At 45.9% G+C, this 71,696-nt stretch overlaps 4 protein-coding genes across 4 annotated transcripts; all 4 read right to left on the bottom strand.

Moving 5' to 3' along the window:
* Positions 1-43,755: 43,755 nt before the first annotated feature.
* LOC102564172 (olfactory receptor 14I1-like) lies at positions 43,756-44,724 on the bottom strand. Its single transcript, XM_006277131.2, has one exon. It carries the CDS (start codon positions 44,722-44,724, stop codon positions 43,756-43,758), a length of 969 nt encoding a protein of 322 aa, XP_006277193.2.
* Positions 44,725-45,218: 494 nt separating this feature from the next.
* LOC132243800 (olfactory receptor 14C36-like) lies at positions 45,219-49,480 on the bottom strand. Its single transcript, XM_059714190.1, has 2 exons — positions 48,939-49,480; positions 45,219-45,222 (listed from the first exon to the last, which is right to left on the bottom strand). Exons 1-2 carry the CDS (start codon positions 49,478-49,480, stop codon positions 45,219-45,221), a joined length of 546 nt encoding a protein of 181 aa, XP_059570173.1.
* Positions 49,481-57,710: 8,230 nt separating this feature from the next.
* Positions 57,711-68,264, bottom strand: LOC106739726 (olfactory receptor 14A16-like). Its single transcript, XM_014604754.2, has 2 exons — positions 68,217-68,264; positions 57,711-58,652 (listed from the first exon to the last, which is right to left on the bottom strand). Exons 1-2 carry the CDS (start codon positions 68,262-68,264, stop codon positions 57,711-57,713), a joined length of 990 nt encoding a protein of 329 aa, XP_014460240.2.
* A 121-nt stretch (positions 68,265-68,385) lies between these two features.
* Positions 68,386-69,342, bottom strand: LOC106739745 (olfactory receptor 14A16-like). The gene has a single exon (XM_014604898.3). The coding sequence runs from the start codon at positions 69,340-69,342 to the stop codon at positions 68,386-68,388; it is 957 nt and encodes a 318-aa protein (XP_014460384.1).
* Between the last annotated feature and the right edge of the window lie 2,354 nt (positions 69,343-71,696).

The raw sequence follows: 71,696 nt of genomic DNA, 5'->3' as shown, positions 1-71,696 counted from the left end.
GCTCTTGAAGAGCCACAGGGACTATTTTTGACAACACCCACTACCTCTTTCAGTTCTTGGCCTGAGCAAACCTCTCCTTTTGTTTGGACATATCACCCTCCAATAAAGCACAGCCTGCTTCTGTCATGTTGGGCCATCGAGAAGGGATTTTGTATGATGAAAAGTGGTTGGCTCAACCTAAAAATTATGATCTCATGAACAGCATTGTGGGGAGGAGAAAGGAAGTTTCAATCTCTGGTTATGATGCAAATTTGATTAAGAAGTGATTCTGTGCCCGGCCTCTTGAGGGGTTACACACTTTAACCTTCTCTTTTCAGTGTTCTTTGTAACAATAGCCTAAAAAGTCAAACAAACATGCATGAGGATGTACAGTATACTCACCATTGGTCTGGTATCCCTGACTTAAGCTACCAAGACACAGTGGTAGCAGCCAGCCCAGGGCTGCCTGCTCCCCCATCTCCAGGCACTGTGCACCAGCTCACAAGGAGTGGCTGGCTAGGGCATAAGGTGCCTCAGTATGGGTGTGCCACAGCATGCGGAGATGGGAGCAAGCAGCCCAGGGATCCCTGCTTCCCTGTCTCCATGCTTGTCCCAGCACACACCATTTTGGCCTACTTTGTGCTGCTGTTATCTTTCTAGGGTTTTTTTGTTTGTTTGTTTGGGTTTTTTTGTGCTATCCTGGTAGCAAATTCTGTGCCAGCGCTGCAAATTAGCAGTGCCATGCATGGTTTAACAGCAGCACCACAAACCGCACGTGCTGCCTAAGAGGTCTGCGGCACCACAAATGACACGTGCCTTCATGTCTGGATCTGGCCACATTGTGTTTGTCCCAGACAAACCGTGAAACATTCATGGGATAAGAAGTGCCAAAAGTTTGGGACATAGTGAAGTGCATCGAAATGGCTGTCTCAGGATTCAATCAATGGCAGAAAAGTCGCAATCCATTCAGCCACTCTCTAAGTCCTGATGTGTGTACACGTTAATCTTGGGACACTTGTTCCAAGACAAATACAGGCACAGCTGTGCTGGGACAAACACAATGTCTGTTCCTTACATTGATGTCAGAAGGAAATGCTGAAGTTAATTTTCATTAGCCTCCTGCTTGATACAGGCCATGGTATTACACCCAATGATCCTTGCACCATGTTAGTATCTTGTAGGTGATATAAATACCCACGTAACACAGTCTATTTAGTTTCCAAAAGAGAAGGTTACTTTATTTCACCTCATCCCATAAGGCGTGTTTTCTAGGCAGTTTCCATGTTTTCCACTTACTCTCTTACAAAGTTGACTGGCACCAAATGTTCCTTAGCATAGACAAACCTTACACTGACTCGCTTGTTAAATTGGATAAGCATCAGGGATCATGTCCCAAGTGGGATCAAGGGTTGCATCTATGTTTTCCTGGTGTAGGTGAGTCAACCTTTTAAAAAATAACCTAAGGTTCTTTCTTGATCTCATTATTTACCAGGTCTGTCTGCTAGCCCCACCTAAACTGATACCCCTTTCTATTTACTGTGATTTGCCTCTTTGGAGTTGGCTTCACTTACTGTCCTTTCCTAAGAGTGGCAGGTGTATGCGTACGTGTCCAAAACCCTTCAGGATGTGTTGAAAACCTCATACAAGATTCTGGTGAGTTTGAGAAATTTGTTGATAATCATTTCTTTCTTATTTTACTGCATCTCCCATTTTCCTACTTTGTACCTTGCTCGTGCCATTTATGCTTACACAAAAGGAATGTAGACTGCGAGTAAAGCATTTCCATTCAGATTTGGCAGGGCTTTATGCACAAGTTGTACTCGCTTTTGGTTTTATTTTACCAGTGAGAATGATTAACCATTTAAACAAACTCAATAGAAAAGGAGTGAATTCACCCCATCTGGCTGCCTTGTATAAAGTGATGGTTCATGCCAACTGAAGTCACTGGCTTCACTCTAGATGCTAAAGGGTGAAGTTATCTGGCCAGTGCCATAAAGGAGATTGAACTAATTAATCTCATAGTCCTCTCTGACCTTAAAACCAATGAGTGAAATCCACGTGCCAGATTCCCCACCAGTACAAAATCAATGCTGTAGTTGGAGCTATGCTGAAAAAGTATTCTTTACAAAAAAACAAACAAACAAACAAAAAAAAAAACCCAAACCCCTTACTTTGTCAAATCTCTGGATTGTTTGACCTTTCACCACATATTTTCTCAAACCTTTTTATGAAAAACAATAACCTACTGTATGAATGAATGCATTATTTCATACAGGTAGCTTAACAAAAGAAAATAATATGCATCATTCAGAAATAAGGTATTCAGTGGGCTTTGATAGAAAGCATGCTAGTCTCTGCTGAGATTTGTTTGCGGCATGGGAAGGTGAAGCAGTTTTTTAGGTTTTTTGTTTTGTTTTGTTTTTTTTACATTTCATAAATTAGTAAAATCAAGTACAGGAGTGGCTCTTGGTTTTTTACTCTTACCAGTTGAATTCTCTCTCCTATGACTGAACTAGTGGCAGTGTGTTACAGCTGCAAAGATAAATAAGTAAAACCTAGAAGATGGTATTTTGTTGCCCTTTTGTCATCTAACTTTTTCTTTTTTTCATTTAAGTGCATTTCTGGCACTTGGAGGTTGAGATTACTTTCCTGAACATAAAATCCTAAATCCTTGACACCTCCATACACACATACCTAAATCAAGTCCCAGAAACAAAATGGGGAGGGAGGAGGGCTATTATGTGTTTTAGCTCCAATAGCTGAGTGGTTAGAGCACTTACCTGGGAAGGTGAAGACAGCTTTTAGGTTCCCCTTCACCCAGAAAGAACTTGAAACCGCAGCACTATTGCTTTCTAGCACAGCACGCAGGTCAGGAATTACTCATTAGCCTTTTCATAGATTTCATAGACATTAGGGCTGGAAGGGACCTCAGAAGATCATCGAGTCCTGCCCCCTGCCCAAAGGCCAGGAAGTCATCTGGGGTCATAGGTTCCCAGCAAGATAAGCATCCAGTTTGCTCTTGAAGGTGTTCAATGTAGGCGCTTGAACCACCTCCAGTGGCAGGCTGTTCCAGACCTTGGGGGCTCGGACAGTAAAGAAATTCTTCCTTATGTCCAGCCTGAAATGGTCTTGTAGTAGTTTATAACCTTTCGACCTAGTCATCATCCCTTGGGGCGCTCTGGTGAACAAATGTTCCCCCAGATACTGGTGGTCACCCCTGATAAACTTATAGGTGGCCACCAGATCACCCCTGAGCCTGCACTTTTCCAGGCTAAAGAGCCCCAGGGCTCTCAGCCTGTCATCGTAGGGTCTGCTTCCCTGACCTCTGATCATGCACGTGGCTCTTCTCTGGACTCTCTCAAGCTTCTCCACATCTTTTTTGAATTGTGGAGCCCAAAACTGGATGCAATACTCCAGCTGCGGCCTCACTAAGGCCGAGTACAAGGGGAGAATGACGTCCCGGGATTTGCTTGAGAAGCATCTATGGATGCAAGCCAGTGTTTTGGTCGCTTTACTAGCCGCAGCATTGCACTGCAGGCTCATGTTCATCTTGTGATCAATGATGACCCTCAAGTCTCTTTCTTCCATAGTGCTAACCAACATAGCACTGCCGAGCCTATAAGGATGCTGTGGGTTTTTCTTCCCAAGGTGGAGAACCTTGCATTTATCGGCGTTGAACACCCTCAGATCTCATCTAATTCTGGAAATGGGATGGTGGATCCTTTCCAGGGCTGTTCTCACAACCCTCAGAGGGTTCATTGTCTTTTTCAGGTTTGGCATATCTAGACTGGAAGAAGGTAGGAAGGCATGCTTGATTGTCATCAAGGGTGCAGACAGATATCTTACTCTGAGCATGCAAAACAAACATCCTCTATGTGCCACCATAAAAATGCCTATGCCAGCACAAGCTGCACATGGACAGGTGTCCTTGCCCTGCTTGTGAAACATTTGTTTGTGTAACCAAACTAGTCACAATTTGCAATGCCTTATGAGGAGGAATGTCTGTTTACTATTGTGTGGTCTGGGAACCCCCTGGAAAGGGTTCATGGGGTGCACATTTCACATTGTTGTACTCCCATCTAGGGCACATGTCTGCATGTCAGGGAACTAACATGGGCACTGCCTCACAGCTGACGCAGGATCTCTCTATACAACAAAACCAATGTCTGTTTATAGAACAATCATTAGAAAAGTAGTTTGAAAGGTTAGTGATGTAAGTTCAAGTCCCTGCTTCAAAACAGGCAGCGGAGAAAATGAGCATTACAATTACCCAGTAGGGGTGTGTGAAGCTGGCCATATTTCATTCGGATACAGCCCAATTCAAGGAACAGTGGTTTGATTCATTGATTCAGATCACTGTCCTAATTCAATTTGGCTGAATCTGAAGATTTGATTCTGATTCAGAGAATCAGCAATTCAGCTGTAGACACAGCTTTAAGTCTTTTTTCTACATACCTTGAGGTACCAGGCATGGCTTGTGGATGCAGAGATCGTGGTGCGGATGGAGCGTTCCACAGGAGCACGTGGGGGGCCACCCGCATGTTCGGCGGCAGACCCAGAAGTAGACCAGAAGCACTTCTGGGTCTGCCGCTGAGCATGCAGGGGACATCCCCCACACCCTCCTGGCTTGGCAATTGGCCACAGGGAGACACCAGGTGCCCCTCCCCCCCGACCCAGGAGACACCAGTTGCCAAGCCGGGAGGCAGGGAGGAGGTCCCCCATGTGCTCCACAGAGGACCCAGAACTGGACCAGAAGTGCTTTTGGTCCACACCCCACTCCCATGGGACACTCCATCTGCCCCGCCATCTCAGCTTTCATGAGCCACCTGGTACCTAGAGGTATGTAGAAAAAAAAATGTATAAAGCTGTGTCTATGTCCAAATCATCAAATCCCTCCAAATTGATTTGGAGGGTTCCAATTCAATTCAGAGAGACTAGAGGGGCTCCCAATTCAATTTGTATTCAGAGATTCATTGACTGAATTGGGCTCAATCTCCACTGAATCAAGTCAACAGCAGAAGCTTCACACAGCCCTACTACCCAGCTTTTTTCTCCAGTGATATTTAATGATGACACAACCACAAGTGGGCTTTTCTCAGTTCTTTGAAAGGATGATTGCAGGAGTCTAACCACAAAAAGCAGTTCTGGTTCCAGAATGAATAAAAAGGTCCCTTCTTCCAGAATTGTCATATAATGCAGGAATTATTAGTGCAACTTAATCTTGATGAGTAAATTATTGTGAGAGTGTTGTGCATTCTGATCCAAATCCTTGGCACAAGAATTCAAGATGGAGATTCAAAAGTGGGACTAGAAAGTAGTGACAGGCTATGGGATTGTGTGCAATAGTTTTGGGTTAAGAACATTTGTGCCACAATAATCTTGCATATATAATTGTCCTCGACTAGCTTGCTGTAGCAAGATGTGGACTCCATGGCCAACCATAGCACCCTCTAGTGACTCCACGGGTCTTCCCACCCTGCCTCTCCCCAACATTGGGGCTCCAATCCCCTCCGCAACTCCCACTCACTCAGGTTGAGTCTGCAAATCTAAAACAGACTGTACCAGTCTATTGACCCCAGTCATGGCCCTCCAGGACTTAATTGGCTTAAGTGCTTTCATCATGGTCTCCAGGTGCACCCATACAGTCTAATCCAAAAGGAATGGGGCATTGCCATGTTCTTGCCCAGGCTTTCCAGCCCTAGCCTGATCTCAACCCTCCAAGTCCCTGACTGTCTAGGCTGTTACACTCATCTTATGGAGTGCTCAAATCTGGTCCACACAGCCCATTTGATCCCAGACCCTTGTAGGACCCATACACCCCCATAGGTCCCAGGCCCTTGGAGGGTTCTATCAGGGCTTCAGCCCCTTTATGAAATGGAGATCCCTGCCAGGAGCCCTACCCATGGCCTCCAAAGTCATTCCATCAGCCTCAGCCAAACCAGTGCTCTCCCAAGTTTCTAAGTGCACTCCCTTTTCCACTGCAGTCTGCCCAGCTTTCCTCCATTTGCTCCTTAGCTACCTGCCTGCTTGCAGGACTTCCCCTATAGTTTATTGTGGGGCATCTCTAGCTCTGCAGATCCTCTTTCTCTGCTTCTGTGCCTCTTTCTTCTCTGAAGCTGTCCCATGTTCATCTGCCTACACCACACTGCAGCCTCCTGATGCTGCCACCTTCCTATTCTTTAAGTTGCAGAGGCTAGGGAACCCAGATATGCTTGTACACTGGGAAACAAGGGGATACCAGGGTTTCAAAGTGGATGTGATGATCTGCCCAAATGCTTTATTAAGGCAGATATGGCCATCAACTAAACAACGGATCAATTTGTATATGCTGGCTGACCAGGGCCCAAGTGGATTGATGTCCCAGGACTGGAGTTTCCCTGGTCTTCCCGGTGCCAGTCTTGACAAGTGGATTCTCAGATACAAGGGAGATAGGAGAGAGAAAGGCAAGATCAGAAGAATCTGAGTCTGCTGAGGAAACATCTGTGGCTTTTACCAACTGGGGTCTCCACCTGGGAGCTGACATAGGCATTATGAACCAAAAAGTACTCTGCCTTCTGTATTGCTGTTGATTAATAAATACTGGTTTTCTTTAAGAATTGCCTGCTTCACTGCATCTGATTTCAGATGCACTGTTCCTTTGCAGAGTTCCTCTCCAGGACCCAAGTCAGAAGGTGGTTCTCGGAGAGGGGAAGGGCATGTATAACTAGGGTGAGTCAGGAAACAAATGGTGATGTCTCAGAGTCCAAGGAACCAGGGGCTCACAATTACCCAATGACTAAATCACAGGAGTGAAAGCAGTTGAAGGACTCAACTCAAGCTGGCAATCAGGTTACCAAGGCCACCTGCAGGACTAGCTGTCTAAATCATGTAAAGGAACTGTGAAAACAGTAACTTGTCTTTCCTAGTTCAACTACAAGCCACTGGACTTGCAACAAGGAACAGTGCAGTTAATTATTTATCTGAATTTTGGTTAGCATTCAGGAAATATAATGAGCTGAGACCCATTTGGGACATAGAGAGTCCCAACCCCCACCTGACAACAATGAGGCCATCAGGGTGAGGCATCCTTCAGCAAAAAGGTTTCCTTCCACACTGACCTATATACACTCAGACCGGACAGCAGAAAGAAGTCTAGGTAACAAATTACTTTGCTATGCGCCTGCCCTACTTGGCACTCCTCAACCTGACTCTATGTGCTGAGCCTCTAGTTTGGTTCCTCCTGCCTATTTCTACTTGCTCCTATGCCCGATTGCTTTTCTTCCCGTCTTGAATCTCCTGGCTCAACTGCTCACCCTCATCACAACCTCAACTCAACCCTCAGCTTGATATCCTGGACCAAGACTGATACCAGGTTTAGACTTTGTCTTCCATGCTGGTAAACCCCTGACCTACTGTGATTCCCTTAGGCTGACTGGCTACACTTCAGCCAACCTTTACAATTGGCCAAAATCTACAATAAGTGGTCATCATCCTTTGGTTACATGGATCCTTCCCAAGTGCCCCTCTCTTTGGAAGCAAACATGCCACAAGCACAGACTAGGACCCTGCTGATGCAGGCAATGGCCTTATGGCAGAAGAACGTGATTTGAGGCTGAAGCGAAATGAGAGTGGTTGAGGCCTTGCTCATAGCCACCCCTCAGCACCCACCCAGACCTATGATTCCATTACCAGAAGGCTTTAGCAGGGACCCCAAAAGGCCCTGTGGCCTTGGGAGCCAGCACTGGCTTTTATTTACTTTATGCCCCCAAACCTACCAGCAAAGCAGTGAAATTGAAACAAAAGGCTTTGAAACAGCCTCAAAGTGGAACAAGAGCAGTCAAAACATTTCAAATGTTTTGAAACATTTCAAGTTTTGAAGCTGAAGCTGGGCTTGCCTGCAGGGAAACAGAAAGTAAGGAGAAGGAGGGGAAGGACTGCTCTGGTATTGATAGTGACTGTTTGGCTGCCTGAGACGCTGCTGGTGCTACTGTGCTGCTTGCTAAGTTCTTATCTGCTGTCATTTAAAGTGGTGGACCAGGCTGAGTCTGTAGGGGAGAAGGAGACCTCATTGGGGCACACTACTGTGTCATGTAGAGGGCCCAGCACCAATGAGCCTCACCTTAACACGGTCACGAGTTTTGCTTGTCAGCAGCTTGAGGTGCCGTTTCCTAGAAACCCTTGCACCTATGTCCTTGAAACTGGACAGGCTCCATGCCCTCAGCAAGGGCTACCATGCCTGATGTTTTTTTTATCCAACTCTGGCAAGAAATGACAAAGTTATAGGCAGTTTCGTGCTTCCTCATTATAGCCTATGGGTGAAATGTCAACACAGCAAAAGTTTTGACAAAATGAAATGCAACAGTGCTTTTGAACCAAAATGAAACTTGATACGAAACACTGTCCCATCAGAATAGTAAAACAGAGTTGAAATGAAATGGTGCTGTTTTGCACAGCTCTAGTTATCAGCCTACTAGCAGGGGATGCCTTGGCTTGGCCTTCCCACTGCTGGAAGATTCCAGCACCCTATTGGATGAATTAGCCACGTTCCTTAACTGTATAACAAGCCCTCAGGCAAGGACTGCCCAAGCAGCCCTCAGGTAGGGTGGGAGAATAGTGAGCCAATATGTACCCGGGTTCCAGCAACTGCCTGGAGACACCGAGTGGAATGAGACCACCCAGTTCTTTCAGTCTCACAAGGGCTCGGTGAGGAGGTAGATATGCTTGCCTAGGTAGAGACACTGCCCCCCTCCCTTTGACACAACAAAATATCCATCTGATTTGACCATTCCCTCTCTGAATGGAGGCTGTAGAAGACAAGCATCTCAAGAGGGTACATCTCCAGGGTCTGAATCCTGCTTTCACATTCTCCCTGGAAGAGTTGCCTGAGGAGCCAACTCACACCAATGAGGAGTGATGTCACTTGTCCAAGGCAGAAAAGCACAGGCAGCAATCAGCAACTCTGCATGTACTGCGGCAAGCCAAGCCACTTTACAGCCCTTTGATCTGACAGACCAGGAGGGAATGGGGGGCACCATCATGAAACTAGTAGGCCCAGTTGAAGACAAAAAAAAAAAAAAAAAAAGCACTCCAGACTGGGCAGTGCACACAGTTCTCATACTCACAGCCATGCCATTGCCCTCCCCTTGGGAGAAGGTGTCACTGTGGAGTCCCATCATTCCCCTCTTTTGTTAAAGCTGCACCTTTCCCATCTAACCATGCCCCAGGTTTGGCAAGCCCTCATGGATTTGGGTGCCTTAGACTACTTTCTGTACTAAACTGAGGTCTATTTTTGAAGCTGATACCATGTATGCAGGTAACTTGGCTAGCATTGTGTACCAAATGGTCATGGATGCTAGTGCCTAGACTTGTTGATAGCTATTGAAACCTGGCTGAGGATTTGTAATTAAATAATGTGGTCTCTTTATTTTCATGCGGTTGTGAGGAGTAGTAGGATAGGATCCCAAAAGGCACCCTAGGAGAACACTTATCTTACCACCCCAAAATGAAAGAGCTTGACGTGATTAGTAATACTCAGCTCCTGGCAGGACTTGATGGAGTCCAAATCGAGCTGCATCTGGGAGCCTGAAAAGGTTACTTACAAGAGAGCCTGACAGAGGGGTTTCAACCATCTACATTCCTGGCCAATTCAACTCTGCTCTTTGTGAAAAAAAAAGCCAGCATCACTGTTCCCGTTTGTAGACAATTACACCCTAAATAAGGTCACAGTACAAATCCAATAGCCACTCCCCATCATGAGTGAGCTGTCTGAAAGTCCGTGGCAAGCATGTACCATCACAACATTGATTTTGATGAAATCAAGTATTCATATTAAGCACGAGTGATTTTTTAAAAATGGAATCAATTGAAATAAACTGAAAGGGACTAAGCGACTAACAATTTGAACAATGCAGAACATGAAACACTGTTTGCTCCCAACGTCTCGCATATCCGATCATTAAATATAAACGCTTCTTGGTAAGGACTTGGGTTCCACTCAAGCAAACCACTTAGGTGCATCTGTAAGCATCCATGACTACACGTTATGCCTACATTTGCTATACATTTCTTATACAATCACTTTCTACTTAGTCATGGTTCAGATTCTCCCTGGTCATTTCCTACTAACATTCAACTATGCACTTCAAGTAAGAGAGGTGATTCAGGAGCGCAGTGCACAAGGGAAATCCATCAGAAGCTGACAACTAATTCTCCCAGGATCCTTTGAAAACCCCAGTTTTTAGATTTCTCTCTGCATCTCTCTCTCCCTTGATGACATCCCAGACTATCTATTCAATTTGTTAGGCACTCCAATGTGGCTTATTATTGTTGTTGTGGATGTTGGTACCCTTCTTTTCTGTACTTTTAACAGGTAAACCTTGCTTCATGCAAGGGCACCAGTACTCAGCTATAGACAGCTCAGAAGCTTGACCACAATGATGATGGAAGGTGGGGTCAGGAGGAGCCTGCATCGTAGGCTGGCAGGGGAAAGGAGGAGAGGAGTGTACAGTAGTAGAGCAATGCTTCTGCACTTATCCCTTTAATTTTTTCAGGCCTCCCAAAGCAACTTACACAGATCATGGTAGAACTAGAGTGATGTTTTCACCAGAGTAGTCTAGGAATTAGGAGAGGCAAGGATTTTTGTGAGTGATACCTTGTATTTGCCTTGGTAACCTGTAGGAAGTTATTGATGACTTCAATGCTATGGGGTGCTTTAGACAGCACACACATCCCTGTGCAATCCCCCTCAGGGTCAGGGCAGTCATTCACTAACAGGAAAGGATTTGCCTTGTTGATCCCGAAAGCCATGGTGGATCACCGGGGCTGGTTCACAAACAGTTATATAGGGTGGGCAGGCAGCACACACGATGTGCACATGTTCAGAAACTCTCTCCTGCCTGACTTGATGGAGAATGGACACTATACACCTGGTGTCCCCAAGACAGTGCTCAGTGGTGTTGCCATCCCCACACTTGTAATAGCAGATGCTACTGACCCCATCAAGCCCTGGCTCATGAAGCCTTATGTGCAGGGCACACTACTGACCTGCAAAAGATGGCTTTCAACTACATCTAAGCAAATGCAGGATGGTTGATGAATGTGACTTTAGCCACCTCAAAGCATGGTGGAGGGTGCTTAACTGCAAGCTCAAGCTGAAGCCAGAAAACAACCACCTTTATAGTGGCAGCCTGCATGCTCCACAATATTTGGGAAACCTGGGGGGAGGTCTTCCAGCAAGTTGTGGGCTGATGAAGCACAAGTAGCACTGACCAAACAGAGATGTGTGAGAGCAGTGCACGGCGCAAGGTAATACCAGTATGGAGATGCTGGTCAGGCAGCTTTTGTGTGGGATTGACAGCATCCATAATATGTGCTGCCAGGCAACAACTAACAGTGGTTGTTCTTCCCATTAAAGTAACATTCTTGCCAATTTACACCAGAAACCATCTGTGTCTGCAGTACATTTTTGTGAAGAGTGGCAGGGAGAAGGCTTCAGTAAGGGGGGGCGGGGCATAGGGGGAGAATGGGCAGGATATAGTGGACAGGGTTGGAGCAGCTGCCTGGACCAGGGTAGGTGGTTATTGTTTTCAGCTTGGCATCGGGCAGGGGGCGCACACAGCTCAGTGCCCCACACTGCCTAGTCACTCTGGAGCATGTCCTGTGAAGGGTTAATTAAACCTCTCCTTGGCGGGGAGGGGGGCAGTAAGTGGTATGAACAACCTGCAGGAGCCCTCAAGTTTTTCGTTTGTGTTGGGGGTCAGGTGGAGTTTATCTGCCTTGGTTGTGGGGAGAACAAATACCCTCCTAAAGGTGTTTGAGGCTGAAGTGCTATATCCAGCCACTTCTTAGCTACCTTTTATATCCAGCTGCACAAGAATACTTTGTGGATTAAAGGAAAGGTCTCTGTTTACTACACCATCATAATTCTTTATCGACTTGCTAAGATGCCGAGATGCATCTATATGCAGAAAGATTGAGGGGGGGGGGGGAAATCGTTTGGGGAGGGTGGTGCAGAGTGGTGCAGTCATAGTCATCCCAACATTTCACAGAACTGTGTGCTGTGCAAAACACAATTGCATGCATTATGTGAAAGTGTTCACGGCATCACTGCACAGGGGGAGGGGGAAGCACCCTGCGTCAGGCAATCCCCTGGAGAGTGTGCCAGGCCTGGACAGCTGGGGGATGCTGGTAAGTGTAGTGCTGAAACATGGAAAACAAACTGCTGGATGGAGCCAAGGTTTTGCATCCATCCAATGGACTACATTACCCTGTTAATTTTTGTAATAAGCAGTAATCACATACACATCTGTTTTCCACAAACTACCACCACCACCTGCAAATCGCCACTAGCAATGTGGAGGAGGATGAGGAGCAGGCTCACCACACACACACACCCCTCTCTGACCACAGAAGTGTGTATTTCTGATATAGCCCGGGCTGGCTACAAAACAGCTGCACCAGGCTCATCACTTCCATGCCAGGAGCAGGGGAGAGACGGGGCTGTGCTGCCTCAGGCCCCAACCCCACTGCCTACTCCAAGACTCACCTGCACACACCATGCAGAGCGGATGCCAGAGCCTGGCACAGCTGTTTGGAGCCTCCAGGCAGAAGCCGCCCAGACTCTGGGGGGCAAGGGGCAGCAGGGCATCTGAGGTAGGCATTATGGTGCTTTTCGGCACTGCGGCCAAAAAACATTGCCTACCCTGGTATACTCTCAAAGTTATTGTACAAGGGAATAACACTACTGCGTATTACTTTAAAAGGGTTGTAGCAGGGTGGGGTACGTCGGGGTGGCCGTGTTAGCCCTGGGCTCCTTAACCTTGCCCGTCTTGCCCTACAAGCACCCTCTATCTCACCGCCATGTCTTGTTGGTACAATTAATATAGGGAGGCTGCCCTCCATCTTTAGGTTTGGACACGGTCTGGTTACATCCAATTAAACCTTGTTCTTCATAGACCCCTTGGTGTCCCGCTTCACAGCTCCCAAGTCTCTCAGCCTTATGGGCTACATGTGTAGCTCCAGCCACCCCTTTACCCGCCCCAAGCCTCACAGATGGTACCGACATTGCCTTGTCTAGGCCTTGTTGTGATTTGGCCCCCTGGTCCCACCGGTGCTCTCCACAGCCCTGTCTCTGCCCCTCACTGGCACCGGGGTCACCACACTGTAGTGGGCCCCAACAAGGCTTCCTCTTCCCCAAACAGCCTCACCCAAACCACCGGTGTTATCAGCAGCCAACAAACAACAGCCAACCACCGTGAGCCCCTGGACTGTAACTCAATACAAAACTCACGGCTTGCTCTCCCCCTTCGAAAGAGTAAAACTCCCTCTGAGGGGGCTCAGTGCCTAGTAGGCAAGGGTACCTTATGGGCTCCTAGCGTACCCTTAGCCCTACGGGCAGCATATCTGCCAGCTGCAATGTCTCTGGCCCTTCCTTCCTGGAGGCTCCTTCCACTTCGGCTGCTGGTGGGGAACTGAACAGCGGGGTCCCAGCCCTGGGGTGTCTGTGGGCCCAGGGCCTGCCTCTTCCGGCCAGCTGACCAGGGCCAGGTGCAGCCAGTTCCTTCGTTAGCTGGTTGTCATGGCAACCTGCACCTGCGCTCTGACCTGGCTCTTTGTGCTCTCTCCCTGGCAATCTCTGTGCTAAGAGAAGCAGGCACCTCAGTGCCCTGCCACAAGGGTCAACATTGAATTCAATATTGCCTCTTTTTAGAAATGTCCTCTTTTTGTTCATGTGACTATTTAAAAATCATTTAATTTTCAAATGTATGTAGAATACCTGCTGTGAGTATATCCTAGTGAGTAGCTTATCAGGAGTGTTTTGTGTTTAGAGTGAAGCTTTTGGGCAAATATTCGAATAATGCAGTCACAACTGTGAAGGACGTGGAAACAGAATGGTGTCCAAGGGCTGCCGCGGTGCTCCCTCACGGTCACCCCAATCCAGCCGGGCTCCTGCTCCCGTCTTGCAGGGTCTCACCCTGCTTCCTCACCTCTGCTTTTAGTGGGAACAGGTTGGCAAGAGGGAAGAGAGAAAACAACAAGAAGAAAAATCTTCAGGACAAGGTCAGAAGGGACTAGCCCCTTCAGGACTAGACTTCTCATCAACTAACTGAGTGTCTTTGCCTTGGAGAGCTCTTGCTCTTTTTCCTTGATGGAAGACAAACACAAGTTCATATATTAGATTAACTACAACTGCATACTTCCTGAACTTACCCATATTTGCCCTACAACTCTTTTTAAGAGCTAGAAAGTGGTCTGGGTCATACCTACCCCATGGATAAGTGGTTCAAGCACTTGCTGGAAAGCAGGCCTTGAAAACATCCATGTCCACTCGAAGGTGGAACCCACAATATCTGCGGCCTTTACCCCTACCTATTACACTTCCACATAGGAGCCCTCTCCTGGCAGAGTACCTATTAACTTGGAGATAGTTTCAGCACTTACCAATGTGATGCAAGTGCCTGGACAACTCTGTCTCATGTACTTCTGCAGCCAGACTGCAGCCTACTGTACGTGCTCATTAGCTAAATACAGCTTGCTACATAAACTTTGCATAAGTGCAACACTTTCAGTTATACAGCTATGCAGGTTCTACTTTTGAATGTGATGGTGAAATAGGTTTTAGCCTATTTCTTATGGGAATGTTCAAGATCAGATATTTTTCCACGTATTAATTTGCATTAGGCACCTAAGTGTGATCCTATTCTACCTTGTTTGACTCCTTCAAAAAGCATAAGCAGAAAAGTAGGGGTGTCAATTAATCACAGTTAACTATGTGATTAATGCATTCATAGATTTTGGAGCGGGGAGGGGGGGTGTTACCACATTAATCAAGCCTGTAGTTTTGGAATCCCTGCCTGGGCTCCACTCTGCCACCTCCAGGCTGCCCGGAGGGGCAGTAGGGGAGAGGGAAGGCATGTGGGGGCAGACTAAGGTCCCCATGGGGATGGAGGGAGTGAGTCAGGGGCAGGATCCGTGGTGAATGGGGCCCTGGGACTGGGTGGGTCGTGGGATGCAGCTGCAGGAGGCTCGTCCAGGGGTACAGGGGTGCCTGAACACAGAGTGTCATCCATGTCATGAGTTGTGCTTGTCAGCTTTTTGGGGTGCAGTTTCCCAGAAACTCCTGCACCTGTCTCCTCCTTGAAACTTGGCAGGCTTTGTGGCAAGAGCTACTGCTCCTGCAGTTTTCACCCCACTGTGGCTTAACACACACGTGACATGAGTTTTGCTTTCAAGAATTTGGGGTGCAGTTTCCCAGAAACCCCTGCACCTATCATATTGAAACTTGTCACACGTCATGCACTCAGCAGAGGCTACCATCCCTGCAAGTGCCATCTGCATCAGCCAAAAGACAACAACGTTATAGATATTTATTTGATTTGTCATTGTACTTCATGGCTGAATCTGTGTATCAGCTCCAAATCTTCGAAGCGATTCGGCCCAGACTAATTGGAAAAATGATTCGGATCTCTGAATTGAATCTCTGGCATCTGAATCAGCCACCTCCAAATCAAATAGTTCCCTGTTCGCACAGGCCTATATGACAGTGGTTATTATGAAAACATAGACTTAGCAGATTTTTTTATTAAAAATACCAACAGACAGGCTGTGTATGTGGACTGTGGTACGTGAATCAGAGTTGAAAAGAGTCTAAGGGGTCATCAAGGCCAGCCTCCAACACAAACGCAGGAATGCTATGCCTAAAGCATCCCAGGCAACTTCTTATCCAACTGCTTAAAGTCAGATTCACAGAGGAGTAGGGCTGAAAGGGACTTTTCAGAGGTCATTGTTCAGCACCCTGCCTGAGGTTGAATCATCCCTATCCTAACCACCACATACAAATCCAGTGCCTAACCTCTTAGCAAAACTACACACTCAACCCTGACAACTCAGCCCAAGACATAACACCCTAATCTGCACAGGGAAAGCAGGGGGAACATGGTGGTCAGTGCCCTGGGGCTGCAAACATTGTCAAAATATGCTCAGGAGATCCAATGAAGAGAGCCACACACCCCACCATCTTGCTATATAGGACGGCAACCTCTGCTCTCCTCAAAAGCCTCCAATGAAGGAAACCGAACAACTTCCCTGTGCCGTCTACTCCAGTACTTTACTGCTCTAACATTAAGGAACATTTTTGTTTCCTGAGACCTCATCTAAAATCAACTTTTTCTGCAATTTAGGACATTGTTGTCATGTCCTGTTTCTTCTTTATAGCTGCTTTCAGCTTTAACCATCACCTTCAAACCATAATGGATTTTTTTTTTTTTTTAATCAGCAGAAGACAAGAGGACACTTGAAAGGACAGTGAATGCTACCATTAGCTAATGAACTACATCCCCTTTTCTCACAGTTCACGAAAACAGAAAGAGCATGGCACTCCATTAGGAGACCCAGGTTCTAGTCCCTGCTCCAATGAGCATTAAGCATTTCACACAAACTGCTTCAACCAGAGAGAAAACTCTACCCCAACCTATGCTACTGTCTGGTGCCAATGTCCCTCCTTTCAACAGCCCAAGTTGCTAAATAGCTCCTTATAGCTAAATCAGTAGTATTTGCCATAGTACGACTATGCCATGGTGGCATTAGGCCCCAGCCAGGATGTTCCAGAGCATGCGCTGCTCAGCTGCCCCATTAGCACACTCCAAACCCTCTGCAGTCCCTCTTCAAAATCCTGTGTCCCCTGTGCTTGAAAGAATGATCTCAGAGCAGTCTCAACAATATGTCTTTAGGTTTGAAGAAGTGTAAATAGGTGCAGGTGGGCAGTTCATGCTTGGGGGCATCTCAGTTGGGGAATGCTGCTGCAGCAGCGCAGATATGCCCAGAAAGTCCTGGGAGCTTTACCAGATTTTGAAGCTGCATCCAGGGGTTCCTAAATGTTGTTCATCAAGAAAAACTTCAATATCAAGACAACACATAGTAGCATTTTTTTTTTCTTTCACTTGGGGGATAGCATTGAAATAAAAAAAAAAAAAAAAAAAGGATCTTGATCATTTGGGTAACCCAGATAAATTAATTAAAAAAAAAAATAGCAAAGAAAAATGTGAAGTGCTACATGCAGTAAAGAAAAACATTCAAATGCAAAAGTACAGAATGAGCAATAAGTGTCTTGCCAATGTCACTGGTGGAAAATGTTTTTGGTGGATCATAAACTCAGCATGACTTCAGAAATTATGCTTGAACCACATAGGGCAACTGTTGTGTGGGGTTTAATTAACAGAGGTATGGATAGATGTTCATGTAGAGCTACAAATCCCACTCCCATGTGAAATACTTTAAATGTGAATACTTCACTGCTGCCCAGTTGTACAGGTTCCTCGCAGCTGAAGTGCTGGAAAAGGCACTGGAGCAGGTGCCGTAGTGGAGCTGTGTACGTTAATCAACAAATGGTCTATGGGTTTTATAGCCAGATCAGGCATCAGGATGACTTCTCACTACACATTGCCTATTTGCATATCAGAAAAGGTTTGCCATGTTAGATGGGGAACAGACGAGACTGTGTTTCTGGAGCACAGAGGGTATAGGAAAGCATGGCCAAATGCCTTTCAAGGAGAAAAGGCATTAGGTGCATCTCCTAATGGGGACAGCTGTGCTCAACAGGTCCCAGCTGAGGAGAGAGTTGCATGCAGACTAATGCCTCTGTCCTTTTTTAGTATAATACTAATGGGAAAGACAAGTAATCTGTCATATAGATGTCTTTCTGTTGGGGAAGACAAACATCTATCAAGATAAATACATTTTTTGAGAGTCTGGGTGGAGAACAAACACAGGACTTAAAAGAGAACTTTTGGAGATAAATTTGAGTAGGAACCCTGGTGTCTAGCACATGATTTTAATCCCCAGCAAGTGAAGCTGGTACTGATTTGGGAAGAGCTGGCAGGATTGCTAGCACCTGCCAACACAGACACAGTCACTGTCCAGGGTAAGCTATTTCTGTTTGGGTTTTTTGGATTTTTGTCTGCAGACTCATAGTTTCAGTTTTGTCATTTTTTTGTTTTCCATTACATTCAATAAACCTTTATACTTTACCAATTGTCTTGTGCTAAGGGTGATTTCAGGGCAACTGAATACCACAGACATTCACTTTCTACAGATTTAGAGAGATCCACATATTTTGCAGACTGGGTGATGACCAGTGAGCTTGCCAAGTGTCCCCTGTCTTTGCAGCTCCAGTGGAGGAAAAGACATTGAGATTTCCTAGGGATGAAAGCTCTCTCCAGGTGCAAAGTCTTGTACCGATGCAGCAGGACGATGGAGAAAAGCTTAGGGAATGGACAGCCCGTGAAAGCACCCAACTTAAAGAACTCCCCCTTCTCTTTGATTTGCTACAGGGCCTGGAAGCCATGTTTCCCACGTCTCAGGCTAATGGGATTCTGCCCGTGGTTTCTACACTCTCCCCGCCAAATAACTCTGTGCACAACACTCTTGCCACAGGAGTTGCTTGACTCCACAATTAACCATCTTCTAAATGAATCGTTCTCTTTAGAACTGGACTCTTCTTTGGTCTTCAACAGCTTTCTTTGGTTCCTCCACTTCACTCTGGGGAATTTGTGGAGCTAGGTAATCCTCTTGTTATGGTTTGTGGGAAGATGAGAAGCAAGATAAAGGAATTTCTTTGTGATGGTCATGATAGCACAGAACATTTCTGAGACCAGACAGTCATCATGGAGAAGCAGCCAGTCCTGAGATCACAGAGCCAGTACTGCTAAAGGGGTTTATTATTATTATTATTATTTAAAATTGTAGAGGACACAATTACCTACTGAATGAAGCTGTGGTTTAGGACTCTAGGTTTCTGAGTTCTCTATGTATTTTCTATTCTGCCAACAGCCTGCTGCATATGCTAGGGTAGCAATAAACTATACTAGTGCACACCTACGTTTCTTCTTGTTGGAATAGTGATAATCTTATTTATTTCTTCATAAATGGGATTTGTAATATATTGGTATAAAATTGTGAAATAGGAGCAAAGCATGAATTTCTGAAGAAAAATGTTCAATGTAATATTAAGGACACATGCGTTTAACTCAGTGGGGAAAATGCAGACAAATACACAGATCTGGGAATCTCTCTTACAATAGTTTCTGCATTTGGATTATTTTATGTTTAATGTATATTTAGTTTAAAAAAAAACAGTAATACCAATATTAGCAAAAATGGCTCAGATTCAGGCAGGACACACTAATAGCATCCTTTGAATAAGTGCAGACACATATCTATGGCAATAATGAAAAACGTTCTAGTCCAGCACAGACTTGGAAAACATAACGTTTGTTACAATTGCCAAAGCTGACCAGAGGATGTAGATGCCACATGCACTTCACTTTAATGGCATTCCTTAGACAGGGTGAACACCTCAGCTTTAATATTGCTAAAGATCAGCCTAAGAAAGACTTAGAAGCCACTTAGCTATGGGGCCTAAGTGTTTCACAACATTTAGTGCATCTGTCCATCTGTACTCTTGTGAGATATAATAATAAGAAAGTACTTTTCCATGTTGAAAACTAAAGGCAAAGAAGCAACTATGTTATTAGAGTTATTGAGATTCCTAGACTGCAGATAAGTCTATAGTAGATTTTTTTTCAAAAGCTTTTAGTCACATTGAAGAACCTGACCTATAGTCAGTTAGGACCTATAACAGTGGGTCCTAGCTGACTTACTAAAGCTAAGCAAGATTTCTATAGCAAAGCAGAGAATGGATCCTGTGGCGCAAACACACTTCCTAATAGCTCACTCAGTTTTCTGTACATACATGTCTCTCACTATAGTCAGCACAGGTGCATTTTCAGCAACTGTCTGTTGGAAACCTCACTAAGTCACCATTCATTGTTCCACATCAAAGTGATTGTGATGCATTGAGTTAGGGCTGGCTTGTCCAACATACGGCCCACGGGCCGTCATGTGGCCCACCAAACCGTTTTCTGAGGCCCATGGTGCTGCGACAGGAAACAAAAATAAATACTGTTTACTTTTGTTCCCACCCCTTGTCCCCCGCCCAGCTCCCGGCAGCTTCCTAACTGCTTGACGTTGCCGACGCAGTGTGTGTGGGAAGAGGAGTAGCCAGCAGCGAAAGCGCGGGTCATCAGTGACTGGAGAGTGCATTGTTGGTGCTGGGAGCCAGAGCCACGAGCGAAAGGTAAGTGCGGGTGTGGGGGTCCTTTGGCTGGGGTCCGTTGCCTGGGGCCAGGAACTGACATTACTGAGGCATTTGAGGTTGCCCTTGGCATATGATGGCAGCACCTGCATACATGAGGATGTACCTTACATATGGGGACGTTACCATGCATATGAGGCATTTACTGGCATTAGATGGCATTACTGAGAGGCAGCTGAAGCTGCACTTGGCATATGATGGCAGCACCTGCACATGTCAGGCTGTACCGTACATATTATTACTATAGCTGATGGGTGGGGGTCCATATTGATACCACAGTATTATTACCTAGTAATAAAATGGTGATTTTGAACTGGTGAGTTGTTTTTAACTTCACCTGTTTCTGCCAAACTAGTTTTCCTATGACTAAAATTAATTTGGGCTTTATTAGCCACAGGGCCTACCCTACGCTCAAAAGATGGCGAATCAGAGGAAATTAAAAATTGATACTGAATGTCGAGTTTTCAAAGATAGTTGGACCCCTAATTTTTTTGCTCTTGAACAAAACCCCATCCTGTGTCTGATTTGCCACGAGAAAGTGGCTGTTTGCAATGAGTACAATGTGAAGTGACATTATTCTACAAAACATGCAAAGACATGCGACAGCCTGGTGGGTCAGGATAGAAGTGATCGGGCAAACTCTCTAACACAGAGCGTGAATGGGCAGCTGTCTTTCTTCAAAACTGTGAGGCAGAAATCTGAGGCAGCAACCAAGATCAGCTTCTTGATATCCGAGGCAATAGCTAAGGGGGGGAAACCACTGTCCGATGAAGAATGTGTGAAAGATTGCTTGGGCATATTTACATCTATGGTGTTCCCTGACAAACAGTCACTGGTGGAGAAAACCAGCCTTTCACATCAGACGGTTGCTAGAAGAGTAGATGACATGGCATCAAACACTGATGATTCACTGATGAAAAGACTCAGTACCCATCAGTTTTGCAGCTTGCGGGTTGATGAAAGCACAGATGTGACTGATACCGCTCCACTGGCAATCTTTGTGTGAGGAACTGCTTGACTTGTGTGCAATGCAAGTCAAAAGGATGGGACAGGACATTTTCAATGAAGTGAAACTTGTCTTGTTGGAATTCAATCTTCCAGAGGACACTGTGGTCTAACAATAGATGGCACCCCTGCGAGGCTAGGCAAACACAACGGATCTGTCCATTTACTGCTCACGTCCGTGCCTCAGGATGTCATCACACATCCCTGCATCACTCACTAGGAACAACTGTGTGCAAAGGCCCTGGGGATGAAACGTGTGATGGAAAAGGTTGTTTCTACAGTCACTTTCATAAGGTCAAAGGGGCTTAATCATAGACAGTCCCAAGCATTTCTTGTGAGATGGGATCAGACCAGGATGACGTTCTTTACTTCTGCCAAGTTTGTTGGCTCAGCAGGGCAGCCACACTAGCCAGACGCTGGTCACTGCTCAACAAAATCCTCTGACTGGTCCAAATCAAGAGAAACATGTGAGCTGTTGGTCCTTTTTAATTGTTATTCTTTTTTTCCCCACTCATTCCTCTTTCCCATTCACTTCAAAAATGTTTTTTCAAGACTTTTCCCTTCTCATCAACAGCTCCAGTTGCATCTTGCTAGCTGTGGAGTGAAAGAAGCCACGTGGTGTGTTTTCTGCGTCTGAGCTCCATGACACTCCTTCCCACCCCTCTCCCACCCCAGAGGAGGGGTAGACTTGTCCATGCCCTCGCTTACCAGGCCTGCTAGTACCAAGTCACCACTGGGCAGGTCTGTGAAAACTGTAACCGGTGACTGCTCTGAAACTTCCAACTTCATGACAGCATGTTTGATTTAATTGATTTAAATGTTTTACAGTGAACCTGTAATAGCACCTTTAGACACCGAGGGAAGTTCAGAACCTACACATTTAAGCACAGTCTGAGCTGTGGTTTCATGCAATCATAGAAAAATAGGGCTAAGAAGGACCTCGATAGGTCATTTAGGATCTAAATGTTGTGTTTAGGTGCCTGACCTGATAGGTGCATAAAATGACAATGTATCATCACCTTACTGTCTGACCAGCATAATACATAAAGAGTCCTACAGTGCTTTGTCTCATGATCATATAGGAGCAACACCATAGACTTCAGAGAAAGGGGAAATTAGTTCCATCATAGTCCATATTTTAATGTCCCAAGTGTTAATGTGTGGGGGCGGTAAAGAGACAGGGCCGAAGAGTACGGCTTATTAGGAGTTGGACTCTAGGAGTGTGAAGGATAAGTACTGAGGAGATTTCTGAGGTGGGTGTTATTAACCATTAAGCTTCCTTTATTACGCACAATCTATTAACCATTTTACCACTCTTTATATCAGTTGTACAACTACTTAGCTTTCATAAACAATACAAAACACAACATACACAGACACACAAAACACAAAACACAAGGGAAATTGCTTCTTCTGTTTCTGTTGATACTTATACTCATTACTATGGCACCAAGGAAGAAGTTGTTTTCCTGTGATCTGTATCAGCATTTGGTTTTAGGATGATGGTTGTTTTCTGAGGTGGAAACAAATGTGAAGAGGACAATTTCAAAAGAAAAGCCTTTGCTAAGGGAACGTGACAGATTAGCAGTATTTTGAGAATACAAGTGTAAAAATACATCTTTGTCCTCATTTAATGTCCTTCCTACAGGTCTACTTTAAGAAAACAGAAAGAATGGGGAGAACTTCACTAACACAGTGAAAGAATTTGTCTTTGTGGGAGTCTGTCAGAGCCCTGAACTGCTGCATTTCCTCTTCCTGGCCTTCCTCATAGTCTTTAACAAATTCTTCACTTCTGATTTCTTGTGCAGGGACCAGGACTCCCCCATTGTGATTCAAGACAGACTCGAGGGGAACGCCTCAAGACCTAAGGTTGAGGAGGACCGGGTTAGAGTGCTTCTGGAGGGGCTGGACATGTTCAAATCAGCAGGTCCAGATGCTCTCCACCACAGGGTGTTGAGAGAGCTAGCAAGTGTTATTGCAGGGCCCTTGGCACAGCTTTAGGAGCACTCGTGGTGCTCGGGCCAGGTGCCAGATGATTGGAAGATAGCCAATGTGGTCCCCATCTTTAAAAAAATGGAGGAAGGAGGACCCGGGCAATTATAGTCCCATCCCGTCCAACAGATATTTTCTTCCACTTCTCAGAAGGCACCTCAGTCTTCCTCCTCATAGTAATGGCAGATTTCATAGACATTAGGGCTGGAAGGGACCTCGGAAGATCATCGAGTCCAGCCCCCCGCCCAAAGGGCAGGAAGTCAGCTGGGATAAGAGGATCCCAGCAAGATAAGCATCCAGTTTCATCTTGAAGGTGTTCAATGAAGGCGCTTGAACAACCTCCGGTGGCAGGCTGTTCCAGACCTTGGGGGCTTGGACAGTAAAGAAATTCTTCCTTATGTCCAGCCTGAAACGATCTTGTAGTAGTTTGTGACCATTCGTCCTCGTCATCCCTTGGGACGCTCTGGTGAACAAACGTTCCCCTAGATACTGATGGTCACCCCTGATAAACTTGTAGGTGGCCATCAGATCACCCCTGAGCCTGCGCTTTTCCAAGCTAAAGAGCCCCAGGGCTCTCAGCCTGTCATCATAGGGTCTGCTTCCGTGACCTCTGATCATGCGTGTGGGTCTTCTCTGGACTCTCTCAAGCTTCTCCACATCCTTTTTGAATTGTGGAGCCCAAAACTGGACGCAGTACTCCAGCTGCGGCCTCACTAAGGCTGAGTACAGGGGGAGAATGATGTCCCGGGATTTGCTTGAGAAGCATCTATGGATGCAAGCCAGCGTTTTGGTCGCTATACTAGCCGCAGCATCGCATTGCAGGCTCATGTTCATCTTGTGGTCAATGATGACCCCCAAGTCTCTTTCTTCCATAGTGCTAACCAACATAGCACTGCCGAGCCTATAAGGATGCTGCGGGTTTTTTTTCCCCAAGGTGGAGAACCTTGCATTTATCGGCGTTGAACACCATCAGATTCTCATCCGCCCACTTGCTGAGCCTGTCCAGGTCAGCCTGGATCATCCGCCTGTCTTCTGGTGTGGATGCTTTGCCCCAAAGTTTGGTGTCATCGGCGAACTTCGCCAGTCCGCTTCTGACTCCAGTGTCCACATCATTAATGAAGATGTTGAACAGTATGGGTCCAAGGACAGAGCCCTGGGGGACCCCACTGGTCACAGGACACCACGATGAGTGACTTCCATCAATTACTACCCTCTGGGTCTGACCCCGGAGCCAGTTTTCCAGCCAGTGGATCGTGGAGGACCCAAGGCGACAATTGGCCAGTTTCTCCAAGAGACGATCATGGGACACCAGATCGAAGGCTTTTTTGAAGTCAAGATATATGACATCAATCTCATCTCCCTTGTCCAGGTGATAGGTCACCTGGTCATAGAAGGAAATGAGATTGGTCAAGCAAGACCTACCCGCAACAAACCCGTGCTGGCTATCCCTTAAGATGTTGGCGTCGGCCAGTCCATTAAGGATGGCCTCCTTAATAAACTTTTCTAAGATCTTCCCCGGGATAGAAGTCAGGCTGATGGGCCTATAGTTAGCCGGATCCACTTTCTTCCCTTTCTTGAAGATAGGCACCACGTTGGCCTTCTTCCAGTCTTCGGGCACTACACCAGAGCGCCAAGAGTTTTCAAAGATCCGCGCTAGAGGCTGGGCTATGATGCTCGCCAGCTCCTTGAGTACCCTGGGGTGAAGATTGTCAGGGCCGGCTGACTTGAAGGTATCCAGCTTCTCAAGATGTTCCTTCACAAAGTCAGCATTAATGGAGGGCAGGGGATCACCCTCACCCGGACTTCCCGGCCCTGTAGCGGGCACGGGCGTCCCATGGGGCTGATGAAAGACCGACGCAAAGTACCTATTTAATAGGTTGGCTTTTTCCTGGGTATCAGTTGTCAGTTGCCCCATCTGGTTCAGCAGGGCTCCAACGTTGCCCCTGCTTTTCCTCCGGCTCCCCACATATCTGAAAAAGGACTTTTTATTGTCCTTGATGCTCAAAGCTAGCTGGAGTTCAGTTGCAGCCTTGGCTTTCCTGGTCTGCTCCCTACAGGACCGGACCAGTGCAGAATAATCCTCCTTGGAGGTGACTTCCATCCTCCATCCTTTGTAGGCCATTCTTTTTAGCCTCAGGAGGTCTGCTAGGTCCCTGGAGAGCCAGGGGGGCTGCTGTGCCCTCTTGCTGCCTTTCCTCCGAGATGGAATAGACTTAGTTTGTGCATTGAGGATCGCTCCCTTGAGGAGCAACCACTCTTCTTGAACTCCCCTCTCCCTGTGGTCACAGTCCCTTAGGGCCTCACTGACAAGCCTCCTGAGCTTGTTAAAGTCGGCTTTCCTGAAGTCAAGGACTTGCGTGTTGCTGACTGACTTGCCAGCTTTCCGGTGGATGGTGAAGGTGATCAGCTCGTGGTCGCTGTCACCCAGCTTCCCATCGATCACTAGGTCGCCAACTAGGTCCTCCCCTGTAGCCAGCACCAGGTCGAGCAGCGCTTTGCCTCTCGTTGGCCCATAGACTTCTTGAGTCAGGTAGAGGTCATCCACGCACGAGAGGAAGCTCTGCGACCGCTCAGATTTTGCTGAGCGATCCTCCCTCGAGATGTCTGGGTAATTGAAGTCACCCGTGACAACCATGTTCCTGGAGCAAGCTGCCTCAGCCAGTTCCTGGGCAAACTCCTGGTCTAGCTCAGGACTTTGGGTGGGAGGTCTGTAATAGACTCCCACCATTGTGTCCCCTGTGCCGTGTTCCCCACGGATTTTAACCCAGAGGGTCTCCAGCCGTCCACCCTGGTTGCCAATATCAGCTTGCAGGGACGCGTAGTTTTCCTTAACATAGAAAGCTACACCCCCGCCCCTTTTCTCTACACGATCCCTCCTGTACAGGGTATAGCCACCTATCCCCGTGGTCCAGTCATGGGTGGAGTCCCACCAGGTCTCCATGATCCCTATGACATAGTAATTGTTTGCACTGAGCAGGAGGATGAGCTCCTCCTGCTTATTCCCCAAGCTCCTGGCATTTGTGTACAGGCAGGCAAGTGCCCCCTGGGGGGCTCCTTCCTTGCCCACAGATTTTACCAGGGCTGGGGCTGGGGTGGGCTCCCTTGAGTGCCGTGATCTGCTGGCTTTGCAAGGATTGTTCAGTGGGCCAGCAGTGGCGGTAGTCCCCCCGTCCCCCAGTGGGCTTAGTTTAAAGCCCAGTGGAGCAGGTCAGCCAGTCTGGCTGAGAAGAGCCTCCTCCCTAGGGGAGAGAGGTGGAGACCATCTCTTCCCAGCAGCTCGCTGCCTCTCTCGCCAAAGAGCGGGCTGTGGTCATGAAAGCCAAAGCCTTCCTGACGACACCAGCGCCGCAGTCTTTGGTTGACCACATAGATCCTCCTGTCCCTTCTCAGCCTATAGCCTGAGACTGGGAGGATCGACGAGAACACCACCTGTGCCCCCAGATCCTTAAGTCCCGCTCCCAAATCCCTGTAGCGCCTCATGACCTGGCTGGGAGTGCTCCGAGCCATGTCATTGGTGCCCACATGAATAAGGAGCATGGGATAGTGGTCTGTGGGTTTGAGGAGCTTGGGGATCCTCTCTGCAATGTCCCAGATGCGGGCCTCTGGGAAGCAGCAGACTTGCCGGGCTAAGGGGTCAGGGTGGCAGATTGGCCCCTCCGTCCCCCTCAGGAGGGAGTCTCCCACAACAAACACTTTACGTTTTGTCTTGGGGAGAGCAGGGGTGGGAGCTGCAGTTAGGCCCATGTTGCCTGTGGGGGCCGGCAACTCAGCAGGCTCTGCTGGGGCAGCAAGAGGTGCATACCTGTTGCTCAGTTGTGGCGGGGGTGGGGCCTTGGTGCGGCGGGCCTTAGGGCCCTTGACCACCTTGGTCCATGCCCCTGGCTGGACACAGCAGGAGGTCCCAGAGTCCTCCTCTGGCCTGGAGGGAGACTGTGATCTACCCTCTGCCTCCCGGGGGAGAAGGGCCTGGCAGTAGGAGTCTATCTCCTGCTCGCAGTCCCTGATGGCACGCAGTCTGTGGACTGTGGCCTGGAGCTCCTCCAGCTGGCGTGCCAGAGACCCCAAAAGGGAGCAGACCCCGTAAGGGGAGGTCACCATGCTCCCAGGCCCCAGAGCCTGAAAAAGGGACAGGCAGCCCCGGCAGCCGAGAGCCAGGGGCTCCGTCTGCGTGGAGCCCGGGACCAGGGGCTCCGTCTGGGTGGCCATCTCTGAGGTGCCAGAGTGGGGGGCCGCGCAGCCCGAGGGGACCCTCGGGGTGCGGCGCGTGCCCATCCGTGTCATGCCTCAGGTAGGCTGGCTACGGCTGGGACGTTCTACCCTGGGGGGTGCGCAGGCAGGGTCTGGCGCCCTCCCGTGTGCCCTCCCGCGCGAACTCCATGCTAACTCACGCGCCGGCAGAGAAGCGCGCCTGTTTGTGCAGCCTGTTCGCGTGGCTCCCTGGGGGGCTGGGCGAAGTAGGGGCCTGGGCGGGGCTTGACCCGGCCCGGCTCCACTCAGCTGCCGCCTCCCACACACACACTAAGGGGGTTAGCCCCTTCTCTCCACGGGCCCCGCTTACCCCAGCTGTGCTGGGGGTCAGCAGGGGGCTCCGCGGCTGCTGGAGGGTTTCTGGGGGGGCTTCGGGGGAGCGGGGGCGCAGCGAGCTTTCACCCGCGCGTCTCTCGCCACTCCCGCGTCTAACTGTGCTTTTTCCTGGTCGGCGGCCCCTTTTAAACTGCGCGTATGCGCAGTAGGCCTGCTGTCGAGGAAGCTGCTCTTAAGGCAAATAAGGGGGCTCTGCCCAGGATTTGGGGGACCCTGCCTTACTGGAGGGGGGCTGGTGAGTACCCCCCCTTCTCTCTCTCTCTCCCTTGGGGGCTGGGCCAAGTAGGGGCCTGGGCGGGGCTTGATCTGGCCCGGCTCCACTCAGCTGCTGCCTCCCACACACACACTAAGGGGGTTAGCCCCTTCTCTCCATGGGCCCCGCTTACCCCGGCTGCGCTGGGGGTCAGCGGGGGGCTCCGCGGCTGCTGGAGGGTTTCTGGGGGGCTTCGGGGGAGCGGGGGCGCAGCGAGCTTTCACCCGCGCGTCTCTCGCCGCTCCCGCGTCTGTCTCTCACCACTCCCACGTCCAATATGTGGCCATCTATAAACCATTACGGTACTTGACCATCATGAACTGGGGGGTTGCATAGGGCTAGAGACTGGGGCATGGTTGGGTGGCTTTGTCCATTTTATTGTCCAAATTGCACTGATCTTTCAGTCGCCCTTCTGTGGACACACTCTACTGGATAATTTCTACTGTGACGTTCCACAGGTCATGAAACTTGCTTGCACAGATGCCCATGTGATAGACTTGGCGATCATCTCCAACAATTTTTTTGTAATCTCTGGGGCCTTCTTTGCATTACTTATTTCCTATACTATCATCTTGGGCAAGATAAGAAAGCATGTTGTGGAAGGGAAACACAAAGCCCTTCCCACTCCTACTGCGCAGATTACATTGGTGTGCTTGCATTTTGCACCTGGCATGTTCATTTTATGACAGAGCCTTCCAGAAATTCACAGCGGATAAGGCAATCTCTGTGCTCTACGTGATGGCCATCCCCACGGTGAACCCGGTGATCTGCACACTGAGAAGTGCCAAAATAAAAAATGCCTTTCAGAGGTTACTGCGGACAGTCCTGTTCTCCGGAAGGAAACCAGAGCCTTCATTTGTTGAATAGTCCCTGTGTTTCCTGCTTTACAAAACCTTTCAGGTTAAGATATAATAACAATCACAATGATAATATCAATATCACTAACAATAATGATAGGAATAACCGTAATACATGAGGTCAGTATCTCAAAGCAACCCAACATGGATTGTATACATCTAGTATAGCATTTTAGGTTTTTTTTCTCCAGTCATCCAAGTGGCTATTTCTTCATCCACTCAGTCACATGCCCTCAACCTTTCTCCTGGCCCCACATATTTCTTACAAACCTTCCACTATTACCTGTTCAGAGACCAGCCTCACAAAAGTGCTAGAGAAGCCCCTGGGTGGTTACTGACCCTTGATGTGATGGTCAAGTACTTTGCTGGGCCGTCAATGAGACCTAGGTTCCAACCACCTCTGGGCAAGGTGGCCTAAAACTTGGATCTTTCTACTTTGCTGGTGACTACTTTGTGACTGAGGGCAAAACAGGGGAGGCTTTTCTCTCCCATACATCCTTCCTTTTTCTCTGCATACAGGTCCCAATAGTCATGGTTTACGGTTGATGTTTTCAGACTTCTAAGGCTACTATGGATCCATCAGGGTTTCAAGTGCCTGCCCCGGCTTTTTACCCAGCCAATGAATACCCTTCTGGTTGTACTGTGTCTGAAAATGTAGGCAGTTGGTAATTCAGCTAGGAATGACATTCTTTGCCTGCATGTAATTGCACAAGGTAAAAATCTCCATTGGCTTCACTGGAGGGAAACGTCCCTCCTAGAAAACTGAACCTCTGCCTCAGAGTAATTAAGAGCTTCCCTTTGAAATATGTGGGGCATCTGGGTGCCCCTATATGCAGATGTAGTATGCTAGTCCTTCCTGAAATACTCAATATTATATCTATAACTTGATCTCTCTTTTATTGCAGCCTGGTCTCTAAAAACCTGTCTCCTTCTCAATCAACTAGCATAGCCTCAAGATCGCATTGTAAGATTAATACGTCAGTCGTCCCGGCCTTTCCAAGTCTGCTGTGTCTGTGACTGTAGAACCAGGTGCCTCCAAAAGTGTTAAAAATATTACAACAAGGTCAAATTTCAGCCATATTTGTTTCCTACCCAACAGGGAAATTAGATCCAGTTCTCAAAATCAGATAGACCCCCAAATTTTCCACTTATCTAATTTTTAACTCCAGAAGTAGCATAGGTACTAAGATTAAAGCTTCTCTAAAATTCCTTTGAGGTTTTTCTGGCTGAATCAAAAACGTTGCCACTTTGGAGGTTTGAAATTCTGTCTAAAGCAACTAAATTAGAGACTTTAAGAACATCTTCCTCCTGCAATCCAAAGAGAACAGGTTTGCCAAATGGGTTTTGGTAAAGAGCTGCCTGATATTACAAATGGGATATGAGAAACATGGGGAAATAGTCCCCATTTTAATGGTCCCTCTAGAAGATGCACAGAACTCGGGTTGCTGCAGACACTGGAAGACAAATCTGCCTGTGGGATAACAGCAGGAGAGAAAAGCAAATAGGATGTTCAAGTTTTGTATGGCAGTTGCTGATGTGAAATAGCATGCCTTGGCTCAGCTTGGGGCTCAACAATTGCCCACACACTTAGCCAGTCAATTTTTCAACTGTTTAACATTGAAAATGAATAGAACATGAAACTATATTACATCAGAATGAGATGTTGGACACACACCTGAGTCAGAGAACAGCTCTTCCTAAGGTTACCAAAAAGCCCAGAAATAACAGCGATGGGATCATCTTTAATGCTTTGAATGAAACCATGTCCAATCTTTAATTGACATGGCACTTGGGGGAAAAAGCTACCTGGACTCTATAACTATGTTACATTTGGGTAGAAACAATTTGTAGCTGTCCACTTAGTATGGCTGGTTTCATGCCAATTTATCTATATGGTCCTTGTGTCCATCTGTCTATCCATCCCATATCCAAACCTCTTATCAATATATTTATCTAGTCTGGATGGTCACCAGTAATAAAGAAGATGATGGTAGGATTTTTGAAACCGTGTGGATGCTAGGTGATCAAGTCTCACTGAGAGCTGAAAGAACTTGTCTTTCTAATTCTCTTATGCACTTCTGACATTTCCATTTGGAGTGACTGCTTTAAAGGTTGTTTGAAAGGCAAGGGTTCCTTAGGCTGGTATCTTTTATTGGATCAATTATGTAATTGGAATAAAGCTTTCAAATGCAAGGCTTTCAATACTTGGTTGACTAGATAACCTATCACTTAACTCTGAGGCTGTTTTTGAAACCCTGCCTGAACTGAGTGCAGGATAGTTTCTGAGGTCTATTTTAAAATCCTTTAAATGTGATTGATTAAAAAACATTGTTAGCCCTTTGTGTTAGTCCAAACCCAGAGAATGAGTTCAGACTGAGATCCAAGATTGCTGTGTCTCCTCTTCTTTTTCATCATTGCCAGCAGCAAAGTTTCCTGCTTATAGACTCATGAAGTCAGTACTGAGGACAAAGTCTCATTCCCACACAATCTACTTTGTTTTCTACGGGCAAACATCTTGCCTTCATTCTCTGCAGTGGTGATTCCAGGGCAGGAATCTGCATGGCCATCTCTGCTCTCAGTGACCCCTTTGCAGATTTATCTACTTCCCACTGCAGCCTCCAGTGACCCTCGTGCAAACTATTTGGACCAATCTGAGTGACTGGAAAAGAATGAACAATTATTTTCATTGCATATATGCAGACATGTCAAATGGAGTAATGCCAGCTCCTATTCCTGCATGCTTAAAAAATGAGGGGAAAAAAAAATAAGAAAAGCATTCAGGGTAGAGAAAAAAAAAATCACGCTCTTGACTACAACATGGAGAATGGGTGAACTGAGCAAGAAGCTATCTTTTTAAGCAGAGAGGTTGGAATCAGTTAAAATGCTTAACTGTATTTGCAAATAGAAGGTGGTTATTAAAGGTAGACCAGATTTTTAAAACATCTTAAGGGTGTACGAGTGCTAGCTGTTTGCAGGGTAGTGAAAAATTAGAGAGTGCATAGAAAAGCAGGTATAAGAATTATCTAGAATGTGCATTTGAGAGACAAATTACTTTCATTTATAAGAAAACTGAGAAGAGCCTGGATACCAGATTTTGAACATCATCAAAGGGAGACAATGTTAACATAGTGAGACAAACCCATCTAGAAGAACCATGGCTGAAAACTGAAATTACATTAAGACAAATGCAAATTAAAAATAAGGCATATGTGTTTTAAGAGGATGATTGAGCACTGAAATATACTATCAAGGTAAATGGTAGATTCCCAGCAACTGATATCTTTGGTACAAGGCTGGATTTTCTTCAGGAAAGGCTGCTAGATTTTTTAATCTTACATCTGCACATCAAAGGCCTTTACATTTCAGAGTTTTTTCTTCAGCAAACCCTTCCTAATGAAATCCTCTAGTGAGCTTTTATGATGTCTGGATTGATTGACATTCTTCATATGATTAGCTAAGGGGTATGCATTCAGACAGATAAAGGATGTGCAAGCAGATAGACATGGGACGTGCAAGCAGAAAGATATAAACCTGAGTGGGATCCTCTGGTCTTAGAAAGCAGTCCCAGTTTTGTTTCTAGTTCGGATTTATTCAGTGGATGGGAAGCCAAATGCAGAGAGGAGGAGAGAAAGAGCTAGCCATTGAAAGGTATCAAGTAATCACAGCAATTACAGCTGCTTTGAGTTAGCCTTTCCTTCTTAGTCCAACTATTGCAAATTTAGGTAGCTTTGTAAGCCTTAGTCCTTAGAGAGCTAAGGGCTAGCTTGGATACCAGAGTGCAAGTTTGGATCCTTCTGGCATCCGAAGTCTTCATAGATGAGTTTTCTCAGCTCATAAAATCCTAAAACATCTCTGCACTTTGACATACGTTTGAATGTTAACTGAGATCAATCCAACAGTGTGTGTCTGTAGCTCCTTCAGAGAGCTGGGAAGCAAGCTTCCTAGGCTAGAAGCAATGATTAAAATCAGTCAGGTGTTGGAGTATGGAGGAGACCAATTAGGGTTTTTGAAACAGCCTAAATGACTTGGAGAACAGGTTTGCACTGACTTGCAATGGAGGTGGGCAGCTAACAGTTCCAGGCTCCTCTGAAAACCACAGCCAATATCTGGAAAGCCTTTTAGAAAGGGAAATTGTTTGTAATACTAAGCATCATTTATCTAACCAAATCTCTCCTGCATCATCAAGAGGATCCCACAGTATCTTCCTGCACACTTCTGAATCAGTAGTGCATCTCTAGCAGAACACCACACAATTCATGCTTCAAGACTTATTAATTCATATCACCAGCCTGGGTTATACCTGCAAAAGTAGGTGCCTCTGACTGTTAAAAATATATCCTTAGCCAGTCCCATCTAGCACCTGTTCATGGGTTGTTGTTTTTTTGTTCGTTTTGTTTTTTGTTTGTTTGTTTTTTAATAAGAGACAAGGAAAGTGGGTCAAATTTCAAGGAGTAAAGCCTTGGGCATCTTTCCCTATTCTTTCTCTCATTTAGTACTCTCTCAGTAACTCTGATGCTGAAAATCCTCCCAAGGTTCACTAGGTGAGATCAATAAAGCTATAGCTTCTGAAATAAAGATCATTCATGTAAGGATCCTACCCTACTGACTGAATCATCTCTGTAACACTTACAGAAGATCCTGCCCAGCAGCCTTTTCACAATGCAGCTGACCCAGTTACTACTAATCATGGTCAGCTGACCCCCTCTGATTGGTTATGGGGCAGCTTTTAAGAAACCCTTCCAGTACCAGAGTTTTCTTAATCATTGCTCTAATCTTCAGCTTCTGAGTAGCTTTTGTTCTGGCAACTTCTATGCTTGTCCTGATTCCTGCTCCTGCCTTTGACTTGTTTCTAGGTTTTAGTTTTTAATTTTCTATGCAGATCTGTTTCCTGATCCTAGTTTGGTTTACTGTTGTTCTATATTTGTGAATTATTCTTTTAACATAATAACTAGACTTAAAATTCTTGAATCTTTTCCCTGATTTGGAGTTTAGTTCCTGACTTCTCACTATTATCCTTACGATTTCTAGCCTAGTAGATCATGATAATTCAGTCTCAAGAAATCATTTAAAAGTTGGTGATATGCCTTCAGTGTTAGATCTTCCTTACTGTTATTATTTAGGTAGCAAGTTTTAAACACACCCAGAAACAACATGCCTTGAAAAAGTTCTGAGGCTGGGAACTGACATTTATAGCCTTTGACCAGCCTTCAAGGAGGGTAGAGGAGCAAGCTCCTGTTTTATGGATTTGATGAGGGTTTAGAACAAGATGCCTGAGCAGGACAGAGCTATTCTGGTATCCATACCAAGCTTGTTGAGAGGAGTACACTCCATGCCCTAGAAATGGGGGCAATTATCTACCAGGAGTCCTGGCTTCTACAGGAACTTATGGTAGAGGGTTGAGTTTGAAGGGCTAAGGTAGATTCATGATGGGAAGTTAGGGATGTCTGTGTTGAGTTTCCCCCCCCCCCAAAAAAAAAAAAAAATGCGACTAGTGTCCAGTTGTTAAATCAGAAGTGTTGAGAGCTGCAAGTCGGGGCTCCTTGTCTCAGGTATAAGTAGAGGAGTGCACTACACAGCAGGCCTCCTAAACTTCATGCAGATTTTAGAAGTGAATATGCTATTATAGTGAAAGCTAAGATTCTTCTGAGATACCTATGGGAGTTGGAAGCCCAAGTACCATGACAGCTAATGAGAGCTTTTTGTCCACATCCCTTAAACAGCTTGGCAAATGTTATCCTAAGCAGGAGAAAAAGAGTCTGGCCATATGCTGTAGGCCTCACTGGACTATAGATTAATACAACTATTACTCAATGCATGTCCAAATTGTACAAAGGTTCTGCTTCAGCATTGACTGAAACAGGCCACACTGGGGCATGGCTACAGAGTCATTAATGCACAGTGGTTACTGCACATTTAATTTAGTACTTTTATAATAGATTTATGCTTTCTGATTAAGAGGCTGGGCACCTGAAGGATAGGCAAAAGAAGGCTTATGGCTAAATTAATCTCTTTACTCACTTAGATGGCATGTCAACTGCTGTGTAATTACAATTTCTGGCACTTGCAGTTGAAGACTTTATTTCTCCCTGATGTAAAACAGAATAACCGTGCACAGGTATCTACTGGTGTAGTGGTTTTGAATCTCCTCCCCATGTTTTACCCCTATTAGGACAACTGCCTTGGAAGTAAGAAACCCAGGTCCTAGGCAGTAGAAGGGTTGGGACCTGTGGCTTAGGAGTAAGAGGCAAAGGTAGGGCACAGGCATATCACTGACCCCTGCACCCATTCTTCCTGCCCCCCACCCATGTCCTCTTTTTTTGATACTGAAAATAGGGTTCAGACTTTTGCACATGCTAAGCAGGAATGAATGAGCAAGGTGTTATTCTCAGTGTCACTTCAGGCTTGCTTTGGGGACTGTGCAGACATGTCCAGAGCAACTTTTCACTCTGCGTCCTCAGCAGGAATCCCTGTATCCATATTCCTCACTTCTAGAATATGGATACTAAAATTACCTCCCATCTTTGGCATGCACGTGGTTTCACTGACTCATGTCTGCCTCTGACTTCAAAGATGTAATATGCCAAGGGCCTTTCCTATGAGTTTTCTTTTCTTTTTGATATTTCTCCACTGCAGATTGCATGGTAGTGCAAAAATAGTCAAACTAGTTGTATGAGAGAACCCCGTCTGCTTCAGGTAACCCTGAGTTGTAACCCATGCTGGATACATGCCAGAGGGAGGGGAAACCTGTTCCCTTTGTCTCAAGTTTCCCTGCCACTGCGGGTCATGTGACTAGCTTCCTCACCTGGAAAGGTGATGTCATTTGAAAGCACCATGCATTAGCCAGTGGGGCTGCTCCTGGTGGGACCTCAGTGATGAGGTCACGATAGGTGATAAAAGGGGTCCCCATAAAGGAGGGCAGAGCTATCTTGACTTGAAACATCTTTGGCAGAGCCATGCTGGAGCCCTAGGGCTCATGGGGAGAGAGGAGGAGCAGCTGAGTGCTGCAGCCCTCTCCCTCTGTCGCTTGAAACTGGACACACAAGCAACTGCCTGCTTCCAGAGGAAAGCAGCCAGCCTTTGGATGATACTTGGGAGTAATCTACTGGAACCAATCTAGATAAATAGTTTGCAGTAACACAGCTGTGTAATCAAAGGCTATGTAGCCACACTCTTTGATCTAAGGGTATTCTTTGATCTTACACTATCCTGTATCTTACCCCAGGCCTTCCTTCTGTACCAATAAAATTCTCCGCCAAGCATGGCGTGGGAGACCTAATGGGAGATGGACTGGGTTATGCCTTGGTGTCCCCTTGTTCTGGCTGATTAAGGGAGGCTACGATTTGGACTTGTGGCTAAAAGAAGCACCCCAAGTTCTTGCAGTGGGTCAAATGCCCTTCAGGTCTATAAAGCCTGTGTGCTTCAAGAGGCACAGAGCCACTCGCAGACCGAGACTCTTGAGTGGTGGCAGCATCACCCCCAGGCTTGCAGGTGTGCTCTGGGAAGGGTTCGGCTAGACATGAGGTGCCCCAGGGAGGCACTCAGAGCTTGGTAGGTGGTTGGGCACAGTCAGGTTTGTGGCTCTGTGCAGGAGCACCTCCTATTGGCCCACCACACAAGGCACTTAGCCATATTCGTCTGAAGCTTAGGCAGAAGGCAGGGCAGTGTGGCAACTCATAGTCTAGCTCATTCAGAGAGGCATGAGCTTTTGTAGGCTACAGCCTACTTCTTCAGATTCTATTCATATTTGTAGTATATAATGAAGTAGGCTGTGGCCTACAAATGCCCATGCTTCTCTTCCTTAGTCTCTAAAGTGACACAGTGCCCTGCTTACTTCATTTAGAGCTAGCCCATGCATCTCTATACTGCACTGCAGCTAGCACTGGAGGCATACACTGCTACCTGCATTGCTGTTTAATTGTGTATATATACTTTTTTGAGCTAAGGAGAATGAAACGTGCCCGTTCACTGCTAGAGCCACAGGACTGAATCTGCAACAGGTATTTATAAGAGGCCTGATCTGTGAAGATGCTGAGAACCCCTCAACTTCCATTGATTTCCACAGGACTTGAAACTGTTCCACACTGTATAGCTAGGGACAGACATTACACATAAGCCAGTTTAAGTGATCAGAAGCTGGTTTAAACCTGTAACAGAACAGATGTTCAGTGCACATAAACCAGTTGGAAAATGGCTGAAACTGGTTTGAGATAAACCTGGTTGAATGTAGTATCAGAATTAATTGATTTGGCTCAAACCAGTATATGCAATGTCTGCCCCAGACCAGTTGCTGGCATAAGATAAACCAGACACCCCCCAGCATCCCAGCGTGCTCTCTGGGCTGTGCCAGGAACTCTCCTATGCAGCAGGGCTGACCCCTCCCCTCTGCTCCCTGGCTGCAGTTCGGCTCAGAGTGTCTGCCTGGCTTCTCCCTGCTAAGCAGGGATTATCCATCCCTTCCCTCTGCCTTATGCAGACACCTCAGCATCATAGGCATAATGGTCACAAACTCCTGGAAAATCATTTCAGGCTCAACATTAGAAAAAAAAAACTACTTCACAACTAGGGTGTCCAGACTGTGACCATTACTCCTAGTTTTTTCCCAAGGGTGCCCTGGTGAACAGTTGTTCACCGAGTCCTAGATGTACGCTTCTGATGTAGCGGTAAGCTGCTACCAAGTCCCCTCTCAGCCTTCTCCTTTTCAGGCTGACAAGTCCCAGGTCCCTCAGCCTTTTCTTGTACAGCTTGCCATGCGAGTCTCTGATCATACGAGTGGCTCTTGTCTGGACTCTCTTAAGCTTTACCAAGTCCTTGTTAAGGTGTGGAGCCCAGAGCTGGGCACAGTACTCCAGCTGCAGTCTCACCAGTGCTGAGCAGAGCCAAGTAGAGCAGGAGAATCACTTCTTTGCGATGGTTTTGCTAGAGATGCATCAATTTATGCATGCCAGCGTATTGTTGGCCCTGCTGGCTACAGCACTGCACTGCCAGCTCATGTCCATACTACGGTTAATTATTACCCCCAGGTCTGTGGTGCTGAGTGATGGGGGATCTTCAGTCCTGCTGCCTGATGAGAGGCAGCAGTTGCACAAGCACCTATGTCACGAGTTTTGCCTGTCAGCGGCTAGGGGTGCAGGGCCCCAGAGCCCCGCTGCACCTATCTCCTTGACAGCTGGCAGGCTTCATGACCTTAGCTAGCAGGCCTGCAGCTTTTACCCTGCTGAGCCTTAACACATGCAGTGTCACCAATGGCATGAGTTTTGCTTGTCCACAGCTTGAGGTGCAGTTTCCCCAAACCCCTGCACCTATCTCTTTGAAACTTGGCAGGATTTGTGGCCTCCACAGGGGCTAGCATGCCTGCAGTTTTGACCCTGCTTTGGCTTAACGCATATACATGACAAGTTTGGCTCTCAAGACTTTAGGGTGCAGTTTCTCTGACCCCCTGCACCTATCTCCTTGAAACTTGGCAGGCTTTGTTGCCTCAGCAGGGGCTACCATTTCTGCAAGTTTCATCCAAATGATGAATTTGTTTCAACCTTCCCCATTATAGCCTATGGGCGAAACATCGAAACAGCATTGAAAGGATGAAGCATTTCAACTCGCCTCGTTTTGTTTCGAGGTCATTTCAACCATAGCTGTTCCAGTTCAATTTTGCTGTTTCTTCCTCAAAACAGGTCGAAACATCATCAAAACAAAACTGGTGGAGGAATTTTGCACAGCACTACTAAATATGCTCCTCCATTACTTTTAGCAACATAACTCTTCAAGAACTGAGTGAATGCCTTGTGCATTTCAGTAGCTGTACTGTTTCTATTACTAGCAATCATGTTGATACTGGGGCAAGTCATTACCAGCAAAGTAAAAACAAAGTTTACATTACCATCAATTATTTATTTTAGCATTGACATAAGCAGCACAGCTGTGTATATAAGTAGCAATATTTTTAAGTTACAAGAATTTGATTTACAAATTACAGTAGAAATAATGGCAATATTAGAAATGAACCAGTTGGATGTATAGGTAGAAAGGGTACAGCTTGACTTAAAGGCAGGCCTGGTAGCATGCCACCTATTACTAAAAGTTGCCAGACATTTCCTATTATAAGGCCTTCCTTTCAGTTGCTCATAACGGCTAAACTTTAACAAATCAGAGTAATAGCTAACGTGTTGCATATTTTCCTCTGGCTGAAAGGTTTTGGAAGAATTCAGCCAAAATAGCTTGAAAAAAAACAAAAAACACCCCTTCCTCCTCCCCCCCCTCCCCCTTTTATTGGGAAGCTCCAGAGCAGGGACCTGACATCTGATATAAAGGAAGTCTTTGCTAATCCCATGAAAAACTGCCCCATTTTGACTCTGGAATTGAGCAGGGAACTTATCTTTTTTTTTTTTTTGAGCTCTCATTGACACCCCCCCCCCCCGATCTTTCTGGCACTGAGATAATGAAGCCATGTGATTCAATACAAAAGGGCCAAAATGCACTGTGGGGTTGGAGTGGGCAGTAGATTAGGAAAAAGGAGTGTGGGACTGAATTAGAAGTAGAAGCTGGCAAAGAAGGAGACTGAACGAGTGGGCAAGGAGAGAGCAGATAGACATAACTTTGAGACCTCCTAGCCTGGCTGACTGGGGCCACCTGCCTGCTAGGGCTGAGAACCAGCACACTCACTTCACATGTGAGCAGCCTGAGAGGTATTCCAGCCACACTACAGGCTGTCCTTTGGTGGGGATGGGAGGGATTGAGTAGCGTGGCCTATTGAACTTCAAGCAAGGTGCTTTTTATCTTTTGTTATAAGGTAATATTTAACTAAAAATCATTATTCACGAGAGTTTTACCAGGTCCCATGTCATTTGTTCAGTCCATAGATAGAATCCAATTTGTTCTCGGAGTTGGTCCACATTTTTTGAAAGCTGAGATGTACACCATGCTCCCCATTATTCCAGTTAAAGCTTTGATTTCATTACTTTCTCTGGGAGAGCAATATTCTGCTCATTAACCTCCAGATAGCATTTTTCATCTCGGCATTTCTTAGAGTGTAAATGATTGGGTTCAACATTGGAGTGATGAGAGAGTAGGTGACAGAAACTATCTTGCCTCCTAATAACTTCTTGAAGGGTCAGTCATAGATGAAGATTCCTGGGATAAATATTAAGCTCATAACTGTAATCTGGGCAGCATAGGTAGACAGAGCTTTGTGCTGTCCATCTGTTATGTTTTTCCTGATTTTGACTAAGATGATACTATAAGATATGAGCAAGATCAAAAAGATGCATGGAAGGAGCAGTCCACTGTTGGAGACCATCAGCAGCTCAACTAGGTAGGTATTAGCACAGGCCTGTTTGATGACCTGTAAGACATCACAGTAGAAATTGTCCAGGATATTGGGTCCACAGAATGGAAGCTGGATGATCAGTGCAGTTTGAACAATACAGTGAGTAAATCCTCCTATCCATGACCCTATCACGAGTCCTGTACACACATCCTGATTCATGATTGTCAAGTAATAATGGCCATAAGCTGATTGAGAGTAGATTCAGGCTAGACATCAGGAAGCACTGCTTCACAGTCAGGGCAGCTAGGATCTGGAACCAACTTCCAAGGGAGAGGGTGCTCGTTCCTACCCTGGGGGTCTTCAAAAGGAGGCTGGATAATCACCTAGCCAGGGAAGTTTGATCCCAGCTTTCTATCCTGCCATGGCAGGGGGTTGGACTTGATGATCTACTTAGGTCCCTTCTGACCCTACCAACTATGAAGGAAGATGGAGAAGAACTAGGAAGTAATGGAGCAGTGTCCAGGGCCAAAGTTGTGTTGGAGGAGAAGAGAAGGGGGTGATTTTTGGGTAGATGATGCAAGGAACTAAGGGATGGGAAAGACTTGTTGGTAGGGACTATACAATGCGAGTGGGAGTTTCAAAAAGGAAATAAATTGGGGGCAGAGAGAATTAGCTAGGAGTCTTTGGATTATCTGAAGCTGGAACCCTATATAGAGGAAATGGATCTTGGGACTTGGAAAGGGGAATCTCGGGTTTGGGCCTCCCACTACACAACTAGTGTGGACAAATTAGAGACAGTCCATTTGGGGGCAACAAAAATATTAAGGGAGCTGGAGCACACAACTTCTCAGGAGAGGCTGATGGAACTGGGCCTATTTAGCCTGGAGAAGAGGAGACTGAGAGGGGATTTAATAGCAGCCTTCAACTCCCTGAAGGGTGGGTCCAAAGAGAATGGAGCTAGACCAGGGGTGTGCAAAGTCCAGCCTGTGGGATGGATTCAGTCCGCGGTGGACTCCATTTCCCAGCAGCCCCTGGATGCATCGATGTTGAGGGGTGTGCAGGCACAGGACTATGGCTCTGCCCTAGTGCTGGAGCATGCTGTCACTGCCACAAGATCCTGGCCTCAGCCCTGGAGCTACTATCTACCCAGCCTTGAGCCTGGCCAACACTGTTTCGGCTGGTCTTGATGGAAGTCCCGCCCCCTCACTCTCACAGCTCCACCCCTTCTGGTGTCTCCGTGGAAGGAAGCTACAGTGATGTGCACAGGGGCTGCTGGGAAATGGAGTCTGGCCATTGGCTGGATCTGCCTACCCCTGACAGAGACTCTTCTCAGTGGTGGCAGATGACCAGGGATCCTGGTGGATTTGGGGTACTTTCAGAAAATTTGGCATTTTTTTTTTTTTTATCAGAGAAAACAAGGCTCCCTCAGATGACAGAGCAAGAAGCAATGGTCTGAAGTTCCAGCAAGGGACACTTCAGTTGGTTATGAGGAAAAACTTTCTCACTAGGAGGGTAGGAAAACACTGGACCAGGTTATACCTGCAGGAGAGTGGGGTGGAGACAGCAGCATGTCAACCAGAGGCAGTCCCTGCCTTCACTCTCCTGCTACCTGCCCAGCTCCCCAGTGTCCCCTACCCACCTGGGGCCTCCAGCCATACCTCACCTTGTCCCCGCATAGTTTGAGGGGTGGGGTGCTGCGCACTGCTCTAGGAAATCCTAGATGCACCCTTGGATGTGCCCATTTCTCTCATGATTTCTGTACTATGCTCTGTGTTTTTACTGATATAACCAATTTATAGCACCATAGTCTCCATGATAACATGATAAATCCATACTGTCTTTTTATGAAAGCTGAGGTAATTTTCAAGGGTAAAAATCAAGGATGTTTCTACCAAATCTAGTGAAAATGCTCACTCTTTCACCTCCCAGTACCATCTCCAAGCTTTGGCTTCCAATGTCCTTGCACAGGATTCTGTATAATCAATTGAAGGTGCCTCAACCAGGTTAAACACATGTTGGTTCATGGAAATCTGTACCTTTGAGCCTGGAATAAATCTTGTCTATACCATTGACCTGTTTTCTCCTCATTTCTTGTTATCACCTACTAGAGACAGCTTGGTATTCCACATAGGAATTACTATGGACTTACCATAGAGTTATTATTATTGCTATGGGTAATGATATGTGACTTCTCAACCCTCAGTCCCATGCCTGATGACACATGCACACACATGGAAACATAGGACATCTATACACATGCCCAGCATCTGCATATGAGACTGCCCCAGCAGCCTTTGTGTCACATGTATTCAGCATCTCTGCATTTCAGAATGGTGGTGGGGGCACTTGAACTCTTCCCATATCAATGATACAGATAACTTGGTGTGCAATGAGGCTGACGGGCTCAGGGATGAAGCCCAGAGCAACTCTTTTCATACCTGGCTTACCTGTTCATACCCAGTCCATGTTAACAGTGGCAAAGCAGTGTCCCTTCCTCACATCTGTGCAAAGTACCACGGATTGCTATTCTCCCAAGACAAACCCCCAAACAAGCAATGAGATGACTCACAAGACATCCCATCCATCTGAACAGTTCTTCTCTGGTAACCCCTATACTCCCACCCCAAAATGCATATGTGCACCCACCTGCACACACCCACACACACACGCAGCAGCCTCAGCTGAGACTATGAACTGAACACTGGGCACCTTTAATCTCCTGGTTCCCCATGCTTTAGATGACTGCAGTGATCATTGGACGCACCACCAAATATAGAATACAGACTTTGAATCCTTTGAAATAAATGGTTGAATCCCAAATAATTCATTCCTATTTAGAAGCAGAAATTGTTTAGGGAACATAGAAATCTTTCTCTTCCAAAAATCCTTCCCATCACAACAAAAGTGACACAGTATTCATAGATGTATATATTTAGCTTGAATATACAAAAACCACACAGCTAGAACACTTTAGGACTACATTTCCTGGAACACAGTGAAGAATCATCAACATTAAATACTTAAATTGTTGGAGATGACAACCCCATGGAAAAAAAAAAAACAAAACAAAACTATGCACACTTATTTTCCAGGCCTTTACCAGTGTATACTGCATGCATATTGTTTTTTGGAAAGCCCCATCAAAGAGTTTACATACTGAGACCCCCCCTGCCCCGATACAAAGCAATTTCAATAAAATTTCCATTTCAAAGCCTTTGCCAAAATAACTCCAAACAAGAGCTTTTAAGTAAAAATTGGATATTATTAAAAGGCCAAAGTCCAGGTACAAAAAACATTGAATAGCTAGGTTCAAACAAAAAAGTATACAATGAAATCCTGTGTAACGTAGCCTATTGATTTAATAACTAAAATCATCCATCCTGGCCTGATACAAAATTACTCCAGCTAAATGATATGGAGGACAAAAGGCACCAGAAAGGAAAGCAAGCCACAAAACAAGAAATCCACTGGCCCCGCAACAAGATTTGTTGTCCTCCAATATAGAATAATTGGAATATATATCACACACTTGATATGGAGATGAACTTTTTTGCAGGCACTGTCTGAATAGCTTGGGTAATACGTGGTAGTTCACAATGGCCATTCAGGAAGGCATGGAGAGAGAGTGAGTGAACGCAGAAATAAATGATCCAGTGACTTTGGTGTGGTTATGATGCGTTTTTAATTGCATTAAAATTCAGTGTTGAGTAAACAGGTTCTGCGTGATTTTGTTTTTATTGTCGAATACCCTCCTATGGAGCAGTTTCCATAAAGACGCTTTCAGCTCCTTGTTCCTTATGCTATAAATGATTGGATTAATCACTGGAGGAACCACAGAATACAAAACTGCCACAAAAAGATCCAGCGCTGTCGGGGAGCTCAAAGCCAGTTTCATGTGGGCAAAGATGCCTGTGGTCACAAACAAGGAGACCACAATGAGGTGAGGCAGGCAGGTGGAGAAGGCTTTATTGCGACTCTCTTCAGAGGGCAATCTCAGCACTGTAGGTAAGATCTGAACATACGAGACAATGATAAAAACAAAGCAGCTGGAAACTAAACACATGCTAAATACAAGAATCCCCAGTTCTGTGAGGTATGCATCGGAGCAAGACAGCTTGAGGAGCTGGGGGATTTCACAAAAAAATTGGTTGATAATGTTGGAACGGCAGAAGGGTATGCTGAATGTGCCCCCAGTATGCAGTGCAGAATAGAAAATACAACTGACCCATGCACCAGCAGCCATTTGAATACAAGCTTTTTTGTTCATTATTGACTCGTAATGCAGTGGCTTGCAGATGGCAATGTACCGGTCATATGCCATGATGGTGAGGAATGCGAGATCAGCTGCACAAAAGAGGAAGAAGAGAAAAACCTGGGCTATACACCCACAATAGGAGATCGTCCTGCTGTTTAAGAGAGAATTGGCCATGGACTTGGGGACAATGACGGAGGTGGATCCAAGGTCAAGGATGGACAAATTTGCCAAGAAGTAGTACATAGGTCTGTGGAGGTGGTGGTCCGTAGCTACAACAAGGATAACAAGCAGGTTCCCCACCAGGGCTGCCAAATATGTCGCTAGAAAGATGACAAAGTGTAAGATCTGCAGCTCCCGAGTGTCAGAGAAGCCCAGGAGGAGGAACTCGGTCACAGAGGTCGAGTTGGGCATCCTCCTTCCCAGGGCACTGTGCACATCCTGTATATAATAGAACAGGGGCAGTGGAAAGGAGGAGAGTAACCAACTCAGTGGCTTTGATATTCCCATCAATAATGTCTCCTTGATCTGATTGCCAAATGTCATGGTGAGAATACAGAAGAGGTCCATAATTTTTTCCCCCTTGGAAATTTTTATTTTATTTTATTTTATTTTTTATTTATTTATTTATTTATTTTTTGTTATCTTGAAAAGACCTTACCTAAAATGAAGTATTCTGATAGTCCATTTAAAAACTGACCAAAATGTTCACCCAGCCACAGGTTTTTTATTTTTTATTTCTAAATCTGAAAGTCTATAGTTTTCAACTGATCTCACCTGGAAATTTTCTGCTAACAAAAACAAATGTAATTTGTGAGATCAAACATATTACATAAATAAAACCCCCAAAACAATGAATTCCTTGCATGTCCCATTCCCACCCCGGCCTCCCAATGACCTGTAGAACTTTATCTGAATGAACAACAAAAACACTGTAAACGTCTTCCTTCACTCTCTTACCTTGGAATCAACTATACACAATATTCAGTATGATTTGTGTTGTCAGGTTTCCCAAGATCTATATTCCTTAATCTGCTCTGCAATTTACTGACACAAGACCCTTCACTGATGTAGCAAGCACACTACGGATGTCTTTGTTGAAGTTTTCTCATCTTGTGTCACATTCAGGCTTCCCCTGCCGAGATCCTTTGCTCTTGTCCAGTTGATCTCTCAGCTCTCCTCTGCACCAACCACTAGTCTAGGTCCCCAGAAGCACAGCTAACTCAGAGGTCTTTCTCTGCTCCCTCTGTCACTGAACGACTGAAGAGAATTCAACCAGGTTTCTGAGTGTGCAGCTGACCTCAACCCTGCCTTGTAGAAAAGGCGTGAAGCAAGACGGCAATTTTTCAGTTATTTTCTTCTGAAGGCTCATGGGACTTGTTCCCTGGAGTACTGCACAGCTCAGAAGGAAAAGCCGAGATGTAAACAGTCCGAGCTGTACAGATGTTAGCAGAACAGCAGAGCTGTGATCTAGTTTCAACTCCTGCAAAATACAAGTCATGGAATCTCTGAGAAGGCCCTGAGCTTCTCTATCTTGCTTAGTTGTCCCAGTGAGCCAGCCTAGGCACCTTAGGATGCCCGAAGGGAGGCACCAAGTTGCAATTAGGTAAGCTTCTATGTGGATTGGCAAATCTACTTTTTAGGCAATGATAAAAGACCTCTTAGTCTCACACCCAAACTCTATGTAAAATTATGTTGAAATATACCAACAATAACCTAAGATGACAAATCAGAGTATAAGATGCAAACCCTCCCCTATTAATTCTAAATCTAAGCAGTATAATCAATACCTCAGAAAATATAAGATCCATTGATGTGGGGGTCATCACTGAGCACAGGATGAACATGAGCTTTCATTCGATGCTGCGGCTAGTAAAGCAACCAAAACGCTGGCTTGCGTCCAGAGATGCTTCTCAAGTAAATCCCGGGACGTCTTTCTCCCCTTGTACTCGGCCTTGGGGAGGCCACAGCTGGAGTACTGCATCCAGTTTTAGGCTCCTCAATTCAAAAAGGATGTGGAGAAGCTTGAATGAGCCCAGATGAGAGCCACATGCATGACCAGAGGTCAGGAAAACAGACCTTACGACGACAGGCTGAGACCCATGGGACTCTTCAGCCTGGAAAAGTGCAGGCTCAGTGGGGATCTGGTGGCCACCTATAAGTTTATCAGGGGTGACCACCAGTATCTGTGGGAATGTCTGTTCACCAGAGCACCCCAAGGGATGATGAGGTTGAACCGTTATAAACTACTGCAAGACCATTTCAGGCTGGCCATAAGGAAGAATTTATTCATTGTCTGAGCCCCCGAAGTCTGGCATAGCCTGCCATCAGAGGTGGTTCAAGCACCTACATTGAATGCCTTCAAGAAAAAAATTGGATGCTTATCTTGCTGGGATCCTATGACCCCAGCTGACTTCCTGCCTTTGGGCAGGGGGCTGGACTTGATGATCTTCTGAGGTCCCTTCCAGCCCTAATGTCTATGAAAGGCATTGAATTGAAAAAAACTTAGAAGAATAATCATTAGTAAAGTCATGGTCCTGAAATTGCTGCCATGGATATGACAGACCCTCAGACCAGTTTTCCCCTGATCAACATACATCCCAGGTACCAGCTCCCCTTCATTTCTAATAGACCCCACATCTTGGACTCAAGGGTGACAAACACAGACGGGCCCCACATCAAGCCCAAAAGGGTGGTCTAGTGAAGGCATTGCATGCAACTTATGTTGCGGACTGGCCACATCTTCTCCTTGCCACATGTGTACACCTCTATCCCTATGCACCCCATGTAGCACAAACCCCACCCCAGCACCGTGCACAGCATAAGATACATGGGGTCAGTCCGGCGTATGTGCTTCACACAGAAAGCAGGGCCATTCTGGGGTACACACTGCATGCGGCATTTGCACCACACTAACTCCGCACACTGAATCCTGCATGTTGGGTGGGTCAATGGGCCCAATCCAGACAAACCCCCAAACTAGTACACAGGGCTGGCCTGGCACAGGTGCTACATAAAGCATACTTCCCAGTGCAGCCTCATGCGATATACCGTCCATGGCAGGCAGACTCCACAGGGAGCATCAAGGGATCAGAGACTCATTCATGGACCTGATTTGTCTTGATCCTAACCTGACAGTGGCCAGAGCCTGATGTGACAAAATGTGTCTCTTGCATTCAGCATCCATGCTAACGTCCTCATCTGGGGTCTTCCAATTGGGCCTGTGGTGGGAGTCCAGCAGCTGGAAGGGAGAACTTTAAAGATATCAACATTTCCCAAACCCAGAATCAAGACCTTTGGATTTATTTAACAAAACCAGAAGTCCCAAAATATATCTTTCTGACTTGATCAGTTTTGTTTGGACTTTCTCACAGAAGTTGGCAATCTAGGGGTTTTGTGCATGCAACATTTTTTACCCTACAAAACCCTAGGCTTTGATCCCACAAAGCTGTTGGCTCCAGCCTGTGGAGCAGAGTCTTTGGCTGCTTTTTGATAACATGGGGCTTTACTTGCACTGTGCTGTGCTGTACTGCAGCTGGGAGGAAAATGCTGCTGACCCCCCCCGCTTTATCATATTGGCTTGTACATTATGTTGGGCACATGAATTACACAGACATCCCATGAGTCATCCTTGCAACCTTCAAGAGAAAAATGTTTTTTCTTTTCTAATGGAATGAAACTCTTCTAAGAGCACCGGGAATCGCAGAGCTCCCAATTGCAGGCTTAGCTTCCTGTACACAAATGCCAGGAACATGGGGCCAAACAGAAGAAACTGGCTCTTTTGGTAACCAAAACTGAATACGATCTCATAGGGATAATGGAGACCTGGTGGGACTCCACCTATGACTGGACCACAGGTCTTGATGCCTATACCTTGTATAGGAGGGATTGTGTTGCAGAAAAGGGCAGAGGTGTAACTCTCTATGTGAAGGAGCAGGACACTTCCCTACAAGCAGAGATTGGCACCCAAGGAGGGTGACTTGAGACCCTCTGGGTTACAATACGGGGAGACCATGTTGGAGGGGCTATAACTGTAGGAGGCTATTACAGACCTCCTAACCAGGAGGAAGAGCTTGACCATGAATTTGCTAGGGAACTGGCAGCAGCTGCATGCTTTCACTGCATGGTCATCATGAGTGACTTCAACCACCCTGATATCTCATGGGAAAAGCTTTCAAATTAAAAAAGGAGGTTGTGTAATAAGACATCCAATACTCCTGCTGTCTGTTTATTCACCTGTAGACCATTGTTTAAATCCCCTACATATTAGTGATGCAAATAATAATACTAATGCACCAACTGGTAAACAAAAGTCTTCCATTCATCATCTTGCAAATGATAGCATATATTTTAGGTGGTGCAGACGGTAAAATTGAAGCAAGAAACATTACTTCCCTGCTTCAATGGAATTAACACAAAATGACAAGTCAACTGTCATTGTACCTATGAAGTTACAGAATAACCCACCACCTTTATTTTGAGTAAATAGGTTGCACACTAAAGTATGAAAACAATAATTTCATGAGTTCATTATAAAAGAAATATAAGAAAAGCAAACTCATGAAAGAAAGATAGACAGACTGTTCTTGGAGCGGATCAGCCTGTGGAGCAGTTTCCTCAGGGCAGCTTGGATCTCCTTGTTCCTCATGCTGTAGATGACCGGATTCATCAATGGAGGCACCACACAATACAGAACAGCTGCCAGGAGATCCAGAGGGGACGGGGAGTCAGAGATGGGCTTCGTGTAGGCAATGCCGGCAGTGGAAAGAAACAGGGAAACCACAATCAGATGAGGAATGCAGGTGGAGAAGGCTTTCTGCCGGCCCTGCTCCGAGGGGATTCTCCACACTGCGGTGAAGATCTGAACATACGACACAACGGTGAAAGCAAAACAGCCTAAAGCTAAACACAAACTGAAGACAAGAGCTGCCAGCTCTCTGCGGTATGTGTCAGAGCAAGAGAGCTTGAGCAGCTGGGGCACTTCACAGAAGAACTGGTTGATGATATTTGAGTGGCAGAAGGGTAGACTGAAGGTGTTCCCCGTGTGCAGTGCAGAGTAGATGACACCAGCAGCCCAAGCACAAGCAGCCATCTGGATGCAAGCTCTTCTGTTCATTATTATCTCATAATGCAGTGGTTTGCAGATGGCAATGTACCAGTCATATGCCATAACTGTGAGAAGGGATACATTTGCTCCCAAGAAGCAGATGAGACAAAACACTTGGGCAACACATCCAGCATAGGAAATCCACCTGGTGTTCAGTAAAGAGTTAGACATGGATTTGGGCATGGTCACTGAGATAGAGCCAAGGTCTAGGATGAATAAATTTGTCAAAAAGAAGTGCATTGGGGAATGGAGGTGGTGGCTGAGGGCTACAGGTGTGATTGTTAGGAGATTCGCTGTCAGGGCTGCCAGGTATGCTGCTAGGAAGAGGAGGAAGTGTAAGATCTGCAGCTCCCGAGTGTCAGAAAACCCCAGAAGGAGGAATCCTGTCCCTGTGGTTTTGTTGGACATTTTTCTCCTTGGTGCCTTGTACAAGGCCGGTGAAGGGAGAACAAAGGTAGCGATCAAGGTCAGAGCAACAAATATACAAGGGAAGCTCACATCAGAAGTAACATCTTGACCAAAATGTCAAAGGTGCCCACGTGGGACTGCTGGGAACAGTTTAGTGGAAAGCAGGTTTTCTGGTTTTCACTTGTTGCGACTTTCTGTAAAACTTGTTGCTTGTGGCCGTACCTCTATAAACACCAAGGCATCTAAAAAGAATATTTCAGGGAAAAAGAGAGCATTTTATAATTTTTTTTAATTGATCCTGTAATGCTTCATGGAGCATGTTATTTCATTGCCTCATTTCCCCTTCTCCTCCAAGGCCTCACTATGAATAAACCCATCTCCCCTCTACAAACTGGCACTCTGATGGGATATAGCCAGACCAAGGAACCAGCTGAGAAAAAAGAGCAGTGGCCTGAGGTGTTGAAACAGTCACCTATGAACCATCACAAACAGCATTTCCAAAACAATCATCCATATGCTCTTTTTAGCAGGAAATAATTCTGCATTTGATATTTCCCTAACAGAAGCAAAAGCAAGAACTACAGCAACAATTAGTGGCCCAGGAACAGCAGTCTCTCATTACACTGAGTAGGGCTGTTAATTTTGTGAGATGTCTCCACAGCTCCTCACCATCAGCATGAATTTTACCAACTGGGATACTTAGTATCTTGTGGGAACACTGAGAATTGCCATTTAGCCCAACCCTTTGTTTCATAACTTTTAACCAGATATACCCATGGGACTTATCATTTAATTCCTATCTTTTTCTATCAAATTCCAGGGATAGAAGTGAAAAACCTTGGGCTGTAGTTCCCAAGACGACTTCTGGAGCCCTTTTTTGAAGTTGGGTGTTGTGTTGTCAACCCGAAACTCTTCTGGTACGGGGGCCCTTGCTAGGTGACATGCTATGCACAGCAGCCCTGCAGTTTCACATTGAAATTCCTACACAACTCTAAGGAAAGATGATCAGGTCCCAGTCACTTGCTTACTGTTTTAATTTATGGATTTGCTTTTAAACCTCCTCCCTTGTCACTTCATTTTAATCTCTCTGCATTTATATAGCATGGATCTAGCATGGGCATCTCCCCACTATTTTCTACTGCCCAGTTTACTACCCAGCTTCTGATATACTTTTAAACAATTCTTCGTTCTTTCACAAAACACTTTTCAAATTCCCTTTTGGCCTACCTTACTATGCTTTACAATTGACCTGCTAGACTTGGCATGCTTTCCTGTTTTCCTTCTTGGGCCACAGCCCTACTCGAACCACTCTTGGGTCGGAGGAGCTGCTGCTTAATATGTGTTTTCTCAACACAGTATTTTAAAGCATTTGTGTTTAGCTGGTAGTGCTGTGCTCAACAAAATGCTAACTCAGCCTCCTTTTCTCTTCCCAGGTGCATACAGCAGAGCTACAAGTATCATCTAAGTGTCACCTTGTCCTTGCCACCTATTTTCACCCATCAGCTCTGATCCTCACCATCAAGCATTTGCATTTTCACAGATCTGCATTTTACACACTGGTTTCTATTCCTTCCAGGGGAACAGAAAACACCGTCACACACACCCTATGCCTGAAGAAAGGTTTTGTGCCCAAAAGCTTGCAAAAAAACATGTTTTCAACTATTTAGTTGGTCTAATAAAAGGTATTACAAAGGACCTTGTCCAGAATGATTTATATTGAGCTCCACGTGCAGACCGCCTGCCACCTGGTTCTAACCCCTTTACATGATCCCAGCCCAACCGGAGTGCTAGCTGTGTGCCATCCCTGCCTAGTACCATCCCTCTGGTCACCTAGACTCTGTCTCATTCATCTTTGCCATTTCTGTACAAGGATGGTAAACTGTTTTGGGAAAGGAGTGCATCTTACTATGTGTTTGCTCAGCGTGCTTCTTAGGTGTCCCGTAACACAGATTTTGGAGGCACTATGAGATGTAAAATAAATTTTGCTGGATATCAACAGTGCCGGTTCCTCCTCTGTTCTCCCTGCAAGCATTATTCTGGGGAACAAGAGATAATGCGTGGAGGGGGTTGGAATTGGGCTATTTCTGAGCATTGCTGAGGCTCTCGAATCGGGCTTTGAATATAGAGCCGGAGGTCTGTTTCCATTAAAGTTTTCTGATAAAAAGAAGTATTTTTTCTAAACCTAGCCTTTGTCACAGTATTTCTATTTCTTCAAAACTATTCACTTACATAGAAACACTAATATTAAAACATAAAAAGGTTCAAAGGTTCAAACGTTCAAAAGGTTCAAAGAAGGAAAGAAGAAAATTTGATTTAAAATGTTATTTCTGCCAGTTTTGCTTGAAAATATCCAGTTGTCAAAAACTGAAATAATAAATGGATTCTGGGTGAAAAATTGAAATTTTCTGGGGGGAGGTTTTTTCTGGTTATTTTCCTTCATTTTGATTATTTCCCCCCCCCCCCCGCCCAGCTAAGGCATTTTAAATACTTTTACATTGTCCTCTACATTTCCAGGTTTATCTCATTTTCAAGTCCCTAAATGACACGGGGACGGACACACACACACACACACACACACACACACACACACACACACACACACACACACACACACACACCTTTTAACCACCCAAATACATTATATTGTAACGACAAACTGGCTGCAGTTTACTTACTCAGGTTTTTCCTGGTTTGTGATCTGATCATCTAGTCCCAGGAGTCTTTATTCACTTTCCTTCGATCAATCTATATAATTTCCCTTTTCCCTAACACAGTCTTATCTCGGTGTTAAATGCTCAGATATCTTACCTTCACTCCATGGCTGACAGAACTAGACCCAAACCAGTTTGTCACTACAGAGAATAGAAGACCTGAAGCTGCAGGAAGGGGATTTAACCACGTCTCTCTTGGGCCACGTGGGACCGTTCCCTAGAATCCAGCTTAGCTTTAAAGCAGAGAACCAGAGGGAAACATTCCCAGATTGTTATATTTAAAAAGTTTTAATTTTAATCTTTTGTTTAGACTACTATGTAATTGTTTGTCCTGCTTTGGGGCCAAGATCTGTATCATAGGGAGGCCAGACTATCAAAGATATTTAGGCACCTAACAATTCAGAGGCACGCAGACACTTTTAGGAATATGTATTTTAGGCCCATCATCACCTCTGGTATACGTGGCTTGGCATCTTCCCTCTTGCCTTGTATGCTATGCATTTCTTGGTGTTTTAATAAACATGTCACTGTGTCCACCTTGTTCTGTCTCAAACTCTGGTCTTCTTGACTTTTAGATGAATGAATTGTGAGATTAGCAAAGGATAGACAAGGCTGAGAAATGCAAATCTTCAGTGCTGTGTTCCTTTAGACTCCATGAATGCCCTGTGCAAAAATGGCAACAAGCAGACAGAGGAAAAAGGCACTAGGGAGGACAGATAAAGATGGCTGGGACTCCTCAAAGCTGCCTATAACTCTTCAGCTAGCTCTTTTCAACTCAATAATGCAATTTTGATAACTTTCTTTGGGAATCTTTTAACTGTATGTTAACATTGCTGTCATCTTTAATTCAATGCCCTGTGTCTCTGATAGAGGCCAGGATCAGAAAATAGACCTCTTACAAACTGGACCATGGGCCACGGAATGGGGTGGGCCACCTGGGCCATGGCCTGACCAAATTTTAGCACATTAATTTAACCAGCTATGCAGTTAAAAAAAAAAAGCTATACAGTTTTAACCAGCGGGACAATTGTGCATTTGTGGGTTATATAAACTAACATGCTAAAAGTTGGTCGGGCAATGGCCCAGGTGGCTCACCCCATTCTGCAGCCTATAAACTGGACCAGCTCCTGTAGAGATGCCTTGAATTGTATTCAAGGGTTGTCTAGTGAAGGTGTTGCATGAAACTTGCGTTGTGGACTGGCCACGTCTTCTCCCTGCAGCATGTGTAAACCTCTATCTCTGCGTGCCCCACAGAGCACAAACCTCTCCCCCAGCACCGTGCACAGCATAAGTTGTGTGGGGCCAGTCCGGCGTATGTGTTGCACACACAATGCAGGGCCTGTGTGGGGTGCATACTGCATGCATCATTTGCACCACACTGACTGTGCACACTGGATCCTGCATGTAGGGTGGGTCAATGGGCCCAATGCAGACAAACTCCCAAACTAGTATAGAGTGCTGGCCTGGCACAGGTGCCACATGAAGCATCCTTCCCAGTGCAGCCTCATGTCATGTACCGTCCATGGCAGGCAGGCTCCACAGGCAGCATCATGGCAAAAGAGACTCATTCATGGACCTGATTTCTCTTGAGCCCAACCTGACAGGTGCCAGAGCCTGATGTGACAAAATGTGTCTCTTTCATTCAGCATCCATGCTAACGTCCTCATCTGGGGTCTCCCAATTGGGCCTGTGGTGGGAGTCCAGCAGCTCGAAGGGAGAAATTTAAAGATATCAACATTTCCCAATTCCAGAATTAAGACCCTCGGAATTTGTTCACAAAACCAGAAGTTCGAAAATATATCTTTTTGACTTGATCAGTTTTGTCTGGGCTTTCTCCCAGAAGTTGGCAATCTAGGGGGTTTGTGCACGCAAGATTTTTTGCCATTGGCTCCAGCCTGTAAAGCAGTTTCTTTGGCTGCTTTTGATAACATGGGGCTTTACTTGCACTGTGCTGTGCTGTACTGCAGCTGGGTGGAAAATCCTGCTGACTCCCTGCTTTATCATATTGGCTTGTACATTATGTTGGCCACATGAATGACACAGACATCCCATAAGTCGTCCTTGCAACCTTCCAGGGAAAAAATAGTTTTGATTTCCTAACGTGAAAGCCACCACTGACCATTCAGTGAAAGGCAGGGAGGTAAATGCCTTCTGGTATAGAAGACAGTTTGTACCACGTCTTTGACCAGAATGGCCTTTCTACCCTTCTATCCAGTCTCCTCCAGGGATTTCTGTGTTAACAACACAAGAAGTATTCAATTATTCCTTGCATAGCTCCAGCTATAAATTAGCACCTACTTTGGCCAACAGTTCCTATCCAACTCCTTCCCTCACCATTCAAACCAGCTCCCACACCTGCAGCTTCAATAAACATTTAGCCCCTCCTCAGTGATAGCCATACCCCATGCTCACAGCAGCATACAGTTGGGTAGCCCCATCGTTGCCAATTCAGCTCTCGGCATGTAACACCCTTCCGGCCCATCTCGATTCAACCCAATCCCACTTGTCAGAACCCCAGTCAGGCACTTGACCCCTACGCTAGACACCTGCAGAGCTTTAGTCACCAACATTGTGCTCTGGAATAAAAAGCAAATATTCTGTACAGAAGTGCCAGATAGAAAAATGATAGCAAGATAGTGTAGAGAGGTCTCTGTACACATCACAGGGTTTAATCTTCATTGAATTAAATAGGTTTATAAAATTTAAATTGGTTCATACTGGAGAATCACATCGGTCTTTGCATGCACTGGGTTTTTGGAAAAAAAATAAACCTGGTCCCTGGCCAGTGCCGTAGGAGAGTGAGATGGTCCTGCACTGCCCCCCATAACCTGGGGCCCCCACCCTATCCCCTACCATGCAGCTGTGGGAGCAGGGACCTGGCCCATGGAACAAAAAACAAACAAAAAAAGCGGAAAGAATTCAGAAGCTGCAGCAATTCAAAGGGGTGAACTACAAAAGTCACAGCACCATCTAGTGGACAAAAAAGCTTATTTCATGTCTCTGAGTGCCTTTCTGTTTGCAGTCTGCTGTTCTGATCCACTACTTATTAGTGATTCATTTTAAATAATAATTAGCAACTTGCCCACCAAGAAAGATGGGGGAACGGGGGCCAGAGGGAACGAATCCCCCAACCAGCCTTGTGCCCTGCCACCCAGCCAGCCTCGCTCTCCACGCTTCGGGTCCAAGCCCACTCACCCACTTTGGGTCTGGCCCTGCCCCACCCCTCCCATTTTGGTCTGACCCCACACTCCTTCCCTGCCTCACCCCATTTGGGTCCAACCTAGTTTCCCCCCTCCCCCCTGGATCGAGTTAGACCCCACCCCCGCTCCACTTCCAGTTTGTATTTGATCCAGGCCCCCTACCATTTGGATCCAAACCTGCCCCCTACCCTACTGTTCAGATCCACCACTGTTTCCCCTCCCCCAGTTTGGGTTCAACCCTGCTCCCTACACCTCCCCTTCCCCTTCTTCAGGTCTGACCACACTCTATTCCCTCCCTTACACCTCCTGTGAATCTAACCATGCCTCCCCTCTCCCCCAGTTTGTGTCCAACCCTGCTCCCCCTCCTCCCCCACCCACTTCAGCTCCAAACCCACTATGACAGAGGGTCTTCCATTTTTCCTCAGCTGGCCCCACAATTTCTAAAGTGCTCATATCAATTGATTTATTTTTTGCCTCTGTGGAGGTGGGGTAGAGGGACCCACCACACCAGAGGCTGCAGGAGAAGGTGGCACAGCAAAGGGGTTCCCATTTGAACTCAGCTGGCCCTGCCCCTGGCCACCTAACCCCCCCCCCCCCCCCGCCCCTGCTGATCAGCATATGCACAGTAGGGCAAAAATTTTGCAGACAGACAAATAAAACCTTTTCTTATATTAGAATAATAAATTCAAAGTGTTAGAAGGGGCCTCAAGGGCCATTTGGTCTAACCCCCTGTACAAATGCAGGGATGTTACTCCTAAACCATCCCTGATGAGTGCCTATCCAGCCTCTTTTTGAAACCCCCCAATGACGGAGACTCCCCAACTTTCCCAGGAAGTCTATTCCACTTCCTCACTATTCTAAACACAAGGGTGCTTTTTCCCCAAAATCTAATCTATATCTACTTTGCTATAATCTGAAGCTAGATATCCTTCCTTATGCAGCAAGGAAGAATAGTTGTTCACCTTCTTCATGGCAGCTTTTCAGATATTTGAAGACTGTTATGATCTGCCCCATAATTGCCTTTTCTGCAAGCTAAGTCTGCCTAGTTCTCTTAACCTCTCCTTGCATGACTTGCCTTCCAGCCCTTTATCATTCTTTCACCTATCTCTGAACTTCTCTAACTTCTCCATTTTCCTTCTTAAAATGCGGAGCCCAGACCTTCACAAAATAGTTTACATGAAGCCTAACTAGCACCATGTAGAGTGGAAACCATCACCTCCCATGTTTTAATCTAATACATCTGTTGTGGCAGCCTCAAACTGCATTCAGTTTTTTTTTTTTTCATCTACATCAATTTGCTGCCTCATGTTGAGTCTGTGATCCACCAGACTCCCTGGATCCTGTTCAACACTGCGGCCACCCAGGCATTTATAACTCAACCTGTATTTTGGCTTTTAATAATTTTTTGCTAGATACAGCACCTTGCATTTATTTCTTTTCAACTCACCCTGTTGTTTTAGCCCATCTTCCCAATCTATCCATATATATATTCCTATCCTATAAAGTGTTTGCAGTTCATCCCAGTTTCACCTCATTAGGATATTTACCTATATATTCAGTCTCCAAATAATTGATTATATCAAATAGTAAAATCAATTATACAATTCTTCAAAATTTTGGGACTTAGATCAGGGGGTCTCAATCGCTGGGCTGCAGCTGCTGGTCTGCAACATGGTCAGCTGTTAAACCAGAAGTAGCTGCAGAACAGCAAACCATGGCCCTCCCAGAGGTCCCTTCCAAAGGTAATTCCTACGATTTCCTATAATTGTATGACCTTGCGATTGGTGGGATTTATTTTAGGTGGGACAAAGAAACATGAAATGATGCATGAAATAATACTTTTCCACTTCAACAGTGTCAATGCAAAATGATTTGCATAAAGTATCATTGTCCTTACAATACTACAAAATTTACACCACTACCTTCATTTTTATAAGAAAGAATGATGGACCTATTATTTCTGGAGTATTTTCCTCAAAACCTTTGCAGTAGTTTCCTGAAAGAAGCTTGGATCTCCTTGTTCCTCATGCTGTAGATGACCGGATTCATCAATGGAGGCACCACAGAATACAGAACAGCTGCCAGGAGATCCAGAGGGGACGGGGAGTCAGAGATGGGCTTCAAGTAGGCAATGCCGCCAGTGGAAAGAAACAGGGAGACCACGATAAGGTGAGGAATGCAGGTGGAGAAGGCTTTCTGATGGCCCTGCTCAGAAGGGATTCTCAACACTGTGGTGAAGATCTGAACATACGACACAACAATGAAAGCAAAACAGCCTAGAGCCAAACATGCACTGAAGACAAGAGCTGCCAGCTCCCTGCGGTATGTGTCAGAGCAGGAGAGCTTGAGCAGCTGGGGCACTTCACAGAAGAACTGGTTGATGGTATTTGAGTGGCAGAAAGGTATAGTAAAAGTGTTCCCAGTGTGCAGTGCAGAGTTGATAACACTAGCAGCCCAAGCACAGGCAGCCATCTGGATGCAAGCTCTCCTGTTCATTATTATCCCATAATGCAGTGGTTTGCAGATGGAAATGTATCGATCATATGCCATAACCGTGAGAAGGGATAAATTTGCTCCCAAGAACCAGAAGAGACAAAACACTTGGATAACACAGCCAGAGTAGGAGATCAATCTGGTGTTCAATAGGGAATTAGACATGGATTTGGGCACGGTCACTGAGATGGAGCCCAGGTCCATGATGGACAAATTAATCAAGAAAAAGAACATGGGAGAATGAAGTTCATAGTTAAGAGTCACAGTTGTGATGATGAGGAGATTCCCCATGAGGGCTGCCAAGTATGCTGCTAGAAAGATAACAAAGTGTAAAATCTGGAGCTCCCGAATATCAGAAAAGCCCAGGAGAAGGAAATCAGTCATGGTGGTTTGGTTGGACATTTCCAGAGCATTGTGTAAGCCCTATAAAGGAAGAACAAGGGTAATGGCTAGAATCAGAGTTACAAATATAGCAGAAGAGAATCTCACATCAGAAACATCTCATCAACAACCAGTCAGTACTGTCTATCTTTAAGTGCTGTAAAATTATCAGCGAAAGGTATTCTTGTTGGGAATATGTTTTTTTGGGTATAAAGAAATTCCACAGACGTCCTTATCTGTGGTCATATATATAAAACAAAATCTGGATGCAACCACTGAGGTGGGATTGTAATTCTGGTGTTGCTGGGCAATACTGAATCTCTGCCATGGGGCTTTGAATTTAATCCTGGAAAAGTGTTTCTTATAAATATGTATTTTGCTAAACACATACTTTTCACAGTATTTGTCTTTTCTTCAAAACCATCATTTTATGAAGAAGAACTATCAATACCACGGTGAAGGGATAATTTGGTGTAAAAGTGCAGCCTCCAGGAGCTTTTGATTAAAAAATCTCAAGATGCTGAAACACTACAAATCTGAACTTTCTACCAAGAACCCACACATTTCAAAGGGAGCTGTTTTCTTTCCTTTCTCCCCTTTTTTCCTTTGGCCAGCTAAAGAATTTTGAATACCTTGCTATTAAGATGCTGATAGCTTTCCAGTTGAATGTCATTTTCAGGTTCTTCAATACCCCGCACACCGCCCTTCTTGCCAACCAACCATATTTAATTGTAATTAAAAGCTTACTGCAACATTATTTGAGAAGTTTTTTCTCAGCTTACAATAGATCCTCCCGATTCTTTGCTTATTCTACTGCTACTGAACTGTCTAATTTCCACACACGTCTCTCTTCTTACCAACCAACCACAGTTGATTTAAATTATAAACTTACAGCAATGTGAAGTTTTTCTCAGCTTGTGATCTGATCCTGCAGTGCCAGGAGTCTTTGCTTATTTTCCCTCTCCTGATCTATCTAATTTCCCTTTTCCCTGCCACTACCAAATCTTCAGAAATCAAAGTATCTTAGTAGGAGCTATTTCCACTCCAAGACTGACCTGAGAGAAGTAGATCCAAACCAGTTTTTCACTGCAGGTGACAGGAAACTTCACTGGTTTGGAAGGACTGACACTGCAGGAAGCTTATTTAACCACATTTCTCTTGTTAGGGCTCCTGAGACTTATTCCCTAGAGCCCAGCTTACCTCTGAAGCACAGAATCAGAAACAAGCCTTCCTGGATTCATGCATTTTAAATCAGAAAAGTTTCGGTTTGATTCTTTAGTTTGATCATCTTTTATCTATTGTTTCCTACTTCTTGGCCAGGATATTTATCATCTGAGGTAAGCCTGTACAAAGTGACTAGTATTCACTTTGGATTCGGTCGATTCGGAGTGGGGAGGCAGTGATTCTATTCAGTGATTTGAATTGCTGTCCCAAATCAATTCTGCCAAACCGGATTTGGACATTCGTCCACTGCCAAATTGGCTGAATCTCCAAATTGAACAGGCCCAATCCCTACCTGGTCTCCTAGCCTCATCTGTGGCCGCCCCACCTGCCCCAGGGTCCCAACACCTTAAAAAAAAAAAAAAAAAAAAAGTCAGCGCTCTCACTGGCTCCTGACAGGCAGGGGGACGAACCCCACTGCCCCCAATACTCTGTGCTGTGTGGGGGAGGCTCTGCCTTGAGCCCACAGACACTTCAAGAGCTGCTGGGGCAGCCAATGAGTGCAGGGTTATTTTTTTTTTTTTTTAAGTGTAGGTTAATCTCAAGGTTACTGTGTATTAAAAAAAAAGGCCCAGTGGGTGTATTTACACAAGACACTACTGCACATTGGTTACTGCATATTTATTTAGTACATGTATAAGTATTAAATAAATGCCTAGTAACCAGAGTTAGTATACAGGTAGCACCAGCAAACACCTTTTATGTGACGCTACTGTGCAGTAGCCTAATACTACCATAACCTTTGCCGGTGCACTAGGCCAGGTGATATGTCAAATTTCAGATCCTCAGGGTGTCAGTAGCCCTGGGATCTCCCTCAGGCACAGAGACATTAATCAAAAAGAAGGCATATCTACATATATTATCAATAGAGAATAATAAAACCAGTCTTTTGAATATAATCTATCAATGTAGCCATAATTGAATCATTCTGACAGCAGTTTGTACCCTTACACCAGACTCCCACACGGATTACATTCACCTGGTTATATCCTTTCGATAAAACAAACAAACAAACAAAACACCCAACAGTTTCCTTTTAGAATTAAACCTCCCCTCTCATTGTAATAAACAGAAAAACATTTATTGCTAGGATCCACCATTAGATGTTGTGAACACAGCACCTGTCATTCTTGAGGCTCTGAACCCCCTTCATCAGGCTGGCTGGTACGCCAAAACCTCTGGGCAGATGGTACAGGTGAAGGGCTCCCTCTTATCTCTTCTGTAAATAAAATGCCTGCAAATGCTACAGAGTTAAATGTCTCCTCGCTGTGCTCACAGTCCGGCACAGGGGTTCCCCTCCCCCGACAGGTCCTATGTTCCTGCAGCCCCAAGCCCTCCTGGCTCAGACCAACCTCCCTCCTGCAGGCAGTGGTGATGCATAGGGGGTTCACCCCCTGATGTGCATAGGTTGTGCTCCCCACTTAGGTGGCGGGCAGGCAGGAGCACCAGTGCCCACCCTGCAAGTCCCAGCCAGGGAATAGGAGCACTGGATGAAGTGCCGTAGCTACTTCTGGGAGCACCGTGGCCACTTCCAGGAGTGCCGTAGCTGCTTCCCAGTCAATGCCGTTGACTGCAAGGGGACCCCCACATAGTTGGTGAGACTGGCTGGGAGGGGATTTCCACGCTGTGCAATGACTGACAGATCACTGGGGGGGGGGGGGCACGTGCCCCCTGGGACTAAGGCGGCACCAGTCACCCATGTCTGCAAGGTTATGACCTGGCAGCTCCCAAACAGCCTACCAGCTGAGGCTGATGATTCCCTTTCCCTCTTCTGGGGACACCTGTGCCTGGAAACTGCACAGCTCCATGCCTGGTTTAGCAGTCTGAGGGGAAATTATCTCCTGATGGTCCTATACAGGCTCTTCCTTGTCCTGATGTTGGCTCCCAAAGCAAGTCTCAGTGCCCGTTCCAGTGACGGGGTGGAGGTCAGCACCTCTGCCCCTCTCTCTCTTAAAGCTGAAATTGGATCCTTCTCTCCTCCTTTACCACATTATGGGTGCTTCAATGTGCAAGCACAGCCAATCAGAGCCCTCAGTTTGCAGCGGGGGCTCTGATTACATTGCAAATGGTCCAATAAAAGCATGCACAGTGCCTAGTATATTTTCCTGATTGGAAAAGCCATGGCACCCAGTGCAAGCATTTTCCAGCCTTTCTGAAGAGGGTACCAAAAATGGCGTGCCAACTGAGCTTGCAGCCCAGTGAGTGGTGCAGCTGTTACACTACTGTGCAGGTGCATCTCAGAAAAAAATATGGCCAAATATTTTTGCATGGTAAAAAATATCACACCGCTAAACTACACCTGGGCATGCGTATAAACGTGCACCTGCGTCAGGAGCAAATCTGCTCCCTGTGGGAGCATTTGAGTGCAGGGCTGTTCCTACCCGCCTGCCCTGCTTTGCCTTGCTGCAACAGCCAGAGGGAGCTCCAGGCTTCCCCAGTGTCAGCCCTGGGCTGGCAGGGGGTGCAGGAGTCAGACCTGAGTTTCGGAGAGAGTGGGGAACTGTCCTGAAGTGAGGGACAGCTTCTAGCCACAGGGATCTTGGGATCCCAGGCCCTCTGACACCTTATGCCTGAAAGTGGGGCTAAGCAGTAGTGGGACTGCAGGGAGAAGATGCAAGGGGGTAAGAAGGTAAACAACCTATACACCCTCATGTCTCCCCTCTTCCCGGTCCAGGCAGTGCTTAACACCCCTCTGCACCCCTCTCCCCCTCCACACACATATGGGCACAACGCATCACCCCAAGCCAGCACCATCAAGCTGGACTGTAATCCTGGTCTCCACACAGGAGTCATGGACAGGTCCCCCGCACCTCACCCCCTGTCCTCTGTGGCCCCCACTGCCTAGGATGACTGGGAGCAAATTGCTAATCTAATGCTATCTATTCTAATTCTGCACCCAGGGACAAGAAACTTCAGCAAGAACTGTGGTGGATTTCATGCAACTGTGCTAAATCCATGAATAGATGCACCCAGAGAACAGTGTTCTTATATTAGGACCAAACATAGCATTGGAGGAAGCAATACTCTCCCTTCCAGTCCTAGGATCCTATGAATATTTTGAAACAGGCAAGTGAGTTTGAGACCTTAAATCTCATTTAAAGCAAGCACCTAACTTTCTTTAGGGGTTTTGTTTTGTTTTGTTTTTTGTTTGTTTTTTAATACCTCAACTTGTTTAAGCAACGGTGAACAGATATCTATGGCCCTGATTTTTTTTTTTTTTTTCCCCAGAGATCTCGTAACCCTCCCTTAATAGGATCAAAATGCAGTATCAAGACTAGGAGTTAATGAGACAGCTGTTTCCAAACCAGCCAAATGTAGTTAGTCACCCAACAATACTAGAGCACTTTTGAATGTGCTAGCCCTCTGAACACCGGACCTCAAGGCTTTGGTGGAAAATGATGTGCTCTAATATACAAATCAATGAGAATCTGTTCTTCAATGGTATGCCTTCCTCAGCCCTGAATCATTCCTTTTGCCATTTGGAAAAATAAACAAAAAACAAAAAACAAAAAAACCACCCCTCTGTCTGCATCAGAAACAAAAATGTCGCCATAAGCAGATCTACATGAATGTTCTCTTTGGGTATCCTCTTCCTTGTGGTGCAAAAGAGGCTTGTTTTATGGTTCATTGTGGGCTCAAACCTACTGAGCTTCCTAATGTGTGTAGTTCTTATCCTTGCCCTGAAACCCTGCGGTCAGATCCTGAAGGAAAAAAAAAAAAAAAAAAGATGGAGTACTTGGGAGATATGGGCAAGGAAGCATGTTCTCAGATGGGAAGAGGAAGCACTTTGCTATAGCGAGGTTTAGCTAGGGTATTACTGAATTCAAAACTTATTGATGGTAGTTAAGACAGGCTAATTCTACCAAATTTAATGTGATCAGTAGCAAAGTTGATCAGGAAATTTCCCTTAAAACACTTTCTCTTTGGAAAGTGCTGTGCTCCTATAACCAGACAAGTTCGCAAAACCTTAGTCATGTCAACTCGAGTTACAGCCATTCACATATGCATGAGCTATTAGAAGGACTAGTACCCATCTGTCTGTCTGCCCTCTAAAAGGAAGAAGATAATAAAAGAGATTGTGTAATAAGACACACAGTAATCCTACTGTCTCATTGTCCATTCACTTGCAGCTGACTGTTTTAATCCACTATATATTCATGATGCTATTACAATGATGATAATAATACATTCATAATAAACTCATAGTGTTGGAAGGGGCCAAATTCAATGAGTTGAGGAGATTGGTAGGAGAGGCATTGTGGTCCTGGAGAGTAGGGGAGCTAGGTGTCCAAGACGAGTGGCTGTTCCTTAAGGAGAGGATCCTCCGAGCCCAAGGGGTGACAGTCCCAACATGAGTCAAAGGGAGCAAGAGTGTTCAAAAGCCCCCATGGCTCACCAAAGGTGTGCAGGAACATCTGAAAGCCCAAAAAGAAGCATACATCTAGTGGAAGCGGGGTGCTATCGCCAAAGAGGATTATACCTCCCTAGTGAGGGGCTGTAGGGAGGCTGTTAGGAACGCTAAGGCAGAGACGGAACTAGGGCTAGAAACAAGGATCAAGGATAATGAAAAGTCATTTTTAAATACATAGGGAGTAAAAAGAAGGCACCAGGCAATGTGGGGCCCCTTCAGGATATGCTTGACAATCTGGTGGTTGCACCAAATGAAAAAGCAGACCTTTTTAACAAATTATTTGACTCCATTTTTCTAAGCAGGGACCGGGACTCCCCCACCAAGATTTGGGATGGACTCAGGAGTGACTCTGCCAGGCCTAGGGTCAGGGAGGACTGAGTTAGGGAACTTCTGGAGGGGCTGGATGTGTTCAAATCAGTGTGTCCAGACTCTCTTTCTCCTAGGGTGCTGAGGGAGTTGGCGGGGGTCATTGTGGGGCCCCTGGCACTGCTTTACATGCACTCATGGTGCTCTGGCCAGGTTCCAGAAGACTAGAAGAAGGCCAATATGGACACAGGCAACTATAGACCCATTAATCTTACTTTGGTCCTGGTGTGGCAAAAATGTCTCATGATCTCACTACACAAAGGACCTCACAACTGAGAACTGTAATCTCACTACACAAAAGGCTTCACAGCTGAGAACTGCAAATTGTTTCTTTTTCTCTTCTTTCTTCCTGCACTAGATAATCAGTAGCATAATAAAGAACAGTCCGAAAAAATGCCCGATTCACGATAAGGCTGGTTCCTGTGGGAACACAAAGATTAACAAAGATTAATCAACAAGGAGAAATGCAAAGTGCTGCACCTAGGGAGGAAAAATGTCCAGCACACCTACAGCCTAGGGAATGACCTGCTGGGTGGCATAGAGGTGGAAAGGGATCTTGGAGTCCTAGTGGACTCCAAGATGAACATGATTCGGCAGTGTGACAAAGCCATCAAAAAAGCCAATGGCACTTTATTGTGCATCAGCAGATGCATGACGAATAGGTCCAGGGAGGTGATACTTCCCCTCTATCGGGCGCTGGTCAGACCGCAGGTGGAGTACTGCGTGCAATTCTGGGCGCCACACTTCAAGAAGGATGCGGATAACCTGGAGAGGGTCCAGAGAAGGGCCACTCGTATGGTTAAGGGCCTGCAGACCAAGCCCTACGAGGAGAGACTAGAGAACCTGGACCTTTTCAGCCTCCGCAAGAGAAGGTTGAGAGGCGATCTTGTGGCTGCCTATAAGTTCATCACGGGGGCACAGAAGGGAATTGGTGAGTATTTATTCACCAAGGCGCCCCCAGGGGTTACAAGAAACAATGGCCACAAGCTAGCAGAGAGCAGATTTAGATTGGACATTAGGAAGAACTTCTTCACAGTTCGAGTGGCCAAGGTCTGGAATGGGCTCCCAAGGGAGGTGGTGCTCTCCCCTACCCTGGGGGTCTTCAAGAGGACGTTAGATGAGTATCTAGCTGGGGTCATCAAGACCCAGCACTCTTTCCTGCTTATGCAGGGGGTCGGACTCGATGATCTATTGAGGTCCCTTCTGACCCTAACATCTATGAATCTATCTATTAGGTACTGCCTGCTTTGCACATAAACTTTGCAACCCTTGTTACTTGCTCGTTTTAGGACTACGCATGTACTAAAAACTTTGCAGAAAACTGTAGCCAATCACAGATTGCCACAATGGAATCTTGTTCATGAGATGTATAAAAATGTAACTTCAGGCATGGCTAGGGGTCGACTCGGCTTTGAGCATTGAACTCCCTTGTCGACCTGTTTGCAAACAAATAAACTCAAGTTGGACCCGGCCTGAGTGTGTGTGACTCTGTCCTTGAGGTATATTGGAAAAGCCTCCAGGTACACGAACCTAGCCATTTGTGCAACACTGGGGAAGCTCTTTGAAAAAATTATCCAGGAGTAAATCTGGGAGGGACCAGCAAGGGGGACGATGCTCAAGGAAAGCAGCATGGGAACATTAGGGGCAGGTCCTGTCAGACCAACCTGATAGCCTTCTATGTTCAGGTCACAAAATCCTTGGACGCAGATATCGCGGTGGATGTAGTCTTTCTGGACTTCAGGAAGGCCTTTGACACTGTGTCCCACCCCATTCTCATTAAAAAGCTAGGTGATGGTGGCATTGATGCCTACACTGTCAGATGGGTGGCAAATTGGCTAGGGGGCTGCACCCAGAGAGTGGTGGTGGATGGGTCAGATTCGACCTGGAGGGAGGTGGACAGTGGAGTCCCCCAGGGCTTGGTCCTTGGGCCTGAGCTGTTCAATTTCTTTACCAGCAACTTGGATGAGGGGAAGAAAAGCAGCCTGTTCAAATTCCCTGACAACACCAAGATTTGGGGTGATGTGGGCAAGCTAGAAGGGAGGGACGAGATTCAACTGGACCTGGACAGGTTACAGGGGTGGGCAAATGTCAGTATTGAATCCCATCCTATTCACAAGTGCAGGATACTGAACTTGGACAAAAAAAAAAACCCGGCAGCATACCTCTAGGCTGGGGAACTCCCTTCTTGAAAGCATGGTGGCAGAAAGAGATCTTGGAGTCATTAGCGATTCTAAAATGAACATGGGCCGACAATGTGGGGACGCAGTCAAGTAACGCTAACTGCACTTTGTTATGCATCCACAGATGCATCTCAAGCAGGTCCAAGGAGGTGATCCTCCCCCTCTGTGACACTGGTAAGGCTGCAGTTGGAGTACTGCATCCAGTTCTGGGCGCCGCACTTCAGGAGGGATGTGGACAGCATTGAGAAAGTCCAGAGGAGGGTCACTCGCATGATCAGGGAGCAGCAGGGTAGGCCCTATGAGGAGAGGCTAAGGGACCTGAACCTGTTCAGCCTCCACAAGAGAAGGCTGAGAGGGGACCTGGTGGTCATCTATAAACTGACCAAGGGAGACCAGAGGGGAATGGGTGAGACCCTGTTCCCCCGAGCAGCTCCCAGAGTAACCAGTAATAACGGCCACAAGTTGACTGAGAGTAGGTTCAGGCTAGACATCAGGAGGCACTACTTCACTGTCAGGGTGGCCAGGATCTGGAACCAACTACCAAGGAAAGTGGTGCTTACTCCAACCCTGAGGGTCTTTAAAAGGAAGCTTGAGAACTACCTAGCTGGGGTCATATGAGCTTAAACTTACTAGGGGTCATATGAGCCCAGTATTCATTCCTGCCTAGGCCAGGGGGTCAGACTTGATGATCTGCTAAGGTCCTCTCCAACCCTACATCTATGAATGAATCTATGAACGATTGTTCACTCTCTTCTGTACAGCAGTTTTTCAGCTATTACAAGACTGCTATGATCTGCCTCTTAATTACCTTTTCTGCAAGCTAAATATACCTAGTTCTAGTGCTTTCCTTCCAACCACTTATCATTTTTGTTACCTATCTCTGAACTTCTCTAACTTCTTCATATTCCTTCTTAAAATGTGAAGCTCAGAAATTCACACAGTAGTCTAGGTGAAGCCTAACTAGCACCATGTTGAGTGGTACTATCACCTCCCATGTTTTACATCTAATACTCCTGTTGTTGCAGCCCAAACTACATTCATATTTCTGTAGCTACATGAAATTGCTCATTCATATTGAGTATGTTATCCACCAGACCCTGCAGGTTCTTTTCAACAATGATACCACCAAGCCCTTTATAACCCAATTTGTATCTATGCTTCTGATTATTCTCCCCTAGGTGCAGCAACTGCATTTGTTTCCTTGGACCCTGTCTTGTTTCTAGCCCAGCTTCCCAGTCTATCCAGATCCATCTGAATTCTATCCCTATCCTATAAAGTACCCGCAGTTCATCCCAACTTCACAGAAAATGGATATCCAAATAATGGATTACACCAACTGGTAAACAAAAGTCTTCCATTCATCATCTTGCAATTGATGGCATTTATTTGACGTGGCACAGATGATAAATTTGATGCATGAAACATTACTTTGATGTTCAACAGTATTAACACAAAATGACCAAAGTCAAGCGCCATTGTCCTTACAAAGCTATATAATTAACTGACTACCTTCATTTTTTGCAAGTAGGTTGCACTATACAATGTGAAAACAATAATTCCATGAGTTAATTATAAAATAAACATAAATAAAACAAAGTCATGAAACAAAAATGGGCATATTGGTTTTGGAGAGGATCAGCCAGTGGAGCAGTTGCTTGAGGGCAGCTTGGATCTCCTTGTTCCTCATGCTATAAATGACTGGATTCATCAATGGAGGCACCACAGAATACAGAACAGCTGCCAGGAGATCCAGAGGGGATGGGAACTCAGAGATGGGCTTCATGTAGGCAATGCTGGAAGTGGAAAGAAACAGGGAGACCACAATAAGGTGAGGAATGCAGGTGGAGAAGGCTTTCTGCCGGCCCTGCTCAGAGGGGATTCTCCACACTGCGGTGAAGATCTGAACATATGACACAACGATGAAAACAAAACAGCCTAAAGCTAAAAACACACTGAGGGCAAGTGCTGCCAGCTCTCTGTGGTATGTGTCAGAGCAGGAGAGCTTGAGCAGCTGGGGTATTTCACAAAAGAACTGGTTGATGATATTTCGCTGGCAGAAGGGTAGACTAAAGGTGTTCCCAGTGTGCAGCGCTGAATAAATGCCACCAGAAGCCCATGCACAGGCAGCCATCCAGACGCAATCTCTCCTGTTCATTATTATCTCATAATGCAGTGGCTTGCAGATGGCAACATACCGATCATATGCCATGATAGTTAGGATTGCTAAATCAGCTGAACAAAAAAGGAACAAGAGAAAGACCTGGGAGACACATCCAGCATAGGAAATTGTTCTGGTGTTTAAGAGAGAATTGGCCATGGACTTAGGGCCAATGACGGAGATGGATCCAAGGTCAAGGATGGACAAATTTACCAAAAAGTAGTACATGGGGCTGTGGAGGTGGTGGTCTGTAGTTACAACAGTGATAACAAGGAGGTTCCCCACCAGAGCTGCCAGGTATGCTGCGAGAAAGATGACAAAGTGTAAGATCTGTAGCTCCCGAGTGTCAGAGAAGCCCAGGAGGAGGAACTCGGTTACAGTGGTCCAGTTGGGCATCTTCCTTCCCAGGGCTCTGTGCAAGTCCTGGGTATAGTGGAACAAGGGCTGTGGTAAGAAGGAGAGTAACAAACTCAATGGATTTGATATTCCCATCAATAATGTCTCCAAATGTCATGCTAAAAATGTAGATCTTCCATTTTTTGTCCTATGGATAATTTGATTTTAATAAATTACTTTTCCCTAACAAGACCTTACATAAAAGGAAATATTATGATCTGAAATTCTATAATTTATCCAGCTCACCTAGACAATGTATGCTGGAAAGAAATACATATGAAATTAAATATATTGCATAACACTTGATTGCCTTAGGAGTCCTATTCCCAACCAACGCTCCACACTACTCCCAATAAGCTGTATATGTTTATCTGAATTAATAGCAAAAACATTGAAAATGTCTTCATTCACTCTGGTAGTTTTGAATCTATTATACATACAATGCAGCATGATTTGTGTGGCCAGGTTTTCCAACTTTTATATTCTTAAATCTCTTCTGAATCTTACTAAGACAGGACACTTCACTGATGCAGAAAATGTACTGAAATTGTTTTTGTGGAAGTGTCCTCACCTCATGTCATATTCAGGCTTCCCATGCTGAGATCCTTTGCTCTTGTCCAGTTGATCTCTCAGATCTCCTCTGCACCAGCTACTAGTCTAGATCCCCAGAAGCACAGATAACCCAGAGGTCTTTCTCTGCTCCCTCTGTCACTGAACGACTGCAGTAAATCCAGCCAGGTTTCTGAGTGTGCAGATGACCTCAACCATGTCTTGTAGAAAAGGAGTGAGGCAAGACAGCAATTTTGCTGTTGTTTTCTTCCAGAGGCTCATGGGACTCATTCCCTGGAGTCCTGCACAGCTCAGAAGGAAAATCCCAGATGTAAACAGTCTGAGCTGTACAGATGTTAGCAGAACAGCAGAGCTGTGCTCTGGTTTAATTCCCCTCACAACACAAGCCATGGGATCTCTGAGAAGGCCCTGAGCTTCTGTGTCTGGCTCTGTTGTCCCAGTTAGGCAGACTGGGCATCTCAGCATGCAGGGAGGCACCAAGCTGCAGTTGGGTTATTTCCTATGTAGTTTTGCATGAGAACATAACTTGAAAATAAATGTCAGGTTGTAAGGTGCGAAAAAAAAAATATAAATATAATTAATGTATTCCATAACTCGGACAAACATGCTTCATTGCAAGGCATCATGTTGACAATATATTCGCTCAGCAATCATTAGTAGGGTCCTGTTCTGAATCTACTGTCATGAATATGACAGCCCTCAGACCACTTTCCCCTGAGCCGTATGCAAACAGAGTCCCAGCTCCCCCTCATTTCTTCCACCATCAGCTTCCCTTGAACCCAGCAGTGTCAAACCCGGAAGGACCCCACATGACACATCAAGCCCACAGGGGTGGTGTAGTGGAGGCACTGCATGCAACATGCATGGTGGACTGACTACATCTGGTGCTTGCACCATGTGTACAGCTGTAGCCCTGCACACCACACGCAACACAAACTGGCCCCAGCACCGTGTGCAGCATAAGATGTGAGGAACCAGCCTGCGGCACATGCTACCCACAGTAGGTCACTGGGGGTGCATACTACATGTGGCATTGGTGATGCGTAGGGGATGGTAGGCGGGTGCATGTGCACCCCCTGAGATTGTGGGTGCACCCCCTGAAAGAAGCACTGCCAGTGCCTGTGGGTAGTTGCCACTTCCCAGTGCCCCCTGACTGACACCAACACTGCCAACAGCGTCTGTGGATGGATCACCAATCACCGCTGGCCACTGCCAATACGGCTGGTGGTGTCTGCGGGTGGACAAAGATAGTGGCCAGAATCAGAGTTACAAATATAACAGGAGCGAATCTCATGTCAGAAATGGCTCATGAACAAACTGCCAGTACTGGCTATCTTTAAGTGCTGTATAATTGTCAGTGTAAAGTATTATTGCTAGGAATATGATTTTTTTAGTATAAAGGGATTCTACAAAAGTCCTTATCTGTGGGCATATATATAGAAAACCAAACCACCCAAAAGATAATATTTCAGGATGAAACAATATTTAGAATTATGAATATCGGTTATGCAATATCTCAGAGGGTTTGCCTTTTGATTGCTTCATGCTCCTCATTTCACATCTCACTATGAAACCATCTCTCTTCATCAAGTTGGCAGGCTAGAGTGTGGCACTTTTATTTGATTTTTAATAGCAACAACAGGAAAAGCAAGAACCTCAGCAAACATCAAGATCAGGCACACTGAACACAGCAGTTGTGACTACAATAAGCGGCTGGTCAATAAAATGCTAGCACCCTGCTTTCCTCTTCCCTGGTATATACAGCATAAGAATAGACAGCATCC

Source organism: Alligator mississippiensis, chromosome 11 (assembly GCF_030867095.1).
Source record: "Alligator mississippiensis isolate rAllMis1 chromosome 11, rAllMis1, whole genome shotgun sequence".
Lineage (NCBI taxonomy): Eukaryota > Metazoa > Chordata > Crocodylia > Alligatoridae > Alligator > Alligator mississippiensis.
The sequence above is the reverse complement of the archived record's forward strand: the minus strand, read 5'-3'. Positions and strand labels throughout refer to the sequence as shown.

Excerpts from the sequence above, each read along its gene's own strand:
- LOC102564172 (XM_006277131.2), bottom strand. The coding sequence starts at position 44,724 with ATGCCCAACTCGACCTCTGTGACCGAGTTCCTCCTCCTGGGCTTCTCT.
- LOC132243800 (XM_059714190.1), bottom strand. The coding sequence starts at position 49,480 with ATGGCATATGACTGGTACATTGCCATCTGCAAACCACTGCATTATGAG.
- LOC106739726 (XM_014604754.2), bottom strand. The coding sequence starts at position 68,264 with ATGGCGCTTGACTTTGGTCATTTTGTGTTAATACTGTTGAACATCAAA. Across the intron at positions 58,653-68,216 it reads TAATACTGTTGAACATCAAA|GGCTTACACAATGCTCTGGA; the intron begins GTAATGTTTCAT and ends CTTCCTTTATAG.
- LOC106739745 (XM_014604898.3), bottom strand. The coding sequence starts at position 69,342 with ATGCCCAACTGGACCACTGTAACCGAGTTCCTCCTCCTGGGCTTCTCT.